The sequence below is a fragment of the Symphodus melops genome (assembly GCF_947650265.1).
Source record: "Symphodus melops genome assembly, chromosome: 16".
NCBI classification, from domain to species: Eukaryota; Metazoa; Chordata; class Actinopteri; order Labriformes; family Labridae; genus Symphodus; species Symphodus melops.
In genome coordinates this window covers 23,194,173-23,265,442 of record NC_136706.1, presented here as the reverse complement: position 1 = coordinate 23,265,442, position 71,270 = coordinate 23,194,173, and the positions used below count along the sequence as shown (strand labels likewise).

Here is a 71,270-nt window from a genome sequence, read left to right as displayed (position 1 = left end):
TCATTCATTTGGATCATATCAATCCACATCCTCCATTGTTGCACATTTCTGGATTTATATGTTTTCACTATTTGTCTGAATTTGAATCTTGTGATTTTAAATTATTTTGGAGATTTTTCTTTTTTCCAAGTTGTTGAATAATTTAGAGATTTGATGCGAAAATGTTTTTGTGACTCTGTGAAGTAAAGTTGAACAAGGTGCACATGAAGCCTCTGGTTTCCTCTGGTTCTGTTAAGAAGTGAAATCATGAAGACTTGTGATTGAATAATGTGTGATTTGATAAATGTAGTAACATCACAGAGCTGACTGAGATCAGCAGCCTGTTCTTCATCTGTGCACATGAACAGCTGGATGAATGTTGAGCTGACATTTGGAGGATTTAGATTTAGTGAAGACACAATCAGAAATGATCCTCTAATCATTTAGAGAAAACTTGATTCATCAGGACAAAGTGATGTTGAGATACTCATCACAACCTGAACACATGTGACTGGATTACACATTATTTTTATTCTTCTTTTATTCTTTATTCAGATTGAGTCACTGCAGTTTGTCAGAGATCAGCTGTTCTTCTCTGGCCTCAGCTCTGAAGTCCAACCCCTCCCATCTCAGAGAGCTGGACCTGAGTATCAACTCCCTGCAGGATTCAGAGGTGAAGCTGCTGTGTGATTATCTGCAGAGTCCAAACTGCAGACTGGAGACTCTGATGTAAGATCACTGACTGTAATGTTTATATGAATTTCATCATATATTTTGTTCATCCAGTCACATTTATAAATCTTTTTTTAAACATACAATACAAAAAATAATAATAAAGAACCGAGGATATGTTACATAGAGATAAAGATCATTAAATGAAGAAAGTTAAGAAATAGAATGGGGGATCCTTCAGTCCTCTCTTAATTTAATTAAATGTATATACATGTTATTATTCCACTCCATTGTTTCCTTTACTCATTTACTCCAGTTACTCATGAAGTCATCTTCTCTGTTTCTTAGTCTAAACGTGATTCTTTACATTTATTTAACTTCTTCAGCTGTTACCTTCCATGCATTAATAGATGGAGATTTATCATCCAATCAGCTCCCTGTCATTTGCTTTCATGCAGCTATGTGTATTATTGTGTACAAGTATTTATCCCTTTCTTCTCTATTCCTGCTGGAGCGATACCAACTGTTAATTTTATTTTTATTGAAGCTTTTATTTAAGCAGGTTGGTCCCATTGAGATTAAGAACCTCTTTTTTCACAGGAGACCTGGTCGAGACAGGCAGCAGCAAAAACACAAAGTTACAGACACAAAGGGAGACAAAGGACAATTTACAATAACAATATGATAGAACCATCAATGAATCAAATCTGGGAGTCAGTAGCTCAAGCAGTCAAACTAAAACCATGTGCATCCTGTAGAATCTGCTTCCAGGTCTTTCATTTTAGATTTAAAAACCTTCAAGGACTCCATTCTGCAACAGATTCCAGGCTGAGGGTGCAGAAAACACAAAAGCACTTTTACTCATTTCTGTTTGAGCGTTTGGAACAGAGAGCATGAAAAGGTCCTGAGAACACAAAGAATACTGTCCAGTACTTTTCTGTGTGATAAAAACACAGAGATAGTGAGGAAGCAACCAAGAATGACCTTCTACTGTATATAAAGGTGTACCAGTGTAAGAGCCTACGGGTCACCAGAGCACGCCATCCAACCCGAGAGGACATGTAGAATATGAAGTGGATGAAGCCATTTCTATAAATATTAATATTTGTAATCTTCTCCTGAACAAATCCCCAAAACCTTCCCAACACGGGACAAGAGTCAAAGATATGCTGATGATTGTCTTCCTGATCCCCACACTTCCTCCAGCAGGCTCTACTTCCTGATCAAATGTCTTTTGTGTTCAGTTTGTATCTATTTTAGAGTTCTGCTGAGATCTGTTTCTTAAAAGTACATTTAAAAATGTATTTAGTTGATGTGGATCGTTCCAAATGTCTGAACAGTTTGTAGAGTGAGTCAAAGGAGAGAAATGAAATCTGTGATGGGATCGTTTTCTGTCTTCACAGACTCAACATTGTGCTCCATCAGTCAGAGTGTAACAGTCTGAATGTTGTTGTAGTTCCAAACAGCTCCACCAGGTGGAGCCTCTGTTCTGTTCTGAGTGTGTGATAGAAAGAGTTGTTGATCTCTGACATCCATCTTCATGTGTGTGAGACGGTGAGAGGACTCTGACCCTCAGTGAGGAGTTGGTGCAGGTCACGTCTTTATATCACTGCTCATGTTTGATGAGTGAATATAGAGCCGTAGAGACCTGGCTCTGTGTGCTCCATATCAAGTCTTGGAGAATTAAAGTGCTGTGTGGAAATCCCCACTCTGCTGTCTGTCAGCTATCTGATGCTAACCAGCTATCCAGGGACTAATGCTAATTGCTACCTGCTGCTAGCTTCTCCACCTGTAGCAGCCACGTGACCTGATGATGTCAGTGATGATGTCACTGGTCCAGAGTGAACTCATTCGTCCTCTCTTTCATACCGTTCATGTTTTTTATGATCTTATATGAAAACAAACTCTGTGATTTAAACGTACTGTGAGGAGGTTTGATCTGCTGATGAAACACAAAGTTTTTGCTCAAAGTAATCTGGATTTCTCTTGATGATTGTCTAAAGTCAATGAGACCACCAACATTATAAAGTCCTTTTGAAAATCTGCCTGTTTCCAGCTGCTCGCTGTCACATGAGGAGAATCACAGGACGCTGTCTGGAAAAGCCTTTCTTTACATTTCCTACAGAAGAGATTCACACTGACTTGTAGTTTGTAGAGTTCAAAGAAAGCAGGAGGAGTTTTTAGTGAGGGAATACTGTACAGGACAAGATCAGTAAAGAGAGAAGAGGTTTCACTTTGTCCACAGGGGGGCGCCAAAACAGACACGTAATGAAAGTTCCTCACAGGAGCTTTGAGTGTTTGAATCTAAGAAGGATCAGGAAGAACTAAAGTATTAATGCATCCTAATAAAGTCCTTCAATGTTGGAATGAACAGATGATGATCACATCAGTGTGTTCATGTGGACAACATCACACATTCATGTATAAAGCTCACTGTCATCTACATTTACTTCTTTTATTCTTTATTCAGATTGGAGCGCTGCAGTTTGTCAGAGATCAGCTGTTCTTCTCTGGCCTCAGCTCTGAAGTCCAACCCCTCCCATCTCAGAAAGCTGGACCTGAGCATCAACGACCTGCAGGATTCAGGAATGAAGCTGCTGTGTGATTTTCTGCAGAGTCCAAACTGCAGACTGGAGACTCTGAGGTCAGATCACTGACTGTGTCATTCATTTGGATCATTTCAATCCACATCCTCCATTGTTGCACATTTCAGGATTTATATGTTTTCACTATTTGTCTGAATTTGAATCTTGGGAAATTAAATTATTTTGGAGATTTTTCTTTTTTCCAAGTTGTTAAATAATTTAGAGATTTGATGTGAAAATGTTTTTGTGACTCTGTGAAGTAAAGTTGAACAAGGTGCACATGAAGCCTCTGGTTTCCTCTGGTTCTGTTAAGAAGTGAAATCATGAAGACTTGTGATTGAATAATGTGTGATTTGATAAATGTAGTAAGATCACAGAGCTGACTGAGATCAGCAGCCTGTTCTTCATCTGTGCACATGAACAGCTGGATGAATGTTGAGCTGACATTTGGAGGATTTAAATTTAGTGAATACACAATCAGAAATGATCCTCTAATCATTTAGAGAAAACTTGATTCATCAGGACAAAGTGATGTTGAGATACTCATCACAACCTGAACACATGTGACTGGATTACACATTATTTTTATTCTTCTGTTATTCTTTATTCAGATTGATGGGCTGCAGTTTGTCAGAGATCAGCTGTTCTTCTCTGGCCTCAGCTCTGAAGTCCAACCCCTCCCATCTCAGAGAGCTGGACCTGAGATACAATGACCTGCAGGATTCAGGAGTGAAGCTGCTGTGTGATCTTCAGAAGAATCCAAACTATCGACTGGAGACTCTGAGGTCAGTCTCTCAGTGTTCTTTAGTAAACCCTCCACATGTTTGAATTTATTTATTTAACAGGGACAATGTGATTGAACATAGTCTCAATACAAAGCATGAAACTGATGAGCTGCATAAAGAGTTTATAGCTGTTGTTAATTTCCAGCTTGTGTCTCTAGTTGATCCTTTGTGTAAACAAACACATTAAACTCCAAAACACTTGATGAGGATCCATTAAAATACATGAACCACAATATGACAATACAAATGCTTTAAAGCAGAGAACATTACAGATTGAAGATCCAATCTAAAAGTGGGTACAGCTCTCATTTCATTCATTCAGATTCTTGTTTGTTGTTGGAGAAATCCTTTTCTGGGTGGACACTATGAAGAGAGTTCAACATACTCAGGGTTTGTTTTCTGTGATCTGGCTTCACTAACCCTGACAGAAGAGATGGTGCTGAACAGTCACATGAAGCTGCTTATCAACCTGAGAAGTAAACTCAGAGTTTCAGAGAGCTCGCTCACATAAAAGGGGCGGAGCTATCTTCATTTAACCTATCACAATCATCACAGAGTCTGCAGTCAGCAGATCATCATATCTAACAAACTGTGAACAAACTATATGAATAATATGAAGAAGTTGAAGACAAACAGGCTCAAAGACTAAAGTTACACAGCTGCAGGAACAAATGCAGGAAGGACAACTGACAGAAACAAAGAAACATCAGAGAGGATTCATGTCCAAACTACGGCTTCTTCTATTTCCTTCCCATCGTTAGTTCACCTCAGAACTGAGCAGAAGAACTCGTGTTTCTTCTCTGAACTGAATGTGTTGCTCTGACTCTTTCATGTGGAGACCAGAACAGCTTGAGAAGTTCAGCTGCAGCTCTGAGCATCACAAACAGAGCGGCATGGAGACAGAAACTAAAATGTAAACATGACAGTAACTTCTGATTTCTGTCATCTCTCTTCTTCTCTCATTAGCTGCTGGTGATGATCTCTGTCATAATGTGAGTGATCAGGACTCTGGTGGAGCAGAGAGGAGCAGCTGATGATCCACAGAGGAGGAACCTCCACCATCTTGTGTGTGGAGAAGCTCTGCAAGCTGAGGAGATCTTCATCCATCAGGGACTGACAGAGGAATCAGCTCACAGTTCATTTCAGTGATATTTCTAATCAATCTGTTCTCCACACATTACAGGAGAGGACACATGGGACATTCTTATCTATCTACTTCATAAACAAATTCAAATAATGACATACTAAATGATAGATCAGCTCTACATAGACTACTTCTATGAAAACAAACTGTGTAAACTCTGCAGGGCTGGAAAAGTGCAACAACAGGACAACTCTCCAGTCCACATGTTTCTGAAAGTATTCAGATGAGAGCATTCTTCTGAGTGTGATCATGGGTCTGATGAACATTTCAAACGTTTAGATTGGATCAGAACAGCCAATCAGAATGCAGGAAAATCAAAGTTCCTCACCTGTTGTATTAAACAGCCAATCAGGACTCGATGTTGATTGAAGCATACGAGCACAGGCCTTCACAGAGCAAACAATGAAATATGTAACGGATGCAACAATGCAACGCCATGTAAACGTCTGGCGTGCTGCTAGGACACGGTGTAAAAACATGGAAAACTCTGAAGCGCCTTGGTTTAGATAAGAACTTTTTTGTATGAACATGATATTAACGTGCCGACGCCTTTTCTACTGGCACAGATTAAAGAATGTAAAGTGGATTATTATCAGCTTTATCTCAGCGTGTCTGCAGTCTCATGTAGTCTGCTGCATATTAGTCTTTAAACAGTGAAAAAACAAAAACTCTTGTTTTCCACGATAGACAGCGGCATGTTGCAATCAATAACCAAGTCTGACAGTATTGAATTAGTGATTGCTTTCTGTTGAGGATGAGTTGTGCTGTACTGCCCTGCACGGGTGTCCATGAACTGTGAGACTGACGGCTGTTGTGACTCATTTATGATTCTTTTGTTGATCTGGTATTCTTCATATCTGTAAGAGAAAAGCATGTTAAACAGATGTCAGAAAATGCATTACAGGCCCATATGACTTGCAGATGAAACTAGATTTATAACCAATCTAATTAAAGTAATTAGATTGTAAACTACAACGCCTAAATTAGCTTCAAATTTGAAGAATACAATTCAGATTTTGAGGGGAATGTGAAGGAAAAATTATGAAGTTAAGTTATATTTAAAAGCCACAGTAACACTTAATGAAATTGGAATTAATTACAAAACAAAATAAATTGCAAACATTCAAAATCAGCACATTTGAATACACAATGCAAGGTTTTCACTGCGATCTGAAAATTAGCTGAAGTTGTCAGACAAACAAACTGAAGTAAAAAGTAAATGATTTCCCTCTCAGATGTAATGCAGTAGGAGTATAGTGTAGCACTATATGGAAAAGTAAGCACAAGTAATGTAAACTGTATCGTTTATTAGTAGCCTGCAGTACTTAATGTCACCACTGTATAAACAGGTGCTAAAACAAATAATCAATAATTAAATATATGAGGAAATGATCCCCGACAAGGTAATGCACGACTCTGACACAAAATGGGGAGGGGCCTTAACGTTCCCCATAACTTCAGCTAACGTACCTTCAGAGTTGTAGTTTCCAGTAATGCTATTTAAACTAGCCGTTTAGCTAACGTTATCTAATGCATTTACTCACAATAAATATTAGCCTCCACTTACCGTTCTTTGTGTGACTTCAAATGTTGAACGAAGTTTGAAGTTGTTGCATCCCCGTCTGTAATTCTTGAACTGCATGTTCTACATCTGGCAGCTCTTTGTTTGTTTACCACCTCGTAGGTTTTGTACGCAAATGTAATTATCTTTGGTAGCATGGTGTTTGTGTGGCTCGTATGGGCTCGCGTCGCTAACATCCATTACACACTTCTTCATGGGCTATTCTGACATTTGATTGGATGTTGTCGGATGCTTCAAACAAGGTGGATTCTGGGGGAAAGGTGTCAGCTTGCTGAGAGTGGATGAGAAGCGTTAGTAGATTCAGGGAGTGAAGGGAAATATTTTATCTATCTATCTATCTATCTATCTATCTATCTATCTATCTATCTATCTATCTATCTTGTAAGAGCCAATATGCATATAATTGATTTGATTACAAATATTTAGTTAAAAATGATTAAAATCTGATTTTCAGTAATTTCATGTTTATTCATAATGTTTAAAATAGTTTGTAAGGTCATAATTTAGTCATTAAAATGGTGAAAAGGTTATTTTTTATGTTTCTGAATGTTTCGTTCGTGACATCACTGCGTAGTTAAATGTGACGGATGTAACGTAAGCAGTTGGAGTCAAATATTAAAGGAAGCTACACAGTTTTTTGACCGTGCGTTAGACCTTCTGTTAAACCTGTATTTTACTTTGACATTTTTTCAGTAAACCTTTCGAAACGAAGGAAAGTTGTCTTGTTTTTTTCACTCGCGTTGCAAATACTGTGAGTTGACTCCAATAAGTGATACAGAGGACGAAGAAAGAGACGGAGTGCCACTACATATCTATCTATCTATCTATCTATCTATCTATCTATCTATCTATCTATCTATCGGCTTTCTCCACTTGCTAATCAATCATAAGTCTGTTATGGTGCGCCTTGATTGAAATGTTTCATATTCATATTGAGTTCCATCATATTCAAAGACTGTCTGCATCACTAATGACTCTATCCTGTGAAATCCTTCAGACTCACCTTTCCAGTAGAGATCTCTCCCCTCTCACTCCCTGTGCTCCTCTGTCCTGACTCCTGCAGGTCAATGGGGTGGTTGACTGATTATTATTAATATTAGTGTATTTTTATCATTATTATTATTGTTAATATCCAATGATGATAATCATAGTGAATGAGCTCAGCTCCTGTTTCAGGTGTGCATCCGTGCATAAAGTGAGAAACACAGCTGATGCTCCAGAAGGAAGGAAATCAGCCCAAAGATAGTATATGGTAAAGAGAGTGCACACTTAGCTCTATAAACAACCAGGGCCTTCACAATGCATTTCACACTAACTAGCTAGCTAAGTAGCAGAGTTGTTTTAGAGCTGGAAAGTAGCTGTGCAAGCTAGGTTTTTACTTGTCAAACAGGAAGCACTTGGTTCATTAATTACATGGGACTTTGTGCTGTTAGCTGGGGGCTAACTAATTATTACTAGCAGCAGAGAAGAATACTTACTTTGTTAAAAAACTTTCTTATATCCACTCTGCATTCACGTCCTTCTCCTCACGCTGTTCTAGCCGCTCTGTGTGGACTTCATCTTACACACACACGCTGCAGGAGTGCAAGCTAGGTCGCAGGGAAAACACGGACTGGATTTTCAGTCACGTGGGCGGTCTCTATATGAACAAGTGGAATGGATTGGATAACGACGCGCTGAAGGGTCTCTCTACCTGACACGATGAAGTGAAGAGAAACTGACAGATTCATCATCATATTTAAGTCAATAATGACAGGTTATATGATGATTTATTTAAACTCATATTCTGGCCACTTTATATTGAATTTGTCAGCACGTTTTGTAACAAGAAAAACTTTTTTTTTTAAATATAAAATACCAAATTATTTAGGGAGGCTTCAGACCCCCTATATAATAATATAATACCCTGAGTTTTATTGAAAAAAGGACGACTAAATGACCACGAGGGTTCAGTCTGAAAAGTCTGCATGGGTCTGTAAAGATTTCTGTAGCTTCAGTGTTTAGCCAGCTCTGCATGTAGAGACACTGTAGCTTCAGTGTTTAGCCAGCTCTGCATGTGGTGCACACTGTAGCTTCAGTGTTTAGCCAGCTCTGCATGTGGTGGACACTGTAGCTTCAGTGTTTAGCCAGCTCTGCATGTGGTGCACACTGTAGCTTCAGTGTTTAGCCAGCTCTGCATGGGTCTGTAAAGCTTTCTGCGTTCTAACCTCTCTCCATGTTTCATCTCCAACATTGATCCTAGTTTGAGCAGCTTTCTGCTGCTGGAGCTTATTAGAAACATGCAGAGGCTTTTTAGCTCGGGTACAATCACTTCTATCTGAAGCAGTTCCACTGCCCGCTTCCATCGCTGCAACACCTGTTCACCTGATAACTGCTCTCATATCTGCCAAACCCAGGGGCGTCCAAAACGGCCTTCAAAGCCCCGCCTACCTTCTCTGGTCCAATCAGATCCAGAACATTCAGGAGCAGAATCTAAAGTTAGAAGGAGGACATACTGGCTGCTGCATTGTTGTCAGAGAAGCTTCAACACAGCATGTTTCCTTCATGATCACACAGGAAGAGAGCAGCTCTCTGATTGGTTGATTGATCACAGGGTTAGAGAGCAGCTCTCTGATTGGTCCTTTAACTGATGACACGACCAAACACAGACAAAAGTCGGTGCATTTACTGTATTTATTGAAAGATTGCAGTACTGAGCTGATTGTAGACCGATGCAGGTGACAGTGTGATAGAAGACAGTGTGAAATAAGTGTGCAGTGATTCAATGCAGTCCACTCTAACGATACATCAACAAGAGCTCTACGTCCCGTTTCACTTCATCACTATGTACAAATCGTGTTTTGAATTTGAGCTTGGAGCTGCAGGGAGGAAAGGAGTGAGCGTCTGTGAACCTGCTGCTGTGCAGGTCTGTCTGTTTGCACCTGTGCTGCCTGATGTACAGGAAGACATCGATGAAGAGTCTGAGAGAAGCAAACGTTCATGTTTGTAGAAGTGGAATCTGAAATAATAAAATGTTCTTATTGTTTTGCACAAAGTTGTTTGTCGCTCCCTCGATGCATCCAGTCCTGAAGAAAACTAACCCTGATGTTTTCCCTCAGCCGATGATTCATAAAAGCAAGTCACTGTCAGGAAGAGAACTATAAAAGTACAGACATCCTGGACTGTTCGAGCACAGTGAATATATGAACAAACATGAAGAGTTACAGTCAGCTCACTGCAACGTGCCGAGGGTTCCAGTTTGTAACGTCAAACCAAATGAAAAGGCACATCACATGTTCTCAAGCCCACGTTTAAACCACACCGCCTGGAGAAAACAAGAGGATTACATTGCACACAACAATGTACCAAAACCACCTCTCCAAGACCGACTCAGCACCCGGGTCACTGCAGGCCGTCTGAAACCCCGTCAGGGACTTCTTTAAAGGGGAGCGCTGGTCCCGTCTGAACCCGACCGGAGACATTCAGAAACTTTTTGTACCTTTTAGTCGTTTTGATGCCAGAATACCAAAACAAAAGGTTTTAGTTTAAAACTGGCAGCGCTCCCCTTTAAGGTGACCATGTGACCTCACATTCTGCGTTATGTACATCGTCTGTATTTAAGGCTCTTCTTCTCCATCTCTCATGTTTCTGCTGATCTGCTCGGTGAACATCGTGCAGGTTTGTCTCCAGAGGCCGACGTCGACCCCGAGACGATGACCGAGAGGTCGGCTACAAACACAGCACAGCGCAGAAACATTAACCCTTTAGATTCTACGGTGGTGTTTATTTTTGACAGATTCTTAAGTTGCCACTGACACATGTCGGCTTTGAAAAAGTCGTTTTTCCTGTCCGTCTTTGTCCGCCATCAGAAGACTGCAGAGAAGTTTACGGGTTTCTGCAGAATCCGGAGCGCTCTTTTCACCTTCTTTCTGTGTGTGTGTGTGTGTGTGTGTGTGTGTGTGTGTGTGGAGCAGGACTGTATGCTGAGGAAGAAACAAATAAAAACAAAATGCTTTGGTCCATGCATTGTGTATCTTGGCTGTTTGGAGCACCCGTCATGGCGGCTCGTGTCCCCGTCCTCTATCCGTTCTCCCTCCACAGGACTAAGTGAATGCTATGGTCGGGCATGCTGGTGGCAAACACCAGTCCAGAGTCATTGTCCCCGTCCAGCCCGTTCAGCCACGACGTCACGCCGGCCAGGAAGCTGGACCCTCGTTTGGACTTTCTGTAGGCTGGCAGAGGCCAGCGTCCCGAGATCGCCTCAGTCCTCAAGTCCATCACGTACAGGAAGTGGTTATCAAAGAGGAGCGCGAAGACCTCGCCGAAACTCAGCAGGGACAGGTTAGCCGGGTCCTGGGTCTTTATCACCCTGAGGACGAGACAAAGAAGAGCAGCTGGGTGAACAGACACGTTCTCTGGGTGAAATCAGAGTTTTTTTAAACGTTGAGTTTGAAGGAAAATGTGGATTTTTTTGTTTGGACCATCAGTCAGCCAATAAGATCAAAGCGGGCCTCTTCCTGCAGAATAAATCCGAGGAGGCTGGAGGAGAAACTCGGGACAAAGTCTGAGCGTTGGGTTCCTGCAGTGAAAGTCTGAATAGCTGCATCATGAAGGAGCTACAGAAAAGAGCTGAGTGAACTCTTTCCTGCTTCCTCGTTATAAATCAGAAACCGTGTTCGCTTCTCTTTGTACCTGAGAATCTGGAAGCTGGCGAAGTCCCACTGATAGACCCCGAGGTCGGAGCTGCACACGATGTATTTCCCGTCAAACTGCAGACGAGGCTGCAGGCTGATGCTGCGATCCTCCGACACAGACAGAGTCTTCAGACACTTACAGTTGATCTCTCTGCCTAAAGGCCAGACCTGCAGAGGGAACACAGCGTGAGCACCATCTGCTGGCCTCCTCGGGTACTGCATCACAAACACAGCCAGGAGCTTTACCTTGATTTCATATTTATCAGCGCTCAGGAGGATGTAATCCCCCGGACTGTGCAGCATGGACTCCACCTCGCTCTTCTGTAGAATCACCTGACGGGACACAACCACACGTTTTACATTATTTAAGAAAATCTGAAAAACACGTTTCACAAACAGACAAATAACTTCAGTAACATCAGAAGTTTCATCAATCTGCGGTCGGTCTGATGCCGTCCGTCTCCAGCGTGACGTTTTGTTTTAGTCTCTTGATTTGTGAATGAAATATCTGTAAAGAAAGGCGTCGTCAAGGAGAGTTATTAAGAGCCAAAGAAACGACATCCTGTCAAATATCTGTCCCTGAAAAAGATTTGAAAGTCTTTCAGCCAAAATCTGCCTGAAGTTGTTAAAAAAAAAAAAAAAAGAGCGTGACGAGAAGAAGCCATCGTTTTATCTCGGTACAGATCTCTGATTTATTCAGTGTGACGCTCTCGTGGGTCTGAAGTGACGACCGTCTGATGAGTCGTTAACGTGAAACGACAGAAAACTTTTTGAATCAATGTTTGTTTTCTTCTTATTTGATCCCCAGGTAATCACACCAGCCAATCAAATGAAGCCATGATCCGTTACGATGCAGCTTTAGAAAATCACAAATTCAGAATCAGTTTTGTTTTTTTATCAGGGGCGTGTCCAGTGGGGTGGGGGAGGGGGGGGGGGGGGTTAGGGCTAACCCTAACCCTTGTCCTGCCGTAGGTGGGACTGCAGGCTGTGTTTCTGCTACAGACCACTCGTGTGTTTGAGCGTGCAGATGTTTGTTTGCATTTTTAAAATACTTTAAACCGTCACATTTTAAGTTCTTGAAGAATGAAGACGTTTATGTCGTCTTCATCTTGTTTTACTGAAAAGTCGACGTGATTGGTGCAGACATAAGGGGGGAATAAATTACCTTTATTCATGTGTGAACCACCTGGACACGCCCCTGATCATTATTATTATCAGTGTTTTGTATATGAGTGAAAATCCAAATGATGTATTTCTTTAAGTTTTGGACCTGTTTCAGTTTGTATCCAGATGAACTCAGTGTTTTTGGGGCCACTGCATGTGTTTTTGTGTACAGACTTTCTAGTGTTGTAACTGTGAAACAGATCACCGAGTCGTGATTATCAGTCTGTGATTCTTTTGCTAACTTATTTCTTACCATGGCAACTCTACATGTCGCTGTATTTTTCAGCTTCAGACTCTGAATTGGGAATAAAAACGTATGTACAGAAAGTTTCTGACGTGAGTGTTGTGTCCAGAGAGACGTCTGAACTCAGACTTCAGTGTGATGGACCATTTCAGAGTCACATGTCAAGAGATGCCGATGTCTCTGCACACCCAAGCAGCAACCTCCGGTGCTGAAAACATCCTGCAGTTCCTGGAGTGTCCACTAGAGGCTAGCTGCAGCAGCACAGGAAGTCACATACACACCCTTTCAAACAGCCTGTTTTTACAGCAGACATGAACATGTTTACAGCCTGCTTCAAAAAACCAAATAGGTGTGATTAGCTCATGTTTCCATCCACACACACTCAGAATAACATCAATAAACACTGAACGAGTCCGACCGGGTTTATGAACTTGCTGCTCATCTCTTTTCTACAGGTTAACATAACTCCCTGTCATCAAACAATGACCCTTCACCCACGGAGAGCCCCCTGCCCCGTGTCTGACAGGGTTCAAAATCCTGGAGGACTGAAGTCCCGTACTCAAGCCGGGCTACAGTACCGATAGCCGGGCAGCTGACTCAACAAAGCCAGCGCTCAACCAGAGCTCATTTCTCAAAGTGTATTTTATAGCCTCCATGTTATAAAGTGGTGTTTGTGCTCAATAGACAGCAGGGCACACTCCCATGGTGTTAATCAGTATGTGCTTTGATAATAAATCCACTTCCTCGTCCTCCTCATCTGTGAGCGTCCATCTGTAAAGACCTCAGCAGAGATTCAGTGAGACGCAGCCCGGGTCTGTCTGGATCCACACACACAGCTGATTTCCTGTAAATGGAGGAGGGAGGGGCGACATGTGATCCGGGTTCATGATTAACAGGTAGGTCACCTGAGGAGGCTGAAGGTGAAAGTGTTCAGTCAGTTAGACTCCATTTTAAACGGACAGACAGTGAAGAGAGAAGTAAAGAGTGAAGCGGGGTGAGTGTTTATCCAGAGTTTTTATATCTTCACTTCTGTACTCTCAGTTTCCTCCTGTGAACTGAACGCAGACAGTTTATAATGACGTCACTACTTACATTCATATGAGCTGTGTGTGAGTGTGTGGGTGTGAGTGTGTGTCTGTGTGCGTGTGTGTGTGTCTGTGTGAGTGTGTGTGTGTTCTCAGGTCTGTGTGAGTGTGTTTAGATGTGTGTGTGAGAGTGTGTGTGTGTGTGTGTGTGTGTGTGTGTTAGATCAAACTGTCTCCTGTTTCTCTTGTGTTGATCTCTCAGTGAGTGTTTCTGTGTTTCCTCTCAGACTGACTTCAGATCAGATCATGGATGTGCGTTTAGAGGAAGAGGAGGACGGAGCAGAGTCTCCTGTACCCAGCTGTCTGTCTCTGAAGACTGATCTGTCCAAACATCGTCCTCTAGACTTCAGTAAAGAATCTGGAGCCTCAGACTCAAAGTAAGCCTCCTGACAACAGAAACCTGGAAACCTTCTCATCATCCACAGCTGTAGATCTTTTTGTATTTACAGTTTCTTTTACAGATTTGTCATCAGAGAGTTGATCAAAGATTCATAGAAATATAAAACTTGATGTTTTTTAACAGATTTGAGAGGAGCAGACAGAGAGCAGAGTCTCCTGTACCCAGCTGTCTGTCTCTGAAGAGTGATTGGTCCAAACATGATCCTCTAGACTTCAGTAAAGAATCTGGAGCCTCAGACTCAAAGTAAGCCTCCTGACAACAGAAACCTGGAAACCTTCTCATCATCCACAGCTGTAGATCTTTTTGTATTTCCAGCTTCTTTTACAGATTTGTCATCAGAGAGTTGATCAAAGATTCATAGAAATATAAAACTTGATGTTTTTTAACAGATTTGAGAGGAGCAGACAGAGAGCAGAGTCTCCTGTACCCAGCTGTCTGTCTCTGAAGAGTGATTGGTCCAAACATGATCCTCTAGACTTCAGTAAAGAATCTGGAGCCTCAGACTCAAAGTAAGTCTTCTTACTAACTCCTTGTCTCCTCACATGTTTCCTTGTAGGTTCAGTCACCTTGTAAAGCTGTAATCTAAGAGGACTCTTACAAACCTTTGAACCTGCCCGTTATCCTCCTACTTCTCATTAGTACGTTTATTAGCAGCAGAAGATGGCGCTCAGCACGGCCCCTGTTGTTTTGTTTTTTTTATTTGTTGTCAAATATTTGTATTGATTTTTTCATTGGGATGGGGACAAAATATACAAAAATGCTCCAGATGCACAACAGTATAACCTCACAAGTGCATCAACAGTAACAGTGGAGCATGATCATAAAATAATAAACCAAAGTCCATTACAGGGCAGCGCCCCTTCCTTAGAAACAACCCATTCACTAACAGCCATTCACACCACAACGACAAAGAGGACGAGTCAGTCAAAAGTCAAAACATATAAACAAGTGAAATAGTCCAAAAAAATACTTAAAAAAGGAGAGAAGAAGAAAAACAAAACAAAAAACAACCAAACAAACAAAAAAAGAGGGTGGGGGGGGAGAAAATAAATAAACAAACTCAGAAGTTCATTGTTTTTCAGCTTCAATGTGCAAGGTATCTATATGAAGTAGAAAAGGCTGCCAGGTTTTTTGAAAGGCCTGTAGTGAACCGTTCAGGGAGAATCTAATCTTCTCAAGTCTAACGCAATGTCAAATCTCTTGAATCCATCTATTGTGTGTCGGTGGGGACGAATGCGTCCATTTGAGTAGAATGAGCCTCCTCGCCAGCAAGGTAGTGAAAGCAATAACGTGTTGTGAGGTTTTAGACCAACCATATGACGGGGTCATTCCAAAAAGGGCGACAAGGGGGTCAAAGTTCACTGTATGACCAAGAACCTTCCCCTAGTTAACTTCTATAGAAGTTTATGGCGAGCGCAAATCGAGGATGTGTGTACAAGATTAAGGATACAGCCCCATTGTTCATCAGATATAGTTATCTGGAGGTCTTGGTCCCAGACAGCTCTCAGGGAATTCAGAGGGGTCGGGTTTATCCTAAAAATGTATTTGTAGAAGACTGAAGTCAGGGATTTTTATGTAGTTTTCAGCAAGAGAAGGGAGTCCATCAAAGACTCAGGGGGGCGATTAGGAAAGTGAGGGAATTGATTTTGCACAAAATGACGAATCTGAAAGAAACGGAATAAATGAGGAATAAATTGAGGGAGCGTGAATTTTTTCGACAAATCTGCAAATGAAGGGAAAGTACCATCAATATAGAGGTCATCAAGGAGTTGGAGACCTTTATTTGACCGGGATTCAAATGCGAGGTCGGATCAAGATGAAGAAAAAAAAAGGTTTTGAAAAACTGGGGCTGGTTTCGATGAGGCGTGTAGAGCAAGTTGCTTTCTAAGTTGACTCCAAATTCTTACGGTCTCAGAGACAATAGAGTTCTGTACAACACGTTTGGTTGGTAGAGGTAACTGCAAATAAATCACTGACCATAATGTAGACAGGTGTAGAAGCTAGTTCCATGCTGGCCCAGAGAGGACGGTCACTGACAGCAATCTTAACTTTCCAGAAAAGGATTTTTTTTTACATTGGAAGCCCAATAGTATCGGCAAAAGTCTGTTACGGCCAAACTTCCAAGAGTTTTGGGGAGTTGGAGAGATTTAATTGGAAGGTACTCACTCTTGTGCAGGTTAATTTTATAGACAGAAAACTTTCTGAATTGCTCCAACGTATCCAAAATAGCGGGAATGGAAGAAGTTGGATTGGTGACGTAGAGCAGGAGATCATCTGCATATAGAGATAGCTCATGAGAGACGCCAAATATGGAAATCCTGGGACTTTTTGAAGAGTCTTTAAGACAGGGGTGTCAAACTCATTTTGGTCTGGGGGCCACATACATCTTAATCTGATCTCAAGGGGGCCAGGCCAGTAAATTCATTGCAAAATTGCATAGAACTAACAATAAGTCTACTTTTTTCTTTGTATTAGTGCAAAGAAGAAGTAAATTATAAAAATCTTTATATTAAATGCATTTTCCTTTTACTAAATATATTATGAACAACCTAAGAATTTAAAAATATATATATATGTGCAATTTCAACAACACTTTTACTCAGTTTAACATTTATTTAAGTGCATTTTGTATACAAACTGATAACAGTGATTGTACAATGTTGCAAAACATTTATTCACAGTTTTGTGGAGTTTAAAAACACTGTCCTTCCCACATCTGGGAAGCAATTTGAACAAATGAATGATAAATGATTGTACAATGTTGCAAAACATTTAGTCACATTTTTGTGGAACTTAAATGACCAATGAACAATGACAAACAAATGAATTGCCTCCACATATTTGAAATCTTAAGTGGCAGCTGTTTTAAACAGACATTTGATAAAGTAAATTTGTCCCCTTCCTTGTTAATGCATAAAATATATACATATTAAATAAACCTCACATACATAACATATATGGCATGCATGAGAAATATTTTATTCAACAAAACTCTTCTGTTGTAAATCTGTTACTGAATAGCACTGACTTTCACAGCAATCACTACAGCAAATATTCACAGCTGTTTATTTTTATAGTGCAACGTTGAAAGCAGCATTCCATAGGATTCAGTTTTGCTCAGTATTTGCCCCCGAAACTTGGCATCTTTTAGCCTGCACAAGTGCATCAATATCTGGCGTCATGTCCTGAGTAGCAGCCAATTTCAGAATCTCATGTAAGTGCTTATGGGTGAGCTTTGAGCGCAGCTTCGTTTTATTAATGTTTATTAGTGAGAAAACTTGCTCACAAAGGTAGGTAGTCCCAAACATGGACAATATTTTTGCAGCCAGTGCTGTCAATGTAGGGTAGCCTGGTAGGAGGTACTTGTAAAATGTGTCCAAACCCACAGAGGCAAATTTGTCCTTCAATTCTACATCACACTGCAAATCAATGATTTCCAGTTGCATGTTAACTGGCACATCAGAAGCTCTGACTGTGAATGGTGAGCGAAAAACTGCGAATTCTGTCTCGAGTTCGCTAAAGACTTGAAATCGTTTCTCAAACTCCCTCAGCAACCCTGAAATCTTGTCTTTGTACTGTTTCATGTCAGGATTAACGCTTGCTGCACACACATCTCTTAGACAGGGGAAATGAACAGGGTCACCGCTTGCCATCTGCGTCTCCCATAGCGCGAGCTTTAACTTGAATGCACGTATGCTGTCACAATACTGTATTGTAATTTTTTTGCGTCCTTGCAACATTTTGTTAAGATTATTATTATGGTGTTATTATATATTATAGTGCTCTGTGATGTCAGAAATGACTCCACTTTGCGTTTCAGTTGGCTGCCCAAATCTGCCGATAGTTCCGAAATCCGTTCTGCCACGGTATTTCTCGTTAAGCTAATATTGGCAAAAGCTTGTCGCTTCTCAGGACACACAATTTCGGCAGCCTTCAGCATGCAGTTTTTGACGAACTCTCCTTCACAATATGGCTTTGACGCTAATGCTATTTGGCTAGCAATTAGGTAGCTGGCTTTCACCGCAGCATCACTGACCTCTCGGTTCCGGGTGAAAACAGATTGCTGTTTCCTCAGGCCCACCAACAATTCATTTACCTTCTGTTTTCTCAGTTCTCCGTGCAAGCGGTTATATTTTTCACCATGCTGAGTTTCATAGTGGCACCAAATATTGTATTCCTTAAGCACCGAAACTTGCTGTTGGCACACCAGGCACACGGGTTTCCCATTCACCTCCGTGAACATATAAGAAGAGGTCCATTTTTCTTGAAAAATCCGACACTCGGTGTCCACTTTTCTCCTTTTTGACAAAGACATTTCGCTGATAAGGGTACTAGAGCCAATAGAAAAAGTGGGTTATGCGATAGAACCAAACGCCGCTTAAAGACCGTGAAGTTCAGTGCTACCATCTGCTGTTAGTTCTGCTCTGACTAAAACACAGCGCCCCTAGCGGACAATATAGGAACTGCGGATTTGAACGAAAATGAAGTTCATTCTTTTTTTTTTAAATAATGCAGATTTATCCCCCGGGCCATAGGGCCGTATGTTTGACACCCCTGCTTTAAGACCTTCTTGATCCAAAGCAGCGGGCATACTTACTAAAACTTAAAGGAATAATGGTGTTCATGTGTTTCTGTTCATGACAGCAGTCAACATAACAAGTGAACAATTGATTTGATTTGAACTGAACATTGAACTAAACATGGGAACATTTCAAAATATAAGTGTAGAAAAATTACGGCTCAAAACAATAATTATAGAGCCAGTAAAAGCTAGAAGAATCCATAAACAAAAGGACAACAAATGAAACCAGAACATCACTAAGGACACACTCACACCAGGGAATCTGTACCGTGACAAAGCAGGTTTGACCCCCAAAGTCCAGTTCCTTTGACTCGAGTGAGCGCTCTGATCCGTGGTCGTGGCCCGGCATGGATGGAAGAGGTGATCTGAGGCATGGTATGGTTTCTCATGCACGAGCAGAAGCACGGGAACTCAACGTGAACATGAAGTATAATCCTGGAGTGTTATATCTGTTTCTGACTAAAGCCCCGTTCCCACAGAGCGGTCTGGCTCGGTTTGTCTCAGAACGGCGCGCGTTTTGTGGCGTTTCCAGACACTAATCCCGGGAAAGATTCCCAAATAACCGATCCGTACCGTCCCACTTTTTGAGACCCTTAAAGAGCATATTGCAGGTTAAAGACAAAACTTAACTAATCATAGGAAAATACGTTAACAATACTGTTTTTAAAGAAATTCAGAAATTAATAACCCACAGGGTCTCCTGGAGACGTTTTAGTCTTTGCTCTTTACTTCCGCATTCGGCTGTGACGTAACATAAGGGAGTCCCGCTGAATCCCCGTCTGTTTAACATAGAAAATCATGGATCCGAGTGTCACTCCCGTCAATAAAGAGGAAGAAAACATGTATTCCTTTACATATAATGGTCTGCTGGCTTATTATTCTGAACCTGTTAGATGTGATAGAGAGCAGAAACAGGCAGGATTAGAGGAATAACAGCCTCAGGAGAGAAGTGAAGTTGTTGTTGAGGAGAGACCCGGAGCAGGCGTCCTGCTGAGTGACAGGTGTCAGCTCGCCATGTATGGGCGAGTGCTGTGTTCACATCAGCATATGTAAAGTTTGTAATCACATTCAATCAATTAAAAAACAATTTGTAGAAGGTGCAAGTGCCGATCATTCACCTTTACATTGTATGGGAGTTGCTCGTAAAAACGGCAAATCTGTACAACGTATTACGGTGCCGCGCTGTGCGCGCGCGCGAGAGCGAGAGTGACATAAAACCCGATTACACAGCCTGTGCTAATGCAGCACTATATCTTTATTTTTTATTCCTCATGCAGCCCAGTGCTCACGTTGTTATAGAAAATACAGTGTATGATGCAGGATTCTCCTGACGTGAGTTCACAGCCCACGTAATCCACACTTTAATGCGTGCTTTAGCACATATATTAGGCTACTACAAAAAGTTTAACATTTTAATGGGATAGAGGGCCGACAGACGTAAAGCTTGTGTTTCAGTTTGTTTCCAAACCGCGCGGTCCGTCTTTCCCCACTGCGCGCACACACACACACACGCACACACACACACACACACACGCTCTCTTGCAACAGAGTTGGATTTATAATAAATCGTATGACTACATATATTAATACAGACTGTCCGGTGTCTATTACGTTCAAACTAGAGAATATAACAGAGGATTCCAGCAGATCAAATCATTAAACGCTGCGTATATAATATTTGATGTTAAACACCCAGAGATTTAAATCATCAATAATGAAACGCTTTTGCGCCTGATGCCGAAATATTCAACGTGTCTGTTCGATCATTTCTGAGGTTGTGGGAATAATTTACCAAAAAACACTATGAATAATCAAGCCACTTACACTATGCACCCGAATGTGCGCCGCGCAAGTTACAAACTATTGCAGGGAGGCATCCTGTCTGTTCTCACTCACTACCACGTATCATCACACCTCTTTAATCATGTTTTAGCCTGTTTTTTGTGCTTTAATTCTTTTGTGCTGCCTTCTAAATGTTTGTTTGTAAAGTGTTTTATGCTCTCGGTGCAAGACAAGTTCCCCCAGGGGCAATAAAGGCTTCATTCATTCATTCATACACGTACGCATAAATCCGATCAAAGCAGAGTAACAGAACACGACTCCCTTATGTGACGTCATGTGACGCGTTGTTGAAAAAAAGCGAGTTCTAAACAGCTACGCTAAAAACAGCCACTTTCTCCTCTAAATTAGATTAGAGCACTTATGTGTTGAAGAATATACTGAAAATTGATGTACTTATTCTACAGCCCTTATCTGACAACATGAAGTGTTAATCTCAACTTTTTTTTAACCTGCAATATGCTCTTTAAATTGGGATGCCAAGAATATCGGGCCAACCTGAAAAAGTGGCGCTAAACACTGCAGTCCACTGATTGGTCGAATGAATCGTCACTTCCTGTGTGGCGTCAGCAAACAAAACACCGCTGTGTTGAAACCATTGACTGTAACACAGCTGATTGTTTACTGTATTTGTCCTCGCCGCACACAGCCTTCTCTGAAACAAAGCTGGATGAGTTCTTGTAATAAAGAGTCACATGACAGTGACAGAGGAGATGAACTGATGGATGTCTTCCAGCGTTGGTTTTGTTTGTGCAGCGTTTTTCTCCTTTCTTGAATTTATTAGTTAGCTGTTAAAAGTTAGCTGTTAGCGGATAGCTGCTATCATATGACTCTATTAAATAGCAGCTATCGTCATCCGAATTACACGCCGCCTACCAAATAGGGCACGGGTGGCTGTGGAAACACAAACGGGATCAGGCTTAATTGAACCAAACTGTACCAAACTGGACTGATCTGTCCCGAAAGAAAGAAGGCGTTACCTGCTCTCTGTGATCATCTGACTCTTTAGATTGTGTTTGATAAATCTTCATATTTTCATCAGTCAATCATCAGTTTAGTTCTAATGACATGTCTTCACAGGGGGACGAAGAGGACTCATGTTAGAAAGGAGCAGACGTCCTGTCCTGGGTGTCAGGACGTCCTGAAGGATCCCGTCTCTACCAGCTGTGGACACTGGTTCTGCAGACAGTGCATCACCTCATACTGGGACCAGTCTGGTTCAGCAGGAGACTCGTCCTGTCCTCAGTGTGGAGAAAGATTCAGACCAGGATCTGGACTGCAGACAGTCAGTCAGAGCAGCACTGAACAAAGTAAGACTGTACACCTTTGTGCTTCTGTGATCTCCTCCTAAAACACGACTTTTATTGGTCAATGTCAAAAGTCTAGAAATGAAAAGTCTTTTTACTTCTTTTACAAAAACATCTGAAAACAATAATCAGATTCTATAATTCTCTCTTTCAGTAGATAGAGGTCAGCAGGAGGTTTTAGATCAACATAAGGTCAGTCTGAGGACGAGATGTGAACGTGTGACTGAAGGAAGTGATGAAACAGGAAGTAGAACCCCCCTCAAAAGGATCTACACTGAGCTCTTCATCACAGAGGGGCAGAGAGAAGAGATGAACACCCAACATAAGGTGAGACAGATGGAGACAGACTCTAAAAAGAAGGCCCTCCATGAGACTCCAATCAAGTGCCAGGACATCTTTAAAGCCTTACCCGACCAACAGGAACCAAAGACAGGAGCTCAACCCGACCAACAGAAACCAAAGGCAGGAGCTAAACCCGACCAACAGAAACCCATCAGAGTGGTTCTGACAAACGGCGTGGCTGGTGTTGGAAAAACCTTCTCAGTGCAGAAGTTCACTCTGGACTGGGCCGAGGGCTCAGAGAACCAAGACGTCAGTCTGCTGATCCTGCTTTCATTCAGGGAGTTGAACTTGGTCAGACATCAGCGCTACAGTCTTCTTGAGCTGCTCCGTGTTTTCCATCCAACATTACAGAAGGTGGCAGCAGAGACACTCGCTGTCTGTAAACTGTTGTTCATCTTGGATGGCCTGGATGAAAGCAGACTGTCATTGGACTTCACAAACAGGGAGGTTGTGTCTGATGTCACACAGAAGTCATCGTTAAACACACTGTTCACAAACCTCATCAAGGGGAATCTGCTCCCCTCAGCTCTCATCTGGATCACTTCTCGACCTGCAGCAGCCAATCAGATCCCTCCTTCATGTGTCGACAGGGTAACAGAAGTACGAGGCTTCACTGACGCCCAGAAGGAGGAGTACTTCAGGAGGAGGTTCAGTGATGAAGATCTGTCCAGCAGAATCATCTCACACATCCAGACATCCAGGAGCCTCCACATCATGTGTCTGATCCCGGTCTTCTGCTGGATCACTGCCACAGTTCTGGAGCACATGATGAGCACAGAGCAGAGAGGAGAGCTGCCCAAGACCCTGACTGACATGTACTCACACTTCCTGCTGGTTCAGACACAAAGGAAGAAGAACAAGTATGGTGAGGGACATCAGATGAGTCCACATGAGCTGACAGAGGCCGACAGGGAAGTTCTTCTGAAGCTGGGGAGGCTGGCGTTTGAACATCTGGAGGACGGAAACATCATGTTCTACCAAGAAGACCTGGAGCGGTGTGGTCTGGATGTCACAGAGGCCTCGGTGTACTCAGGAGTTTGTACAGAGATCTTCAAATCAGAGTGTGTGATGTTCCAGAAAACAGTCTACTGCTTTGTTCATCTGAGCGTTCAGGAGTTTCTGGCTGCAGTCTACAAGTTCCACTGTTTCACAGACAGGAACACAACAGTACTGGAGGCTGTTCTGGGAGAAACACAAACAGGACTGAAGACTTTTCTGGGAGAAACACAAACAGGACTGAAGGCTTTATTGGGAGAAACACAAACGGGACTGGAGGCTTTTCTGGGAGAAACACAAATGGGACTCGAGGCTTTTCTGGGAGAAGCACAAACAGGACTGAAGGCTTTTCTGGGAGAAACACAAACAGGACTGAAGGCTTTTCTGGGAGAAACACAAACGGGACTGGAGGCTTTTCTGGGAAAAACACAAACAGGACTGGATGGTTTTCTGGGAGAAACACAAACAGGACTGGAGCCTTTTGTAAGAAAACTGACTCTGGAAATGTTCCTAAAGAAATCAATGGAGAAATCCCTGAGAAGTAAAAACGGTCACCTGGACCTGTTTGTTCGCTTCCTTCATGGTCTTTCTCTGAAGTCAAACCAGAGACTCTTAGGAGGCCTGCTGGGTCAGACAGACAACAGTCCAGAAATGATCCAGAGAGTCATCAACAACCTGAAGAAGATGAACAGTAAAGATATCTCTCCTGACAGAAGCATCAACATCTTCCACTGTCTGACAGAGATGAAGGACCTCTCAGTCCATCAGGAGATCCAAAAGTTCCTGAAGTCAGAGAACAGATCAGAGGAGGAACTCTCTGAGATCCACTGCTCTGCTCTGGCCTACATGCTGCAGATGTCTGAGGAGGTTCTGGATGAGTTGGACCTGAAGAAGTACAACACATCAGAGCAGGGACGATGGAGACTGATTCCAGCTGTGAGGAACTGCAGGAAGGCAAAGTAAGTCCAGATGTGATGAGCATTATAAATCAGTGTCATGTACTAATTTACTTATTTTAATATAAACTAAACGTAATCCTCTCTGTTCACTAAAAACTGTTCCTCTGTTAATGTTCAGGAGAAACAGTCAGTCGTAGTTTGTTTCACACCTGATGTTTTTTTTTTCTTTTTGTCCCGAGTTCATAAATATTTTTGATAGTTTTTTGTGAACACATTCAGGAGAGAATTCCCAAAGAAGTGACTGAGATGTGTGATAGTGTTAATCCCTGAAAAGAGAGATATCAGATGCTATGATCGCCCCCTTCCAGCCTCTGCAGGCATTACTAATCAATCATGAGCATCATCTCTGAACATCTCAGCAGGTAGATCACAGATAAACTGTTCTTACAGGAGATCCTTCACCTCACTACATTTGATTCTTTGCTGACTTGTTTGATTTCTGGATCATTCTGCAGCAGTCTCTGTATTTTCACCTTTATAGAAGTGAGCCAGACGAGAATGAGATGGTCCTCCTCCAGAGTTACTGTTCAATGAGTTTCAAATGGTTTTCTACTGCAGAGAGAGTCCTCTGAATAGATCACACTTCAGATCACAGACTATAGATGAAGAATATTTGAGAGGAAGGAGGCTCCACCAGTTCCAGGGAATAAGTCCAACTCAGTGGTTTGTCTGTAAGGACCAAAAAGCTCAGATCTTTCCACTTCAATCGATTATTCTCCAGTTTTTAACTGGTTTTCTGTCAGAGGACAACGAGTAACACATGTCATCAATCTTCACATCATAATCCAAGTCACAGATCAGATCTAACAAAGGCTAATGTTCATCTTTAAAACTTACTACAGAATTAAAGATATGACTTAAACACAACCAAAGTAAATCAGTAGATAAATAAATGAACTCATTCACTGCTACTTATTGGACTTCAACAAAGGAAACTTCCATCTTAAGCTCACATTCCAAACTATCAGGATTGATGAGGCATTCACATGCAGTCAGCTCCATTGTTCCCAAAGAGTTCACAGCAGGTGAGCTGGCTGCCTTTATCAGCTCTGAAGCTCCGCCCATCCAGGAAACATAAAGCCAGGTAGAGGAGAGTGAGAGAAGGAGGGGGGATTTTACACCATAGACATGATGTCCTCCTAAATAAAACTCCATTAGTTTCCATTCATCAGTAACATTTAGTGAATGATTGACAGGTGAAGAATGTGCAGGTTTGAAAACCAGTGATGAGACTTTTTGTGTCAGTGACAGATTCCACTGATGTGTAAAGTTAAGACCAAACAGGACAAACTGTTTAATCATCAGATGTGAGACATGAATATCAAACTCTTCTTTTATAAGTTATGTTTCTCTATTTTATGTGTCACTACAGACTTTCTAAGTGTAAACTCTCAGAGACTCACTGTGACGTCGTGGCCTCAGCTCTGAAGTCCAACCCCTCCCATCTCAGAGAGCTGGACCTGAGTGACAACAACCTGCAGGATTCAGGAGTGAAGCTGCTGTGTGATTATCTGCAGAGTCCAAACTGCAGACTGGAGACTCTGAGGTCAGATCACTGACTGTAATATTTATATGAATTTCATCACATATTTTGTTCATCCAGGCACATTAATAAATCTTTTTTTAAATATTTAATTCAAAAATTAATAATAAAGAACAGAGGATATGTTACGCAGAGAAAAAGATCATCGAATTCAGATTAAGGAAGAAAAGAAATAGAATGGGGGGGGTCCTTCAGTCCTCTCTTCATTTAATTAAATGTATTTACATGTTATTATTCCACTCCATCGTTTCCTTTACTCATTTACTCCAGTTACTCATAAAGTCATCTTCTCATAAAGTGATCTGATGCTAACCAGCTATCCAGGGACTACTGTTAATTGCTACCTGCTGCTAGCTTCTCCACCTGTAGCAGCCACGTGACCTGATGATGTCAGTGATGATGTCACTGGTCCAGAGTGAACTCATTCGTCCTCTCTTTCATACCGTTCATGTTTTTTATGATCTTATATCAAAACAAACTCTGTGATTTAAACGTACTGTGAGGAGGTTTGATCTGCTGATGAAACACACTCTAAGTAATCTGGATTTCTCTTGATGATTGTCTAAAGTCAATGAGACCACCAACATTATAAAGTCCTTTTGAAAGTCTGCCTGTTTCCAGCTGCTCGCTGTCACATGAGGAGAATCACAGGACGCTGTCTGGAAAAGCCTTTCTTTACATTTCCTACAGAAGAGATTCACACTGACTTGTAGTTTGTAGAGTTCAAAGAAAGCAGGAGGAGTTTTTAGTGAGGGAATACTGTACAGGACAAGATCAGTGAAGAGAGAAGAGGTTTCACTTTGTCCACAGGGGGCGCCAAAACAGACACGTAATGAAAGTTCCTCACAGGAGCTTTGAGTGTTTGAATCTAAGAAGGATCAGGAAGAACTAAAGTATTAATGCATCATAATAAAGTCCTTCAATGTTGGAATGAACAGATGATGATCACATCAGTGTGTTCATGTGGACAACATCACACATTCATGTATAAATCTCACTGTCATCTACATTTACTTCTTTTATTCTTTATTCAGATTGGAGCGCTGCAGTTTGTCAAAGATCAGCTGTTCTTCTCTGGCCTCAGTTCTGAAGTCCAACCCCTCCCATCTCAGAGAGCTGGACCTGAGTGACAACAACCTGCGGGATTCAGGAGTGAAGCTGCTGTGTGATTATCTGCAGAGTCCAAACTGCAGACTGGAGACTCTGAGGTCAGATCACAGACTGTGTCATTCATTAGGATCATTTCAATCCACATCCTCCATTGTTGCACATTTCAGGATTTATATGTTTTCAGTTTTTGTCTGAATTTAAATGTTGTGATTTTAAATTATTTGGGAGATTTTTAGTTTTCCAAGTTGTTGAATAATTTAGAGATTTGATGTGAAAATGTTTTTGTGACTCTGTGAAGTAAAGTTGAACAAGGTGCACATGAAGCCTCTGGTTTCCTCTGGTTCTGTTTAGAAGTGAAATCATGAAGACTTGTGATTGAATAATGTGTGATTTGATAAATGTAGTAACATCACAGAGCTGACTGAGATCAGCAGCCTGTTCTTCATCTGTGCACATGAACAGCTGGATGAATGTTGAGCTGACATTTGGAGGATTTAGATTTAGTGAATACACAATCAGAAACGATCCTCTAATCATTTAGAGAAAACTTGATTCATCAGGACAAAGTGATGTTGAGATACTCATCACAACCTGAACAGATGTGACTGGATTACACATTATTTTTATTCTTCTTTTATTCTTTATTCAGATTGTGGCGCTGCAATTTGTCAGAGATCAGCTGTTCTTCTCTGGCCTCAGCTCTGAAGTCCAACCCCTCCCATCTCAGAGAGCTGGACCTGAGCTACAACAACCTGAAGGATTCAGGAGTGAAGCTGCTGTGTGATTATCTGCAGAGTCCAAACTGCAGACTGGAGACTCTGAGGTCAGATCACTGACTGTAATATTTTTATGAATTTCATCACATATTTTGTTCATCCAGGCACATTTTTAAATCTGTTTTTAAACATACAATACAAAAACTAATAATAAAGAACCGAGGATATGTTACACAGAGAAAAAGATCATTAAATTTAGAAAGTAAAGAAATAAAATGGGGGGGGGGGGGGGTCCTTCAGTCCTCTCTTAATTTAATTGAATGTATCCACATGTTATTTTGCCACTCCATCGTTTCCTTTACTCATTTACTCCAGTTACTCATGAAGTCATCTTCTCATAAAGTGATCTGATGCTAACCTTCTATCCAGGGACTTCTGCTAAATGCTACCTGCTGCTAGCTTCTCCACCTGTAGCAGCCACGTGACCTGATGATGTCAGTGATGATGTCACTGGTCCAGAGTGAAGTCATTCATCCTCTCTTTCATACCGTTCATGTTTTTTATGATCTTATATCAAAACAAACTCTGTGATTTAAACGTACTGTGAGGAGGTTTGATCTGCTGATGAAACACACTCAAAGTAATCTGGATTTCTCTTGATGATTGTCTAAAGTCAATGAGACCACCAACATTATAAAGTCCTTTTTGAAAGTCTGCCTGTTTCCAGCTGCTCGCTGTCACATGAGGAGAATCACAGGACGCTGTCTGGAAAAGCCTTTCTTTACATTTCCTACAGAAGAGATTCACACTGACTTGTAGTTTGTAGAGTTCAAAGAAAGCAGGAGGAGTTTTTAGTGAGGGAATACTGTACAGGACAAGATCAGTAAAGAGAGAAGAGGTTTCACTTTGTCCACAGGGGGGCGCCAAAACAGACACGTAATGAAAGTTCCTCACAGGAGCTTTGAGTGTTTGAATCTAAGAAGGATCAGGAAGAACTAAAGTATTAATGCATCCTAATAAAGTCCTTCAATGTTAGAATGAACAGATGATGATCACATCAGTGTGTTCATGTGGACAACATCACACATTCATGTATAAAGCTCACTGTCATCTACATTTACTTCTTTTATTCTTTATTCAGATTGAGTCACTGCAGTTTGTCAGAGATCAGCTGTTCTTCTCTGGCCTCAGCTCTGAAGTCCAACCCCTCCCATCTCAGAGAGCTGAACCTGACCTCCAACAAACTGCAGGATTCAGGAGTGAAGCTGCTGTATGATTATCTGCAGAGTCCAAACTGCAGACTGGAGACTCTGAGGTCAGATCACCGACTGTGTCATTCATTTGAATCATTTCAATCCACATCCTCCATTGTTGCACATTTCAGGATTTATATGTTTTCAATTTTTGTCTGAGTTTGTATCTTGTGATCATAAATTATTTTGGAGATTTTTAGTTTTCCAAGTTGTTGAATAATTTAGAGATTTGATGTGAAAATGTTTTTGTGACTCTGTGAAGTAAAGTTGAACAAGGTGCACATGAAGCCTCTGGTTTTCTCTGGTTCTGTTAAGAAGTGAAATCATGAAGACTTGTGATTGAATAATGTGTGATTTGATAAATGTAGTAACATCACAGAGCTGACTGAGATCAGCAGCCTGTTCTTCATCTGTGCACATGAACAGCTGGATGAATGTTGAGCTGACATTTGGAGGATTTAGATTTAGTGAATACACAATCAGAAATGATCCTCTAATCATTTAGAGAAAACTTGATTCATCAGGACAAAGTGATGTTGAGATACTCATCACAAGCTGAACACATGTGACTGGATTACACATTATTTTATTCTTCTTTTATTCTTTATTCAGATTGTGGGGCTGCAGGTTGTCAGAGATCAGCTGTTCTTCTCTGGCCTCCGCTCTGAAGTCCAACCCCTCCCATCTCAGAGAGCTGGACCTGAGCTTCAACAACCTGCAGGATTCAGGAGTGAAGCTGCTGTGTGATCTTCAGAAGAATCCAAACTATCGACTGGAGACTCTGAGGTCAGTCTCTCAGTGTTCTTTAGTAAACCCTCCACATGTTTGAATTTATTTATTTAACAGGGACAATGTGATTGAACATAGTTTCAATACAAAGCATGAAACTGATGAGCTGCATAAAGAGTTTATAGCTGTTGTTAATTTCCAGCTTGTGTCTCTAGTTGGTCCTTTGTGTAAACAAACACATTAAACTCCAAAACACTTGATGAGGATCCATTAAAATACATGAACCACAATATGACAATACAAATGCTTTAAAGCAGAGAACATTACAGATTGAAGATCCAATCTAAAAGTGGCTACAGCTCTCATTTCATTCATTCAGATTCTTGTTTGTTGTTGGAGAAATCCTTTTCTGGGTGGACACTATGAAGAGAGTTCAACATACTCAGGGTTTGTTTTCTGTGATCTGGCTTCACTAACCCTGACAGAAGAGATGGTGCTGAACAGTCACATGAAGCTGCTTATCAACCTGACAAGTAAACCCAGAGTTTCAGAGAGCACGCTCACATAAAAGGGGCGGAGCTATCTTCATTTAACCTATCACAATCATCACAGAGTCTGCAGTCAGCAGATCATCATATCTAACAAACTGTGAACAAACTATATGAATAATATGAAGAAGTTGAAGACAAACAGGCTCAAAGACTAAAGTTACACAGCTGCAGGAACAAATGCAGGAAGGACAACTGACAGAAACAAAGAAACATCAGAGAGGATTCATGTCCAAACTACGGCTTCTTCTATTTCCTTCCCATCGTTAGTTCACCTCAGAACTGAGCAGAAGAACTCGTGTTTCTTCTCTGAACTGAATGTGTTGCTCTGATTCTTTCATGTGGAGACCAGAACAGTTTGAGAAGTTCAGCTGCAGCTCTGAGCATCACAAACAGAGCGGCATGGAGACACTAAACATTCATATGAAGATATCATTCAAAGGCAGAAGAAGCTCTTCATCATTGAACATCTTCAAACAACTCAAAGGCTGCGCTGCTTTTTCTCTGTTAAAGGATGAAGGATATCAGGAACAAACAATCATGACCTTTAAGGACTATGATGTCAAATCAGACGGGACACAGGAAGTGTTTGTCGCTCTCTCTCCATCAGCTCACAGAGCGACACCATCAAGAGATCTGATTGGTCAGTGAGATTTTCACAGGTTGATCTCTTATCTCCAACATATCCTGCTCCTGAGCAGTTTCGGTGTGCAGCATCAGTTGCCATGGCGATATTCCCAGTTTAGAAGTGAACCACCTTCAGGACTGTAAACCCAGGGCTAACCCTGAAGTGACCCTGAATCCTGCTTCATGGTGCAGGCCCCAGGTCACTACAGGTTGTCATGACGACAGAAACTAAAATGTAAACATGACAGTAACTTCTGATTTCTGTCATCTCTCATCTTCTCTCAATAGATGGAGATGGAGATGGTCTCTGTGATAATGTGAGTGATCAGGACTCTGGTGGAGCAGAGAGGAGCAGCTGATGATCCACAGAGGAGGAACCTCCACCATCTTGTGTGTGGAGAAGCTCTGCAAGCTGAGGAGATCTTCATCCATCAGGGACTGACAGAGGAATCAGCTCACAGTTCATTTCAGTGATATTTCTAATGAATCTGTTCTCCACACATTACAGGAGAGGAAGGTCAAACATGAAACAGCTGCTAGAAATGTTCAGAGGTCAAAAGCTACCAAGAAATGCTGCAGTTCTTCTTCTCATGTGATGATTATTTTGACTCCAGACTTCAGTGTGATGTTTCTACTCTAACTTCTGTCACTTGTTAGTCTGTATGTTGGACTGACATGTTGACCTTTGACCTGTGTCAGCAGCTGAGAAAAACTTCATTGGTCTGATGGTGAGTGGTTTATTGACGAGCCTCTGAGTGATTCGAGTTGACAGCTCCTCAATATGAGAGCTCTGTAGATGTCATTTTGTTTGAAAGGACAAACTGAACTTCACAGAGCAAACAATGAAATATGTAACGGATGCAACAATGCAGCGCCATGTAAACGTCTGGCGTGCTGTTAGGACACGGTGTAAAAACATGGAAAACTCTGAAGCGCCTTGGTTTAGATAAGAACTGTTTTGTATGAACATGATATTAACGTGCTGACGCCTTTTCTACTGGCACAGATTAAAGAATGTAAAGTGGATTATTATCAGCTTTATCTCAGTGTGTCTGCAGTCTCATGTAGTCTGCTGCATATTAGTCTTTCAAAAGTGAAAAAACAAAAACTCTTGTTTTCCACGATAGACAGCGGCATGATGCAATCAATAACCAAGTCTGACAGTATTGAATTAGTGATTGCTTTCTGTTGAGGATGAGTTGTGCTGTACTGCCCTGCACGGGTGTCCATGAACTGTGAGACTGACGGCTGTTGTGGCTCATTTATGATTCGTTTGTTGATCTGGTATTCTTCATATCTGTAAGAGAAAAGCATGTTGAACAGATGTCAGAAAATGCATTACAGGCCCACATGACTTGCAGATCAAACTAGATATATAACCAATCTAGTTAAAGTAATTAGATTGTAAACTACAACGCCTAAATTAGCTTCAGATTTGAAGCAAACAATTCAAAAATTAGGAAGTTAAGTTATATTTAAAAGCCACAGTAACACTTAATGAACTTGGAATTAATTACAAAACAAAATAAATTGCAAACATTCAAAATCAGCACATTTAAATATACAATGCAAGGTTTTCACTGCGATCTGAAAATTAGCTGAAGTTGTCAGACAAACATACTGACGTAAAAAGTAAATGATTTCCCTCTCAGATGTAATGCAGTAGGAGTATAGTGTAGCACGATATGGAAAAGTAAGCACAAGTAATGTAAACTGTATCGTTTATTAGTAGCCTGCAGTACCTAATGTCACCACTGTATAAACAGGTGCTAAAACAAATAATCAATAATTAAATATATGAGGAAAAATGAAGAGAAATGATCCCCGACAAGGTAATGCAGTTGTAGTTTCCAGTAATGCTATTTAAACTAGCCGTTTAGCTAACGTTATCTAATGCATTTACTCACAATAAATATTAGCCTCCACTTACCGTTCTTTGTGTGACTTCAAATGTTGAACGAAGTTTGAAGTTGTTGCATCCCCGTCTGTAATTCTTGAACTGCATGTTCTACATCTGGCAGCTCTTTGTTTGTTTACCACCTCGTAGGTTTTGTACGCAAATGTAATTATCTTTGGTAGCATGGCGTTTGTGTGGCTCGTATGGGCTCGCGTCGCTAACATCCATTACACACTTCTTCATGGGCTATTCTGACATTTGATTGGATGTTGTCGGATGCTTCAAACAAGGTGGATTCTGGGGGAAAGGTGTCAGCTTGCTGAGAGTGGATGAGAAGCGTTAGTAGATTCAGGGAGTGAAGGGAAATATTTTATCTATCTATCTATCTATCTATCTATCTATCTATCTATCTATCTATCTATCTATCTATCTATCTATGTATCAAGAGCCAATATGTCTATAATTGATTTGATTACAAATATTTAGTTAAAAATGATTAAAATCTGATTTGTAAGTAATTTCATGTTTCTTCATAATGTTTAAAATAGTTTGTAAGGTCATAATTTAGTCATTAAAATGGTGAAAAGGTTATTTTTTATGTTTCTGAATGTTTCGGTCGTGACATCACTGCGTAGTTAAATGTGACGGATGTAACGTCAGCAGTTGGAGTCAAATATTAATGGAAGCTACACAGTTTTTTGACCGTGCGTTAGACCTTCTGTTAAACCTGTATTTTACTTTGACATTTTTTCAGTAAACCTTTCGAAACAAAGGAAAGTTGTCTTGTTTTTTCACTCGCGTTGCAAATACTGTGAGTTGACTCCAATAAGTGAAACAGAGGACGAAGAAAAAGACGGAGTGCCACTACATATCTATCTATCTATCTATCTATCTATCTATCTATCTATCTATCTATCTATCTATCCATCTATCTATCAATCTATAAATTGGCTTTCTCCACTTTCTAATCAATCATAAGTCTGTTATGGTGCGCCTTGATTGAAATGTTTCATATTCATATTGAGTTCCATCATATTCAAAGACTGTCTGCATCACTAATGACTCTATCCTGTGAAATCCTTCAGACTCACCTTTCCAGTAGAGATCTCTCCCCTCTCACTCCCTGTGCTCCTCTGTCCTGACTCCTACAGGTCAATGCGATGGTTGAGTGATTATTATTATTATTAGTGTATTTTTATCATTATCATTATTGTTAATATCCAATGATGATAATCATAGTGAATGAGCTCAGCTCCTGTTTCAGGTGTGCATCCGTGCATAAAGTGAGAAACACAGCTGATGCTCCAGAAGGAAGGAAATCAGCCCAAAGATAGTATATGGTAAAGAGAGTGCACACTTAGCTCTATAAACAACCAGGGCCTTCACAATGCATTTCACACTAACTAGCTAGCTAAGTAGCAGAGTTGTTTTAGAGCTGGAAAGTAACTGTGCAAGCTAGGTTTTTACTTGTCAAACAGGAAGCACTTGGTTCATTAATTACATGGGACTTTGTGCTGTTAGCTGGGGGCTAACTAATTATTACTAGCAGCAGAGAAGAATACTTACTTTGTTCAAAAACTTTCTTATATCCACTCTGCATTCACGTCCTTCTCCTAACGCTGTTCTAGCCGCTCTGTGTGTACTTCATCTTACACACACACGCTGCAGGAGTGCAAGCTAGGTCGCAGGGAAAACACGGACTGGATTTTCAGTCACGTGGGCGGTCTCTATATGAACAAGTGGAATGGATTGGATAACGACGCGCTGAAGGGTCTCTCTACCTGACACGATGAAGTGAAGGGAAACTGACAGATTCATCATCATATTTAAGTCAATAATGACAGGTTATATGATTATTTATTTAAACTCATATTCTGGCCACTTTATATTGAATTTGTCAGCACGTTTTGTAACAAGAAAAACTTTTTTTTTTAAATATAAAACACCAAATTATTTAGGGAGGCTTCAGACCCCCTATATAATAATATAATACCCTGAGTTTTATTGAAAAAAGGACGACTAAATGACCACGAGGGTTCAGTCTGAAAAGTCTGCATGGGTCTGTAAAGATTTCTGTAGCTTCAGTGTTTAGCCAGCTCTGCATGTAGAGACACTGTAGCTTCAGTGTTTAGCCAGATCTGCATGTGGTGCACACTGTAGCTTCAGTGTTTAGCCAGCTCTGCATGTGGTGGACACTGTAGCTTCAGTGTTTAGCCAGCTCTGCATGTGGTGCACACTGTAGCTTCAGTGTTTAGCCAGCTCTGCATGGGTCTGTAAAGCTTTCTGCGTTCTAACCTCTCTCCATGTTTCAAAAGCATCTCCAACATTGATCCTAGTTTGAGCAGCTTTCTGCTGCTGGAGCTTATTAGAAACATGCAGAGGCTTTTTAGCTCGGGTACAATCACTTCTATCTGAAGCAGTTCCACTGCCCGCTTCCATCGCTGCAACACCTGTTCACCTGATAACTGCTCTCATATCTGCCAAACCCAGGGGCGTCCAAAACGGCCTTCAAAGCCCCGCCTACCTTCTCTGGTCCAATCAGATCCAGAACATTCAGGAGCAGAATCTAAAGTTAGAAGGAGGACATACTGGCTGCTGCATTGTTGTCAGAGAAGCTTCAACACAGCATGTTTCCTTCATGATCACACAGGAAGAGAGCAGCTCTCTGATTGGTTGATTGATCACAGGGTTAGAGAGCAGCTCTCTGATTGGTCCTTTGACTGATGACACGACCAAACACAGACAAAAGTCGGTGCATTTACTGTATTTATTGAAAGATTGCAGTACTGAGCTGATTGTAGACCGATGCAGGTGACAGTGTGATAGAAGACAGTGTGAAATAAGTGTGCAGTGATTCAATGCAGTCCACTCTAACGATACATCAACAAGAGCTCTACGTCCCGTTTCACTTCATCACTATGTACAAATCGTGTTTTGAATTTGAGCTTGGAGCTGCAGGGAGGAAAGGAGTGAGCGTCTGTGAACCTGCTGCTGTGCAGGTCTGTCTGTTTGCACCTGTGCTGCCTGATGTACAGGAAGACATCGATGAAGAGTCTGAGAGAAGCAAACGTTCATGTTTGTAGAAGTGGAATCTGAAATAATAAAATGTTCTTATTGTTTTGCACAAAGTTGTTTGTCGCTCCCTCGATGCATCCAGTCCTGAAGAAAACTAACCCTGATGTTTTCCCTCAGCCGATGATTCATAAAAGCAAGTCACTGTCAGGAAGAGAACTATAAAAGTACAGACATCCTGGACTGTTCGAGCACAGTGAATATATGAACAAACATGAAGAGTTACAGTCAGCTCACTGCAACGTGCCGAGGGTTCCAGTTTGTAACGTCAAACCAAATGAAAAGGCACATCACATGTTCTCAAGCCCACGTTTAAACCACACCGCCTGGAGAAAACAAGAGGATTACATTGCACACAACAATGTACCAAAACCACCTCTCCAAGACCGACTCAGCACCCGGGTCACTGCAGGCCGTCTGAAACCCCGTCAGGGACTTCTTTAAAGGGGAGCGCTGGTCCCGTCTGAACCCGACCGGAGACATTCAGAAACTTTTTGTACCTTTTAGTCGTTTTGATGCCAGAATACCAAAACAAAAGGTTTTAGTTTAAAACTGGCAGCGCTCCCCTTTAAGGTGACCATGTGACCTCACATTCTGCGTTATGTACATCGTCTGTATTTAAGGCTCCTCTTCTCCATCTCTCATGTTTCTGCTGATCTGCTCGGTGAACATCGTGCAGGTTTGTCTCCTGAGGCCGACGTCGACCCCGAGACGATGACCGAGAGGTCGGCTACAAACACAGCACAGCGCAGAAACATTAACCCTTTAGATTCTACGGCGGTGTTTATTTTTGACAGATTCTTAAGTTGCCACTGACACATGTTGGCTTTGAAAAAGTCGTTTTTCCTGTCCGTCTTTGTCCGCCATCAGAAGACTGCAGAGAAGTTTACGGGTTTCTGCAGAATCCGGAGCGCTCTTTTCACCTTCTTTCTGTGTGTGTGTGTGTGTGTTTGTGTGTGTGTGGAGCAGGACTGTATGCTGAGGAAGAAACAAATAAAAACAAAATGCTTTGGTCCATGCATTGTGTATCTTGGCTGTTTGGAGCACCCGTCATGGCGGCTCGTGTCCCCGTCCTCTATCCGTTCTCCCTCCACAGGACTAAGTGAATGCTATGGTCGGGCATGCTGGTGGCAAACACCAGTCCAGAGTCATTGTCCCCGTCCAGCCCGTTCAGCCACGACGTCACGCCGGCCAGGAAGCTGGACCCTCGTTTGGACTTTCTGTAGGCCGGCAGAGGCCAGCGTCCTGAGATCGCCTCAGTCCTCAAGTCCATCACGTACAGGAAGTGGTTATCAAAGAGGAGCGCGAAGACCTCGCCGAAACTCAGCAGGGACAGGTTAGCCGGGTCCTGGGTCTTTATCACCCTGAGGACGAGACAAAGAAGAGCAGCTGGGTGAACAGACACGTTCTCTGGGTGAAATCAGAGTTTTTTTAAACGTTGAGTTTGAAGGAAAATGTGGATTTTTTTTCACACGTCTCGATGACAGGGACTTACTGTTGCCATGGATACCATGGACTGAAACATAAAGGCTCCTGCACGTCCCCCAAGTTAAAGTTTTTAATATTAAGTTAAGCAAATGAAATAGAACTGTTTGGACCATCAGTCAGCCAATAAGATTAAAGCGGGCCTCTTCCTGCAGAATAAATCCGAGGAGGCTGGAGGAGAAACTCGGGACAAAGTCTGAGCGTTGGGTTCCTGCAGTGAAAGTCTGAATAGCTGCATCATGAAGGAGCTACAGAAAAGAGCTGAGTGAACTCTTTCCTGCTTCCTCGTTATAAATCAGAAACCGTGTTCGCTTCTCTTTGTACCTGAGAATCTGGAAGCTGGCGAAGTCCCACTGATAGACCCCGAGGTCGGAGCTGCACACGATGTATTTCCCGTCAAACTGCAGACGAGGCTGCAGGCTGATGCTGCGATCCTCCGACACAGACAGAGTCTTCAGACACTTACAGTTGATCTCTCTGCCTAAAGGCCAGACCTGCAGAGGGAACACAGCGTGAGCACCATCTGCTGGCCTCCTCGGGTACTGCATCACAAACACAGCCAGGAGCTTTACCTTGATTTCATATTTATCAGCGCTCAGGAGGATGTAATCCCCCGGACTGTGCAGCATGGACTCCACCTCGCTCTTCTGTAGAATCACCTGACGGGACACAACCACATGTTTTACATTATTTAAGACAATCTGAAAAACACGTTTCACAAACAGACAAATAACTTCAGACTGTTGTGACGTGATCAGACCTTGGTGACCCACTCGGTTTGTCCCGTTAGAGTATTGAGACACGCCCCGGCCGACAGAGCCCACACCTTCACAGAGAAGTCCGCAGAGCCGCTGACCAGCAGGTCCAGCTCGTCGTTATAATCCACGCTGAACACTGAGCGCACACACACACACACACACACAGAGTGTGTGAATCTTTTAAACGACAGTCTGCAGACTCCCACACGTCCTCCATGTTAGGATGGATGACCCAGATCAGATGAACAAGTCGGCTTACCTGCTCCTGTGTGGCCTCTAAACTGCTGGATTTTAGCACCAGAGCTCCACTCCCAGCATGCAATAGTGTTGTCGAAGGAGCCCGTCACCAGCTTCTGCTCGTCAAACTTGACCGTGGCACAGGTGTGAGTCTGGATCACAAGTATGTGAAGTGTAAGTATGCTGCTGTAACATGTGAGCTATTGGTGGGACAAATGGTGTTCTTAAGGTTAGAGATTTGTTTAACATCAAAGACAATGAAGGGGTCTATTTGGGGTCATTCCTTAAAGACTGTGATAGATAAACAGTTTAGTCGTGAAATGAGAACAGACCCTTAGGATACATTGGGGGAGATAAGAAGTCACCTCATGGAGACCTGTGTGTTACGAAACCAGAATAAAACCCAAGCGTGAGACCAAGGACCAGATAACAACAATTTTTTATAAATGGGGAAAGTGACACTAGTGACAATAAAGAGCAAGAGTCCAAGCTCCAAGGTGCTTAGTGTAGACAACAATCCAAGTGACTCTCCAACAACCCTAATCCAGCACGCGTGAGGTGAAATCCAAGTGAACACGATTCGACGACAGGACACAAGAGGCAGGTAGGTCTGGACTGGGAGCTGACGAAGGGAACACAAGAGGAGGGTAAGTACAAGCAAATCACGAGGAACATCAAATTACAAGGAAGCCTGATTTAGAGAACTGATACCACGGAGGGCTGACAATGATCTGGCGCCGGCTGCATGTGGAGAGCCGGCTTAAGAGGAGGAGTTGATGAGTAGTGGAATGAGTCACACCTGGTTGTGCAGCTGAAACAAATTGTAATCAAGGGGGAAGGGGAGCACACAGGAGGAGAAGACAAACAGGGAAAGCAAACAACAAAAGTGCACACACTAACAAAACCCAAATCATAACACTGTGTAACCTTTGAAGTCATATGTCCTGAGGAACCACAGGGGGTGCAGGACTGTAGGAGATGCACACCTGAAGGATCAAAGCCTAAATGAAGTCGTAAATGTTCTGATGTTGCTTTGACCAATACTGTATAAATATTAGAGTCTTTTCTTTGTTCAGGAGAATCACACTTGGCTGGTGACTCTCCCAGGTAACATGGCTAACCTGGACTGATGCTGTTTCTTGACTTTGTAATTAAATGTCTTATATTACATGCAAGTCAGTGTCAGCGGATATTTCTTCATCATCTACACATCATCCTCAAAGGAGGAGGACTTGAGAAACTACACCTCTCAAGCACTGCCCGAGGTGCCCTTGAACAAGGCACTGAACCCCCAACCTCTGTGGTGTATTCCCTGAGTAGCAGTGTGAAGCAGCTCTGTGTGTGATAAGCATGTCTCTACAATAACAGAGTGTAAAATCCAAATGTTCCTGTGACAGCAGCATGGTTACATTAGACAGAGGCCACAAAGGTTATTATACAGCCATACACACATTATTGACATTTTAAATGTAAGTTTACATTTAGTGATGCGCCACCTTTGAGATTCTTTCAAATTGTTCTGGTGAGTTCTTGTTTGTTCTTAAAGCATGAGATTAGAGCAGTGAGAATAAATCTCCTGGCATGAGCGCTCTCAGATAAGAGGAACTTCCTGTCATAAAAGGGAGAGCAGAGTCTGAGAGCACAAATCTGTAGCAGAGAGTTGTCCGCATGAATCAGAGAAAACACACATGAGAGCAGGCGGTGGCAGCTGGAGGAGGAAGAGAGTCGGAGAGTGTGATGAGTGAAGACGACTTTAAACCTACAAAGATGGTTTGAAGATCAAACGGTTGAGGACTTGAGTCTGTCCTGAGTATTTCAGAGATAAAGTGAAGATGGTGAACAGAAAGTCTGCTCTCCTGCTGTCTGTAAAAGAAATACAAATCCAGTCACGTAACAACAGCTGGTTAAAAACCCACAGACTTTTACAGAAGCTTCTGGAAAATAAAGTCAAAGATTTGTTCACATCAAGAAACAAAACAAAACAACATCAGTAAATGGGAAAGAAACTTCTCTTCAGCAAGAAGAATATTTGATGAGAGCCTCTCAGTCTGTTTGACAGATAATGACTGATTTAAACTTGAAGTGTATATGTTGTTTTGTTCCCTTATTGGCAGTGTGTTGTGTTTCTCTAGTACTGAATAGTCATGTGAATCTGCAGCTCAGCTTAAGGAACCTGTACTGTGAGTTTCTACAGGAGCATGTTGCTGCCACGCCAGAGAACAGAAAAGTCAGAGTCCTTGTAATGCTGTAATGGTTCGTTAGCGTACAGAGGCATGGACCTTGAGTGGCCCAGATACTTTGACTTCATGAAATGAAAACGGACCAGTTATTATAAAAAAATGAACTGTGTGTTGTCATGGAGACAGGAGCTAATCAGAGCGAGGTCATTCTTTGAACCAGGCCGGAAACATGTTATTTAATGTCTGCTGTAAAAACAGGCATCTTTGAGTGGGCTGTGTTTGTGACTTCAGCTGCTTCTGCTGCCGGGCTCAACTGGACACATTTGACCAACTGCAGGATTTTGCACTCAACCATTGACTCAGTTTTTGAACACTGGAGGTTGCTGCTTGATGACAACATACAAACTTACGTTACCTGGTGAAACAGGATATAACGTCTTATACAGTCTTCTGCTACGACCTGCTCAGAGCCTTGAATACAGGAGATGTATTTTTTGTGTGAGTGACCAAAAATGACATGTTCAGACATGCGATTAATATCCACATGAACATCTCTTTATTTCTTTGGCTAAGAAAGATGGTACCAGCATGTTGTAAACACTTAGTCATTGATGTGGATCCTCAGAGAAATGTGGGATAAACGTTTAGTAGAATTGGAACAAAGCAGACTTTATGTCAAGAAACAAATAGGAATGTGTCTCTGTCATTCAGTCCCTGTGATCCTCACCAGGAGTTCATCACTTCAAGTCTCTCTTCACTACAATGGGGCAGAAAACAGCAGTAGAGTGGAGTGAAAGCTGAAAATCATATGAATGAGTCCTTATTATGTGCTCTCTAACTGGGTTCGTTTCCAGTCAATTAAACTGTGGTGAGTTCAGACGGCTTCCCTTTGTTTTCTCTTTATGACACTTCATCTCTCTTAAAGATCTCTGGGTGGCTTTACTGCAGAGTTTCCCCTCGACCCGACACCTTCATGTTCATCTCTTCAAGCCTCAACAATAAGATGCTGTGTGGTTCGCCTGATAGGTCCATTGACAAATACAACTCGTCCACAGAGAAGCTTCATAGTAAAGGACCTCTGGTCTTCTGATGGACTTGTTCTTAATCCTTGGACTTGTTGGTTTAGACTGACCTGTGATAAGACTTAGTCAGACTTGTTAGTCTTTACTAGAACACATTGAACTAGTTCTTGGACTCAACATACAGTAGCTATTGCTGATCTTGACTTCGGACCTCTGAATAGGAACCTGCTCATCTTGATTTTGGATGTTTTTTGTTTCCTTTAAAAAGTGTTTCTATGGCAACATTCCCCCACGAGGATCTTTAAAGCAGCCTCCATCACTTGCTGTGTGCTTTCCCCAGTGTATATTTGTGGTGACGTTTTGTCCAGTTTATGCTGAGAAAATAGGACTTCAGGGTCCAATTAGCCCCTTTGAAAGATTGGTTTACATTCCTGTGATGTGTGTTGTGACCAGGTCACTGTGAAGCTTCTTTTCAATGGTTTGTCAGGCTTTGTTTAGTTGTTTTAACCTGGTCTGTGCTCATTAGCCACCTATGTTTACCATACAGGTGTCTTTACACAGAGAAAGGCAGTGAAGGTGTTGGCGAAGCCTGACCAGCCCCTCGTCTTTCATCTTCCCGAAGATGCGTCCGGTCAGACCGCCACGCACCGTGGGCCCCTGGCACCTGAGCTGCACAGTCTGATCACGCCTGCCACTGCTTCCACTGATGGAGCCTCTTCACCCAGGCCTCCACCTCCACGGATGCTCCGACCACGTCCTCCTCTGTGCCCCGTACCACCGCCTGGCAGAGGAAGGTCAGGGAGGAGCAGCAGAGGAAGGTCAGGGAGGAGCAGCAGCGCCTGGCAGAGGAAGGTCAGGGAGGAGCAGCAGAGGAAGGTCAGGGAGGAGCAGCAGAGGAATGTCAGGGAGGAGCAGCAGCGCCTGGCAGAGGAATGTCAGGGAGGAGCAGCAGCGCCTGGCAGAGGAAGGTCAGGGAGGAGCAGCAGCGCCTGGCAGAGGAAGGTCACGGAGGAGCAGCAGAGGAAGGTCAGGGAGGAGCAGCAGCAGAGGAAGGTCAGGGAGGAGCAGCAGCGCCTGGCAGAGGAAGGTCACGGAGGAGCAGCAGAGGAATGTCAGGGAGGAGCAGCAGAGGAAGGTCAGGGAGGAGCAGCAGCACCTGGCAGAGGAATGTCACGGAGGAGCAGCAGAGGAAGGTCAGGGAGGAGCAGCAGAGGAAGGTCAGGGAGGAGCAGCAGAGGAAGGTCAGGGAGGAGCAGCAGAGGAAGGTCAGGGAGGAGCAGCAGCGCCTGGCAGAGGAAGGTCACGGAGGAGCAGCAGAGGAATGTCAGGGAGGAGCAGCAGAGGAAGGTCAGGGAGGAGCAGCAGCACCTGGCAGAGGAATGTCAGGGAGGAGCAGCAGAGGAATGTCAGGGAGGAGCAGCAGCGCCTGGCAGAGGAATGTCAGGGAGGAGCAGCAGCGCCTGGCAGAGGAAGGTCAGGGAGGAGCAGCAGAGGAAGGTCAGGGAGGAGCAGCAGCGCCTGGCAGAGGAATGTCAGGGAGGAGCAGCAGCGCCTGGCAGAGGAAGGTCAGGGAGGAGCAGCAGCGCCTGGCAGAGGAAGGTCAGGGAGGAGCAGCAGCGCCTGGCAGAGGAAGGTCACGGAGGAGCAGCAGAGGAATGTCAGGGAGGAGCAGCAGAGGAAGGTCAGGGAGGAGCAGCAGCACCTGGTAGAGGAAGGTCAGCGAGGAGCAGCAGCGCCTGGCAGAGGAAGTGGGTGCTCTCTACAAAAATTCGGCATGCCCAACCCACATGGTGTGCATTATATAGAGCTTTAACAGTAGCCCACTACATCCAAAGTGCTTTCCCGGCTCAAGCGGCTGCCACATAGGCACCTGCACACACCTATAAATCAGAATGACTATTAGAGATCTTTCAGCTCACAGAACCAATTGCCTAAACTTCAGCATCAATGACAGAAACAAAAACATTTTCAGGTTGGTCAGAACGGATCAGTTCACTGTCAACGAGCACCATTGTTTTCTCCTACTAATTTACGTTGGTCTCAAAAAGACCCTTAAGAATTTGGTCAAACCTTCTAGGTTTCAATGATTTCAAGAAGGGTTTTACAAAGCTGATCTAAGAAATACTTGTCCACATAGGATTCCAGTGCACATTGTATTTAAACCTCACAAAAACAGACTTCAGTAAACATTTTATTTTGAACCTCAAACACTAAGACATTTTCACAAGTAAACAGCTGCAAACATGGCTACACTTAACAGCTCACTTTTTCTTTTTAGCCACAAAGACAAATGTCTCAAGCATTGATATTGAATTTGTCATCTCTTTTCTACAGGTTAACATAACTCCCTGTCATCAAACAATGACCCTTCACCCACGGAGAGCCCCCTGCCCCGGGTCTGACAAGTTCATAATCCTGGAGGACTGAAGTCCCGTACTCAAGCCGGGCTACAGTACCGATAGCCGGGCAGCCGACTCAACAAAGCCAGCGCTCAACCAGAGCTCATTTCTCAAAGTGTATTTTATAGCCTCCATGTTATAAAGTGGTGTTTGTGCTCAATAGACAGCGGGGCACGCTCCCATGGTGTTAATCAGTATGTGCTTTGATAATAAATCCACTTCCTCGTCCTCCTCATCTGTGAGCGTCCATCTGTAAAGACCTCAGCAGAGATTCAGTGAGATGCAGCCCGGGTCTGTCTGGATCCACACACACAGCTGATTTCCTGTTGTTGGGTCCAGCCAGGATGACAAAGTTCAGGCTGTGTCCTTTGGAGAACCAGGACAAAAGACTCTTTATCCCAGCATGCCTTGCAGGTACTCCCAGAATGCTTTGCCACACTTAACACATAGGTTTGAAGTTTGGGAAGGATAAAACCCCAGGACAAATAGTGTTCTCCCTCTTTCATACGTCGTCTGGCGACGTCCGAGGACCTCAACTCCGCTTCCTGTTTCCACAGCACGATTCTCTTTGTTCAAAAGTTTTGGCACGCAGCTAATCCAAGGCCTTGAAGCAGACCGACATCCTGAATTCCGAGCTTAGATCATCCATTTGAACGCATCTCTAGGAAGAGCGTCTTATTTCTCCCGTATTAAAACGGTATTGAGAGAGACTGTAAGAGACTTGTAAGATGTAAGAGGATTACGTCTCGGACGGCTCTGCTCAACCCCTTGGACGCGCCGCCATCACCATACAACTGCAGGGAGACGCTCCGAAGACCCCTTTTCTTCCTTTCATCGACCACGGACAAAACGGTTACAAGTGAGCCTTAGCTAGGTCTGGGCAGTTAGATATAGAGAGTGTGTTTAATAACTGAGTTATTATTGTGAAACGGTGATAATATTTGCTTGGTGTTTGACCACTGTGTCTTAGGTTTTATGAGAGTAAAATCTCTTTTGTTTTCTTTATTTGTGGCGCTGCGTCCCGTGTGTTTCTCTGTGAACTCTCGCGTCATAACCGGGTAATAGACTCATTATCAGAAAGACTAGTGTGAACGCCGTCTGATACAAATCCGGCCACTGGCTTCTGGTAGTGAAGTTAACTATGCTCTGAGATGTGCGTGAGCTCCAGGCTGAGATTGAGCTTTCGAGGTGCGCTCTTTCCTCTCTCGCTCCCTTTAAGCACACACGCACCACACACATAGATATCTGTGGCTTTCCAGACGCTGCAGAAACGTAGATCAGGTAGAGACAGAGTTTGACTCCGTCTCTAGATAATAGACCAGGTTAGGAGACCTGTGTTCTGTGTCCGCCATCACGTGACAACGCGTGGTCACGCCGCCATTTTGATCTCTCTCTCTCTCTCTCTCTCTCTCTCTCTCTCTCACATGTGCCACGCTTGTTTGTTTTTGTTTGTTACCTCTAGTTTAGTTTATAATAGTTGTTTGTTTGATTGAGTTTCATTAAGTAAACTTAATTATTAAATTTAATTCGACAACAAAATGTTACATCATAAAACCCAACATAACGTTGCCGCCGTGGAAGGTCCCTACACTGTAAATGGAGGAGGGAGGGGCAACATGTGATCCGGGCTCCTGATTAACAGGTAGGTCACCTGAGGAGGCGGGACGATGAAAAAGAAAGTGTTCAGTCAGTTAGACTCCAGTTTAAAGGGACAGACAGTGAAGAGAGAAGTAAAGAGTGAAGCGAGGTGAGTGTTTATCCAGAGTTTTTATATCTTCACTTCTGTACTCTCAGTTTCCTCCTGTGAACTGAACACAGACAGTTTATGATGACGTCACTACTTACATTCATATGAGCTGTGTGTGTGTGTGTGTGTGTGTGTGTGTGTGTGTCTATGTGTGTGTGAGAGTGTGTCTAGGTTTGTGTGTATATGTGTGTGTTTGATTGGATGTATGTGTGTGTGATTGTGTTTTGGTTTGTGTGATTGTATGTATGTGTGTGTTTGATTGTATTTAGGTGTGTGTGTGTGTGTGTGTGTGTGTGTGTGTGTCAGATCAAACTGGTTTCTCCTGTTTCTCTTGATTTCTTAAGATTCAAGATGTCACATGCTCTTCCAGACGTGCAGTGAAATGTCAGGACTGTTCCACAGGCCATGCAAGAACAATAAACACTCAGTTTAGTGAAAACAGAATAAACAACATCAAAGGAGTTATTGAAAGTACAAATTAATAAATATAGAACAGAATACTGTAAACAGTGTAAAGTGTCAAAATGACCAGTAAAAATAGTCATGTTCAAAAGATTGAGTGTTTCGGTTTGTGTGTGTGTCAGAGTGTGTGTTTGAATGTGTGTGTGTATGTGTGTGTCAGTGTGTTTAGGTGTGTGTGTCAGACAGTTCATAATGACGTCACTACTTACATTCATATGAGCTGTGTGAGTGTGTGTGTGTGTGTGTGTGTGTGTGTGTGTGTGTGTGTGTGTGTGTGTGTGTTAGATCAAACTGTTTCCTGTTTCTCTTGTGTTGATCTCTCAGTGAGTGTTTCTGTGTTTCCTCTCAGACTGACTTCAGATCAGATCATGGATGTGCGTTTAGAGGAAGAGGAGGACGGAGCAGAGTCTGCTGTACCCAGCTGTCTGTCTCTGAACAGTGATTGGTCCATAGCTGAACCTCTAAACTTCAGTAAAGAATCTGGAGCCTCAGACTCAAAGTAAGCCTCCTGACAACAGAAACCTGGAAACCTTCTCATCATCCACAGCTGTAGATCTTTTTGTATTTACAGCTTCTTTTACAGATTTGTCATCAGAGAGTTGATCAAAGATTCATAGAAATATAAAACTTGTTGTTTTTTAACAGATTTGAGAGGAGCAGACAGAGAGCAGAGTCTCCTGTTCCCAGCTGTCTGTCTCTGAAGAGTGATCGGTCCAAACATGAACCTCTAAACTTCAGTAAAGAATCTGGAGCCTCAGACTCAAAGTAAGTCTTCTTACTAACTCCTTGTCTCCTCACATGTTTCCTTGTAGGTTCAGTCACCTTGTAAAGCTGTAATCTAAGAGGACTCTTACAAACCTTTGAACCTGCCCGTTATCCTCCTACTTCTCATTAGTACGTTTATTAGCAGCAGAAGATGGCGCTCAGCACGGCCCCTGTTTCAGTTTGTTCTTCTCTCTGTTTAGTCTTTTCAGCATCATCTGATATGATACTGTGAGCTCATACGTAAGAAGTCTTTAAGACCTTCTTGATCCAAAGCAGCGAGCACAAACACTTAAAGGTATCATGGTGTTCATGTGTTTCTGTTCATGACAGCAGTCAATATAACAAGTGAACAATGATTTGAACTGAACATTGAACTAAACATGGGAACATTTATTTTTATGACAATGATCCACAGAATCAAGATTCAAATCACATCATTAGTGCAGCTCTAGTATAAAGACCCTCCTGCCAAGGTCTCAGTACGGCGTGCATTTTGCGGCGTTTCCAGAGACTAATCCCGGGAAAGATTCCCAAATAACCGATCCGTACCGTCCCACTTTTTGGGACCCTTCCGTTGGGGTGCCAAGAATATCGAGCCGACCCGAAAATGTGGAGCTAAACACCGCAGTCCGCTGATTGGTCGAACGAAGCGTCACTTCCTGTTTGGCGTCGGCAAACAAAACTCTGCCGTGTTTAAACCATCGACTGTAACACAGCTGATTGTTTACGTCTGTATTTCTCCTCGCCGCACACAGCCTTCTCTGAAACAAAGCTGGATGAGTTCTTGTAATAAAGAGTCACATGACAGTGACAGAGGAGATGAACTGATGGATGTCTTCCAGCGTTGGTTTTGTTTGTGTAGCGTTTTTCTCCTTTGTTGATGTTGAACGGATCAGACTTAATCAAACCAAACTGGACTTCAAGTAGCTGTCATGTTCTCCGTGTTGTTCTCTGATGTGCGGACGCAGACTTTACCTCACGTTAGTTCATAGTCTGTCTGTGTTGTAAACTAAGTACGCTTCAAGTTCACATGAAGCCGTGCATGTGTTGTATTACCATGTTATGAAGAAGAGGTAACCGTGCTCAGGCCCGGTTAGTCCTGGAGCAGTGTGAGTGCAGGCCAGCGGGGGAATGAGGTGTTACCTGCTCTCTGTGATCATCTGACTCTTTAGATTGTGTTTGATAAATCTTCATATTTTCTATCAGTCAACCATCAGTTTAGTTCTAAAGACATGTCTTCACAGGGGGACGAAGAGGACTCATGTTAGAGAGGAGCAGACGTCCTGTCCTGGGTGTCAGGACGTCCTGAAGGATCCCGTCTCTACCAGCTGTGGACACTGGTTCTGCAGACAGTGCATCACCTCATACTGGGACCAGTCTGGTTCAGCAGGAGACTCGTCCTGTCCTCAGTGTGGAGAAAGATCCAGACCAGGATCTGGACTGCAGACAGTCTGTCAGAGCAGCACTGAACAAAGTAAGACTGTACACCTTTGTGCTTCTGTGATCTCCTCCTCAAACACGACTTTTATTGGTCAATGTCAAAAGTCTAGAAATTAAAACTCTTTTTACTTTTTTGACAGAAACATCTGAAAACAATAATCAGATTCTATCATTCTCTCTTTCAGTAGATAGAGGTCAGCAGGAGGTTTTAGATCAACATAAGGTCAGTCTGAGGACGAGATGTGAACGTGTGACTGAAGGAAGTGATGAACCAGGAAGAAGAACCCCCCTCAAAAGGATCTACACTGAGCTCTACATCACAGAGGGGCAGAGTGAAGAGGTGAACACCCAACATGAGGTGAGACAGATTGAGACAGACTCTAAAAAGAAGAAGATCCTCCATGAGACTCCAATCAAGTGCCAGGACCTCTTTAAAGCCTTACCCGACCAACAAGATCCAAAGACAGGAGCTCAACCCGACCAACAGGAACCAAAGACAGGAGCTCAACCCGACCAACAGGAACCAAAGACAGGAGCTCAACCCAACCAACAGGAACCAAAGACAGGAGCTCAACCCGACCAACAGGAACCAAAGACAGGAGCTCAACTCGACCAACAGGAACCAATGACAGGAGCTCAACCCGACCAACAGGAATCAAAGACAGGAGCTCAACTCGACCAACAGGAACCAATGACAGGAGCTCAACCCGACCAACAGGAACCAAAGACAGGAGCTCAACTCGACCAACAGGAACCAATGACAGGAGCTCAACACGACCAACAGGAACCAAAGACAGGAGCTCAACCCGACCAACAGGAACCAAAGACAGGAGCTCAACCCGACCAACAGAAACCCATCAGAGTGGTTCTGACAAACGGCGTGGCTGGTGTTGGAAAAACCTTCTCAGTGCAGAAGTTCACTCTGGACTGGGCCGAGGGCTCAGAGAACCAAGACGTCAGTCTGCTGATCCTGCTTTCATTCAGGGAGCTGAACTTGGTCAGAGATAAGCGCTACAGTCTTCTTGAGCTGCTCCGTGTTTTCCATCCAACATTGCAGAAGGTGGCAGCAGAGACGCTCGCTGTCTGTAAACTGTTGTTCATCTTTGACGGCCTGGATGAAAGCAGACTGTCATTGGACTTCACAAACAGGGAAGTTGTGTCTGATGTCACACAGAAGTCATCGTTAAACACACTGTTCACAAACCTCATCAAGGGGAATCTGCTCCCCTCAGCTCTCATCTGGATCACTTCTCGACCTGCAGCAGCCAATCAGATCCCTCCTTCATGTGTTGACAGGGTAACAGAAGTACGAGGCTTCACTGACACCCAGAAGGAGGAGTACTTCAGGAGGAGGTTCAGTGATGAAGATCTGTCCAGCAGAATCATCTCACACATCCAGACATCCAGGAGCCTCCACATCATGTGTCTGATCCCGGTCTTCTGCTGGATCACTGCCACAGTTCTGGAGCACATGATGAGCACAAAGCAGAGTGGAGAGCTTCCCAAAACCATGACTGACATGTACTCACACTTCCTGCTGGTTCAGACAAAGAGGAAGAAGAACAAGTATGGTGAGGGACATCAGATGAGTCCACATGAGCTGACGGAGGCTGACAGAGAAGTTCTTCTGAAGCTGGGGAGGCTGGCGTTTGAACATCTGGAGGACGGAAACATCATGTTCTACCAAGAAGACCTGGAGCGGTGTGGTCTGGATGTCACAGAGGCCTCGGTGTACTCAGGAGTTTGTACAGAGATCTTCAAAACAGAGTGTGTGATCTTCCAGAAAACAGTCTATTGCTTTGTTCATCTGAGCATTCAGGAGTTTCTGGCTGCAGTCTACATGTTCCACTGTTTCACCGACAGGAAGAGAACAGTACTGGAGGCTTTTCTGGGACAAAAACATGTAGATTCAACTCTTGATGTTCTTCTAAATAAATCAATGGAGAAATCCCTGGAAAGTAAGAACGGTCACCTGGATCTGTTTGTTCGCTTCCTTCATGGTCTTTCTCTGAAGTCAAACCAGAGACTCTTAGGAGGCCTGCTGGGTCAGACAGACAACAGTCCAAAAATGATCCAGAGACTCTTTAGAGGCCTGCTGGGTCAGACAGACAACAATTCAAAAATGATCCAGAGAGTCATCAACAACCTGAAGAAGATGAACAGTAAAGATATCTCTCCTGACAGAAGCATCAACATCTTCCACTGTCTGACGGAGATGAAGGACCTCTCAGTCCATCAAGAGATCCAAAAGTTCCTGAAGTCAGAGAACAGATCAGAGGAGGAACTCTCTGAGATCCACTGCTCTGCTCTGGCCTACATGCTGCAGATGTCCGAGGAGGTTCTGGATGAGTTTAACCTGAAGAAGTACAACACATCAGCGCAGGGACGATGGAGACTGATTCCAGCTGTGAGGAACTGCAGGAAGGCAAAGTAAGTCCGGATGTGATGAACATTATAAATCAGTGTCATGTACTAATTAACTTATTTTAATATAAACTAAACATAATCCTCTCTGTTCACTAAAAACTGTTCCTCTGTTAATGTTCAGGAGAAACAGTCAGTCCTATGTTTTTTACACCTGATGTTTTTTATCTTTTTGTCCAGAGTTCATAAATATCTTTGATAGTTTTTTGTGAACACATTCAGGAGAGAATTCCCAAAGAAGTGACTGAGATGTGTGATAGTGTTAATCCCTGAAAAGAGAGATATCAGATGATGTGAGCGCCCCCTTCCAGCCTCTGCAGGCATTACTAATCAATCATGAGCATCATCTCTGAACATCTCAGCAGGTAGATCACAGATAAACTGTTCTTACAGGAGATCCTTCACCTCACTACATTTGATTCTTTGGTGACTTGTTTGATTTCTGGATCATTCTGCAGCAGTCTCTGTATTTTCACCTTTATAGAAGTGAGCCTGACAAGAATGAGATGGTCCTCCTCCAGAGTTACTGTTCAATGAGTTTCAAATGGTTTTCTACTGCAGAGAGAGTCCTCTGAATAGATCACACTTCAGATCACAGACTATAGATGAAGAATATTTGAGAGGAAGGAGGCTACACCAGTTCCACAGAATAAGTCCAACCAGGGCTGGACTGGGACCAGAAAAAGGCCCTGGCATTTTTGGCACACGACATACCAGAGGATATATGCACACATTATGTTGGTTAAAAAATTCAAATTAAGCGCAGTAGATGATTTGATATGATGATATGATATGATATATGATGATATATCTTTCACTACACTCCCAGAGATGTTCATTTTGGGAGAGATGGCCACAGAAACATCTTGAACAACAACCATCTTGAAGTTAAAGACAATTCTCTCACTCACTCACTCACTCACTCACTCACTCACTCACTCACTCACACACACACACACACACACACACACACACACACACACACACACACACACACACACACACACACACACACACACACACACACACACACACACACACACACACACACACACACTAGGGTGACCACCTCCATACCTGCAAGGATGAGGTTGTGCACAAAACTCTATAGGAGTTTATATGAGTTTGTTTTGTATACAGTGATTGTGATTGTAGCAATAGCAATTAGTGCGCTAACGTTTAGCATGCTCACATTTCTCTTGTTGTTAGTCCATAGTAATTAGCAGTATTTGTTTGTTGCATGTTAAGCTATCAGGCATGTGCCAACTCATTTATTACTGTTAATATGATTGCTCACTGTAGAGTATTATTTACATGTATGCTAGTAAGTTCACTGTCAGATATATGTATAACATAGGCTAATTTGTATGAGCTATATTATTTGGGTGAGCTTTGAGCAGGACAGTATTTGATTTCTTCCTTTCCTGGTTTGCAGACCACACACACACACACACACACACACACACACACACGCTTCTGCACACCCTCAAGATATAAACAGCCACTTGTTCAACTGCAATGTCATTCAAGTAATCAAAATAAAGGAGGAGTTCAAGATGGAAGCCTGCTGCCGTTCTTACCGACACCATCCAAACATCACTAATATCACTCCAAGTTACAGTTCTTACCTGGTCCTCACCTACAGAACGTATTCACAGAAATTCGTATCAGTATACCTCTCTGTCTGCGCAGAGATGTAGATTTGCTTGTTGTGCTGTAACAAGATTGACAACAATTTCAACCAATCATGACTGACTTCAGATCTCAGAAAGTTGTGTGTTCTGAATCCGACCACTCATTGATTTGTTGGAGATAACTTATAAGTTTTTCTCTCTACGTCGACTTGGCTTCTTTGCTACTGATGTAGGTTTCAGATAAACACTCAGATTCATGCCCGAAAGCGTAGCTGGTTGTCCCCACCGCACACACACACACACACACACACACACACACACACACACACACACACGCACAAGCTCTCCGTGCTCCCTAAAGGAGACGTCTATTTTTATTCTGTTAACATTTCGGCTACTTCTTACCGGGCTGACAGTAGCTACTCCTCAATCTGTGCCTGCTGCTGGCTCAAGTCTCTCTCCTCTAAGTCCACCTGTGCACTCAATGGGACTGCTTCTGCTTCTGCACTTGTTGACACGGACGGCCCTGCAGCTGTTGCTAGTAGTGTGTAGTTGTGTACTAGTGTGTAGCTAGTAGTGTGGCCATCGGGTGGCATTGCCCAGTACGCCCGATGGCCTGTCCATGCCTGAGTCCAACTCAGTGGTTTGTCTGTAAGGACCAAAGAGCTCAGATCTTTCCAGTCCAATCGATTATTCTCCAGTTTTTAACTGGTTTTCTGTCAGAGGACAAAGAGTAACACATGTCATCAATCTTCACATCATAATCCAAGTCACAGATCAGATTTAACAAAGGCTAATGTTCATCTTTAAAACTTACTACAGAATTAAAGATATGACTTAACCACAACCAAAGTAAATCAGTAGATAAATAAATGAACTCATTCACTGCTACTTATTGGACTTCAACAAAGGAAACTGAAGCTCCGCCCATCCAGGAAACATAAAGCCAGGTAGAGGAGAGTGAGAGAAGGAGGGGGGATTTTACACCATAGACATGATGTCCTCCTAAATAGAACTCCATTAGTTTCCATTCATCAGTAACATTTAGTGAATGATTGACAGGTGAAGAATGTGCAGCTTTGAAAACCAGTGATGAGACTTTTTGTGTCAGTGACAGATTCCACTGATGTGTAAAGTTAAGACCAAACAGGACAAACTGTTTAATCATCAGATGTGAGACATGAATATCAAACTCTTCTTTTATAAGTCATATTTCTCTATTTTATGTGTCACTACAGACTTTCTGACTGTGGACTCTCAAAGACTCACTGTGACGTCGTGGCCTCAGCTCTGAAGTCCAACCCCTCCCATCTCAGAGAGCTGGACCTGAGCAGGAACAACAACCTGCGGGATTCAGGAGTGAAGCTGCTGTGTGAGGGACTGCAGAGTCCAAACTGCAGACTGGAGACTCTGAGGTCAGATCACTGACTGTAATATTTATATGAATTTCATCACAATATTTTATTCATCCAGGCACAATCTTTGTTTAAACGCACCATATAAAAAATAATAATAAAGAACAGAGGATATGTTACGCAGAGAAAAAGATCATTAAATTAAGAATGTAAAGAAATAGAATGGGGGGGTCCTTCAGTCCTCTCTTAATTTAGTTAAATCTATATACATGTTATTTTTCCACTCCATTGTTTCCTTTACTCATTTACTCCAGTTTCTCATGAAGTCATATGATGCTTACCAGCTATCCAGGGACTTGTTTGATGAGTGATTATAGAGCCGTAGAGACCTGGCTCTGTGTGCTCCATATCAAGTCTTGGAGAATTAAAGTGCTGTGTGGAAATCCCCACTCTGCTGTCTGTCAGCTATCTGATGCTAACCAGCTATCCAGGGACTTCTGCTAATCGCTACCTGCTGCTAGCTTCTCCACCTGTAGCAGCCACGTGACCTGATGATGTCAGTGATGATGTCACTGGTCCAGAGTGAACTCATTCGTCCTCTCTTTCATACCGTTCATGTTTTTTTATGATCTTATATCAAAACAAACTCTGTGATTTAAAGGTACTGTGAGGAGGTTTGATCTGCTGATGAAACACACTCAAAGTAATCTGGATTTCTCTTGATGATTGTCTAAAGTCAATGAGACCACCAACATTATAAAGTCCTTTTGAAAGTCTGCCTGTTTCCAGCTGCTCGCTGTCACATGAGGAGAATCACAGGACACTGTCTGGAAAAGCCTTTCTTTACATTTCCTACAGAAGAGATTCACACTGACTTGTAGTTTGTAGAGTTCAAAGAAAGCAGGAGGAGTTTTTAGTGAGGGAATACTGTACAGGACAAGATCAGTAAAGAGAGAAGAGGTTTCACTTTGTCCACAGGGGGGCGCCAAAACAGACACGTAATGAAAGTTCCTCACAGGAGCTTTGAGTGTTTGAATCTAAGAAGGATCAGGAAGAACTAAAGTATTAATGCATCCTAATAAAGTCCTTCAATGCTGGAATGAACAGATGATGATCACATCAGTGTGTTCATGTGGACAACATCACACATTCATGTATAAAGCTCAGTGTCATCTACATTTACTTCTTTTATTCTTTATTCAGATTGATGTGCTGCAGTTTGTCAGAGATCAGCTGTTCTTCTCTGGCCTCAGCTCTGAAGTCCAACCCCTCCCATCTCAGAGAGCTGGACCTGAGTCAGAACAACCTGCAGGATTCAGGAGTGAAGCTGCTGTGTGATCTTCAGAAGAATCCAAACTGCAGACTGGAGACTCTGAGGTCAGATCACTGACTGTAATATTTATATGAATTTCATCACATATTTTGTTCATCCAGGCACATTTATAAATATTTTTTTAAACATACAATACAACAAATAATAATAAAGAACCAAGGGTATGTTACGAAGAGAAAAAGATCATTAAATTAAGATTAAGAAAGTAAATAAATAGAATGGGGGGGTCCTTCAGTCCACTCTTAATTTAATTAAATGTATTTACATGTTATTATTCCACTCCATCGTTTCCTTTACTCATTTACTCCAGTTACTCATGAAGTCATCTTCTCTGTTTCTTAGTCTAAACGTGATTCTTTACATTTCTTTAACTTCTTCAGCTGTTACCTTCCATGCATTAATAGATGCAGATTAATCATCCAATCAGCTCCCTGTCATGTGCTTTCATGCAGCTATGTGTATTATTGTATACAAGTATTTATCCCCTTCTTCTCTATTCCTGCTGGAGCGATACCAACTATTTATTTTATTTTTATTGAAGCTTTTATTTAAGCAGGTTGGTCCCATTGAGACAAAGAACCTCTTTTTTCACAGGAGACCTGGTCGAGACAGGCAGCAGCAAAAACACAAAGTTACAGACACAAAGGGAGACAAAGGACAATTTACAAAACACAATATTTAACAATATGATATAACCATCTATGAGTCAAATCTGGGAGTCAGTAGCTCAAGCAGTCAAACTAAAACCATGTGCATCCTGTAGAATCTGCTTCCAGGTCTCTCATTTTAGATTTAAAAACCTTCAAGGACTCCATTCTGCAACAGATTCCAGGCTGAGGGTGCAGAAAACACAAAAGCACTTTTACCAGTTTTTGTTTGAGCGTTTGGAACAGAGAGCATGAAAAGGTCCTGAGAACACAAAGAACACTGTCCAGTACTTTTCTGTGTGATAAAAACACAGAGATAGTGAGGAAGCAGACCAAGAATGACCTTCTACTGTATATAAAGGTGTACCAGTGTAAGAGCCTACGGGTCACCAGAGCATGCCATCCAACCCGAGAGGACATGTAGAATATGAAGTGGATGAAGCCGTTTCTATAAATATTAATATTTGTAATCTTCTCCTGAACAAATCCCCAAAACCTTCCCAACACGGGACAAGAGTCAAAGATATGCTGATGATTGTCTTCCTGATCCCCACACTTCCTCCAGCAGGCTCTACTTCCTGATCAAATGTCTTTTGTCTTCAGTTTGTATCTATTTTAGAGTTCTGCAGAGATCTGTTTCTTAAGAGTACATTTAAAAATGTATTTAGTTGATGTGGATCCTTCCAAATGTCTGAACAGTTTGTAGAGTGAGTCAAAGGAGAGAAATGAAATATGTGATGGGATCGTTTTCTGTCTTCACAGACTCAACATTGTGCTCCATCAGTCAGAGTGTAACAGTCTGAATGTTGTTGTAGTACCAAACAGCTCCACCAGGTGGAGCCTCTGTTCTGTTCTGAGTGTGTGATAGAAAGAGTTGTTGATCTCTGACATCCATCTTCATGTGTGTGAGACGGTGAGAGGACTCTGACCCTCAGTGAGGAGTTGGTGCAGGTCACGTCTTTATATCACTGCTCATGTTTGATGAGTGAATATAGAGCCGTAGAGACCTGGCTCTGTGTGCTCCATATCAAGTCTTGGAGAATTAAAGTGCTGTGTGGAAATCCCCACTCTGCTGTCTGTCAGCTATCTGATGCTAACCAGCTATCCAGGGACTTCTGCTAATTGCTACCTGCTGCTAGCTTCTCCACCTGTAGCAGCCATGTGACCTGATGATGTCAGTGATGATGTCACTGGTCCAGAGTGAACTCATTCGTCCTCTCTTTCATACCGTTCATGTTTTTTATGATCTTATATCAAAACAAACTCTGTGATTTAAATGTACTGTGAGGAGGTTTGATCTGCTGATGAAACACACTCAAAGTAATCTGGATTTCTCTTGATGATTGTCTAAAGTCAATGAGACCACCAACATTATAAAGTCCTTTTGAAAGTCTGCCTGTTTCCAGCTGCTCGCTGTCACATGAGGAGAATCACAGGACGCTGTCTGGAAAAGCCTTTCTTTACATTTCCTACAGAAGAGATTCACACTGACTTGTAGTTTGTAGAGTTCAAAGAAAGCAGGAGGAGTTTTTAGTGAGGGAATACTGTACAGGACAAGATCAGTAAAGAGAGAAGAGGTTTCACTTTGTCCACAGGGGGGCGCCAAAACAGACACGTAATGAAAGTTCCTCACAGGAGCTTTGAGTGTTTGAATCTAAGAAGGATCAGGAAGAACTAAAGTATTAATGCATCCTAATAAAGTCCTTCAATGTTGGAATGAACAGATGATGATCACATCAGTGTGTTTATGTGGACAACATCACACATTCATGTATAAAGCTCACTGTCATCTACATTTACTTCTTTTATTCTTTATTTAGATTGAGTCTCTGCAGTTTGTCAGAGATCAGCTGTTCTTCTCTGGTCTCAGCTCTGAAGTCCAACCCCTTCCATCTCAGAGAGCTGGAGCTGAACTGGAACAACAAGCTGCAGGATTCAGGAGTGAAGCGGCTGTGTGATTATCTGCAGAGTCCAAACTGCAGACTGGAGACTCTGAGGTCAGATCACTGACTGTGTCATTCATTTGAATCATTTCAATCCACATCCTCCATTGTTGCACATTTCAAGATTTATATTTTCAGTATTTGTCTGAATTTGAATCTTGTGATTTTAAATTATTTTGGAGATTTTTAGTTTTCCAAGTTGTTGAATAATTTAGAGATTTGATGTGAAAATGTTTTTGTGACTCTGTGAAGTAAAGTTGAACAAGGTGCACATGAAGCCTCTGGTTTCCTCTGGTTCTGTTAAGAAGTGAAATCATGAAGACTTGTGATTGAATAATGTGTGATTTGATAAATGTAGTAACATCACAGAGCTGACTGAGATCAGCAGCCTGTTCTTCATCTGTGCACATGAACAGCTGGATGAATGTTGAGCTGACATTTGGAGGATTTAGATTTAGTGAATACACAATCAGAAATGATCCTCTAATCATTTAGAGAAAACTTGATTCATCAGGACAAAGTGATGTTGAGATACTCAGCACAACCTGAACACATGTGACTGGATTACACATTATTTTTATTCTTCTTTTATTCTTTATTCAGATTGTGGGGCTGCAGTTTGTCAGAGATCAGCTGTTCTTCTCTGGCCTCAGCTCTGAAGTCCAACCCCTCCCATCTCAGAGAGCTGGACCTGAGCTACAACAACCTGCAGGATTCAGACCTGAAGCTGCTGCGTGATCTTCAGAAGAATCCAAACTATCGACTGGAGTCTCTGAGGTCAGTCTCTCAGTGTTCTTTAGTAAACCCTCCACATGTTTGAATTTATTTATTTAACAGGGACAATGTGATTGAACATAGTCTCAATACAAAGCATGAAACTGATGAGCTGCATAAGGAGTTTATAGCTGTTGTTAATTTCCAGCTCGTGTCTCTAGTTGGTCCTTTGCGTAAACAAACACATTAAACTCCAAAACACTTGATGAGGATCCATTAAAATACATGAACCACAATATGACAATACAAATGCTTTAAAGCAGAGAACATTACAGATTGAAGATACAATCTAAAAGTGGCTACAGCTCTCATTTCATTCATTCAGATTCTTGTTTGTTGTTGGAGAAATCCTTTTCTGGGTGGACACTATGAAGAGAGTTCAACATACTCAGGGTTTGTTTTCTGTGATCTGGCTTCACTAACCCTGACAGAAGAGATGGTGCTGAACAGTCACATGAAGCTGCTTATCAACCTGAGAAGTAAACCCAGAGTTTCAGAGAGCACGCTCACATAAAAGGGGCGGAGCTATCTTCATTTAACCTATCACAATCATCACAGAGTCTGCAGTTATCAGATCATCATATCTGACAAACTGTGAACAAACTATATGAATAATATGAAGAAGTTGAAGACAAACAGGCTCAAAGACTAAAGTTACACAGCTGCAGGAACAAATGCAGGAAGGACAACTGACAGAAACAAAGAAACATCAGAGAGGATTCATGTCCAAACTACGGCTTCTTCTATTTCCTTCCCATCGTTAGTTCACCTCAGAACTGAGCAGAAGAACTCGTGTTTCTTCTCTGAACTGAATGTGTTGCTCTGACTCTTTCATGTGGAGACCAGAACAGTTTGAGAAGTTCAGCTGCAGCTCTGAGCATCACAAACAGAGCGGCATGGAGACACTAAACATTCATATGAAGATATCATTCAAAGGCAGAAGAAGCTCTTCATCATTGAACATCTTCAAAACAACTCAAAGGCTGCGCTGCTTTTTCTCTGTTAAAGGATGAAGGATATCAGGAACAAACAATCATGACCTTTAAGGACTATGATGTCAAATCAGACGGGACACAGGAAGTGTTTGTCGCTCTCTCTCCATCAGCTCACAGAGCGCCACCATCAAGAGATCTGATTGGTCAGTGAGATTTTCACAGGTTGATCTCTTATCTCCAACATATCCTGCTCCTGAGCAGGTTAGGTGTGCAGCATCAGTTGCCATGGCGATATTCCCAGTTTAGAAGTGAACCACCTTCAGGACTGTAAACCCAGGGTTAACCCTGAAGTGACCCTGAATCCTGCTTCATGGTGCAGGCCCCAGGTCACTACAGGTCGTCATGACGACACAAACTAAAATGTAAACATGACAGTAACTTCTGATTTCTGTCATCTCTCTTCTTCTCTCTTTAGCTGGGGATGATCTCTGTCATAAAGTGAGTGATCAGGACTCTGGTGGAATAGAGAGGAGCAGCTGATGATCCACAGAGGAGGAACCTCCACCATCTTGTGTGTGGAGAAGCTCTGCAAGCTGAGGAGATCTTCATCCATCAGGGACTGACAGAGGAATCAGCTCACAGTTCATTTCAGTGATATTTCTAATGAATCTGTTCTCCACACATTACAGGAGAGGAAGGTCAAACATGAAACAGCTGCTAGAAATGTTCAGAGGTCAAAAGCTACCAAGAAATGCTGCAGTTCTTCTTCTCATGTGATGATTATTTTGACTCCAGACTTCAGTGTGATGTGTTTCTACTCTAACTTCTGTCACTTGTTAGTCTGTATGTTGGACTGACATGTTGACCTTTGACCTGTGTCAGCAGCTGAGAAAAACTTCATTGGTCTGATGGTGAGTGGTTTATTGACGAGCCTCTGAGTGATTCGAGTCGACAGCTCCTCAATATGAGAGCTCTGTAGATGTCATTTTGTTTGAAAGGACAAACTGAACTTCACAGAGCAAACAATGAAAAATGTAACGGATGCAACAATGCAACGCCATGTAAACGTCTGGCGTGCTGTTAGGACACGGTCTAAAAACATGGAAAACTCTGAAGCGCCTTGGTTTAGATAAGAACTTTTTTGTATGAACATGATATTAACGTGCCGACGCCTTTTCTACTGGCACAGATTAAAGAATGTAAAGTGGATTATTATCATCTTTATCTCAGCGTGTCTGCAGTCTCATGTAGTCTGCTGCATATTAGTCTTTACTGGTTTATGTTTCCATATTTAATGACACACTTTTTGTACATGGAGAGCTGTGTTCACCTGTGCATTTATTCAAATCAATCATGAAATAGATGCATGATGATTGTCCTCTTAGTGTCATGGTTTGCTTTTGTTTCTGTATTTAATCTTGTTTTAGTTTTCATTCTTTCCCTCGTGTTCTGTGTATGTTTGATTCCTAGTGTGCTTTCCTTTAGTCCTGAGTGTGTATCCTTGTGTCCTTCTATGTTGTCTGTAGGCTTGTTTCCTGCTGCTTGTGTTTTCAGCTTCTTAGTTTGATGTTTAATGTTTCCTCGTCTTGTTTTAAGTGTTTCCTGTTTTATTTTGTAGTATCTGGTTTTAGTTCTGGTCTTTTCAGTGTCAGGTTTGACTTTGTACTGGTCCTCAGTTGTTCTGGTCTTGTGTTCTTTGTTCCTTGTTTCCCGTCTTTGTGATGACCCTGATTGTCCTCACCTGTGTGATTAGTCTCACCTGTGTCTGATTACCCATGTCTATTTAGTCTCTGTGTTTTTCCTCAGTCCCCTGTTGGTTCATTGTTGTTTGTAGTTTGTCCTGTCTGGTCTGAGTCTGTCCTGTCTGCTCCCTGGATTTACTTTGTTTTTCTCATCATGGATTTTTGATATTTTGGATTATTGTTTGAGTGAGTTTTTGTTTGTTTTCCTGATATTTCAGTTTAAATAAATCACTTCTTTTTACCTGCACTTGGATCCTCCTCCCTGTTTTCCGCCTCGTAACCGTGACACTAAGTGCTTCCATAGAAAACCTTTTTGTGGCTGATTTATTTCTTGCTTTATTCAACAACTCTAAATGTTAATACGTATCATTTTTTATTTTAATATATAATAATAATAATAATAATAATAGGCTTACAAAACACATCAACTTGTGTTCTAACTCAATGAGAGGGAGTGTGACAGCCTGTGATTGGCGGAGAGGCTGGTGACGTCACGCCTCCTGTCCGCTCGGTGGTTTGAGAATGAGCTGAAGTCGGTCAGTGTGGATGAGACTGTGGGTGAACACGGAGAAAGCGTTTCAGGTTTGGATTTCTATCTGCGTTAAAGGACGGAGCGATGAGCTCAGGCACAGCCGGCTGTCTCTCTTAAACAAGGTCAGATGTTTCTCCTCGTTCAGGACCTGAGCTCACATCACATCTGAACAGTTAGTGTTGTTACAAGACAGTCTTTGAACGCACCACAGTGTCAACGATGTTTTTTCTCTCTAATGGAAAAAAACAAGTTGCTCTAAATTAATGAAAAAATAAAACGTTTTTTTCATCTGTACAAACTTCAGACTGTGGAGGCAAAGATGGAAGACTCATTTAATGATGAGACTTCAGAATCATCACTTCTTACTCTGCTCAGGTGTTAATAATAACTTTATTTATATAGCACCTTTAAACACTACTGTTTACAGACGGAGCAAACAGGGAGAATAAAAACAAGATAAAAACAGATGACAGAGATACAACAGGCAGGTATGAGACAGTTAAATACAAAGTTTAAAATCAAGCAGGAGAAAAGTGAATAAAGAATCAAAGTGAGGGAGAGTGGGACACATCACATCACAGATGTGAATAAGTAGAAGGCATGTTGAAGGTTTAAACTCATCTTAAACATGTCTCATACTGTACTCAGACTTATTCACATGTTTGTGTGAAACAAGTCAATGTGTGAAATATTCCTTTAGAGGGGTCAGGTCGAAAACAGAGGATTTTATAGAATTCATTGATTAATAATACGGAGTCCATTTGATGTTTACAAGTCACTTTTAAAAAACAACTTTAGATATTTGATGGTTATAAAGCTGATGAAGGTGTTATCTTGACTGAACTCAGTGAATCAGCTTTAATTGATGTTTCCGGATAAATCTATGTTTGGACTAAAAAGTGAATGAAGCTGTTTGCTGTCCTGATAAATCTAAATGCAGTTTGAAGTTGTGAACTCAGGTTTGTTTTTGCACACGCTGTTTGCTGTGTGATATTTGAACACGCTGAGATTTGCTGGAGGATGGCGCTCATCGTGGGAGGAAGGTTGGGAGTTGTTCCCGTTGGTCCAAACTAAGTTTGTCTTGACATTACAGAGAGAATGACAGAGGTGTGAGGAAGCTTTAAATGAGAGTGTTTAACGTGCAGTAAACTGGGTGACTCCTTCTGACAGTAGTCATTATCACACGTGTAATCTGTGCTCATAACGGAGTGGGGGCTGATAAACAGGCTGTTAGACAGTCTCTCAGCTGGATCAACCAGTGCCAAGAACATTTCCTCTCAGAGCTCTGAACGGTTTCATGTTGTCTATTAAAATGTGTGAGCTGAGCAGCTGGACGGCTGCAGACGTTCATGCTCATCAGAGCAGGCAGCTTTCGTTTCAGCTCATTCCTTGTTGTCTTCTTGTTTTTGTTGTGGAGAGCCGGAGCAGCCTCAGCTTCTTCTTCACACGTACAGAAGAAGCACCAGGTGTGTGTTTGAAGACTTGTCCCTGCAAAGATGCTCTTCTACCTGCACAGTCAGGATTCTATTAAAAAAACTAGATTTGTCCCCGGGAGGAATTCAAAGGCACACAGAGCAGTAAATGAGGGACAGTGCAGCTACACTAAGATTTAAGCAAAGACAAAGAGTCAGGATGAAAGAACAAAGTTAAAAACAAAGGATCCTTTATGTCACACTGTGACACCAGGTGTGTCTTTGACTGATGCTTTCTTTTTCTCGTCTTTGACTGATCTGATGATTCCTCTTTGTTCAACCAACGAGACCCTCCGAGGTCTGCTGCTGCTCACTGGATCTTCTCTTTGCTTCCTCTGAGTCTGTTGATGCTTTTCACTTTGAGCTCTTTAGTTTTGTGTCTTTTGGCTTCTTGGTTTTTGAAATGTGGCGACACGTCTTCCTCTCTGTTCACTGTCAAGCTCGAGCTGCTCAACATTTATGTTTCCTTGTTTGGAGAAAAGAAGACATGCAGCATGACATTTATATGCTGCATGAAGGAAGAATGTATGCTGCTGAAGGAGGGACGTAAACCTCGGGTGAGACGACCTCTGACCTCGTGTGTTTGTTCATCATGTCGGCTGAACACATCTGTCTCTGTGTGTGTGTGTGTGTGTGTGTGTGTGTGTGTGTGTGTGTGTGTGTGTGTGTGTGTGTGTGTGTGTGTGTGTGTGTGTGTGTGTGTGTGTGTGTGTGTGTGTGTGTGTGTGTGTGTGTGTGTGTGTGTGTGTGTGTGTGTGTGTGTGTGTGTGTGTGTGTGTGTGTGTGTGTGTCCAGCTGTCGTCCTGGACCAGGTTCTGGATCTCTCTGTCTGGATCCACGCTGACGTTCTACGGAGCTAAAGCCCTGAGAGCCTCAGAGAGGAAACACGTGAGTCACTGCAGAACTTTAAATCACGCTGTGTCCTTAAACGCATCATTCAGAGAGAGACACTCCTCACCAACAAACCTTACTGACTGAAGAGCATGAAGGAGACGAGGAGGAGGAGGAAAGGAGAGGAGATGAGGAGGGGAAAAAAAGAGAAGAAGGTGACGATGAAGGAGATGGAGGAAAGGAGAAGGATGGAAAAGAAGAGGAAGGAGACAAGGAAAGGAAAAGGAGAGGAAGGAGATGAGGAAGGAAGGAGAAGACGGAAAGGAAAAGGAGAGGAAGGAGGGGAGAAGGAAAGAAAAGGAGAGGAAGGTGACAAGGAGGGAGATGAAAGAGGAGAGGAAGGAAAGGAGAAGGAGACAAAGAAGGATACAAGGAAGGAGGAGATGAAGGAATGAGAAAGAAGCTAAATGCTAACCTGAGTTCTGGGTTTGCTGGAGGAGTTCTCGGTTGTTTTCACATCCAGCTAAGCAAAGAAGGTTCTGGAAGTTTGAAGGTGTGACAGGATGTGAGCAGCTGTGCTCCTCTCTCCCAGTATAAGTCCAGTCCCTGTAAGAAGGTGTGTGTGACCGGCTAGATGGTGGTGCTGCCCGACGACCCGGCCAGACCCAACATCTTCCAGCTCAACGACCCGGATAAAGGTGACACACACACACACACACACACACACACACACACACACACACACACACACACACACACACACACACACACACACACACACACACACTATAACACAGGTGTGAATCCTCTTCTCAGGTAATGTTTACAAGTTCCAGACTGGATCCAGGTTCTCAGCCATCATCTGGCACAAAAACCTGGAGGAGACCTCAGGTGAACGCGCGCACACACACACACACACACACACACCACGCAGACGCCGAGCGACGTGTGGAAGTGTTGACATAAATCTACTTCCTGTTGTGCTCTGTGTGCAGATACCAGCCAACCTCATGTCGTTTGAATGAGAGCAGACTAAACCAGCAGGGGGTCAACGTGCCAAATGAACACGGACGTGAACCATGAAGAAACTTGACGTGTGACTGCACGCCATCAGACCTGACGCCGGACGAAGGCCAATATGAACTCTTGAAAGAGGTCGGCCGAAGGTTTGATGATGCCGTGCTTCTTTTTTTAAATCTTTGAGCTGCTAAAAACATGTGACTGTGGATTTATGGCCCATGTTGGGTTTTTTGCTCAACTGAGAAGAAGAAGAAGACAGAGTGAGAGAGAGAGAGAGAGAGATGGCGTTCGGGCGTGCAGACTCGTGATGGACGGCGTCCTCCTGGGAGTGTTTGAACCTGTGAAACTACTGCTGCCGTTTTCTGCATTTAAATGTCAGACGGAGGAGGAAGAGGCGGCGTCCCGACCCGGGAGAGAGGACGCATCGGGAGCGTGCAGTGAGCGGCGTCAGCCCTGTGAGCCACAGCCGGACTGAGCCCGTTAGAAAATAAAGAGTGTGTGTTGATGTACAGAAACAGCAGACGGCCTCTCATCACTACCTCAGCTGGTAGTCCTCCTGTACAGCCGTTTACACATGAAGATTCACATCCGCTCATGATGATGAGCTGCTGTCCTCTCTGTGAACCTAAAGTCAGAACTGTCCTACGTGTGTGTGTGTGTGTGTGTGTGTGTGTGTGTGTGTAAATAGTGTATTTATTTGTAAAAGAGTTTATTTTTTTGAACAGTCAGCCATAAAAAAGAAAAGGGAAACGGTACGATGAATTATCTTTGATTCAGCTGCTCCTCTCAGACTGACGGTGGAAGACACCCTAAAACTAAACCCTGAAGGACGACAGGAAGACGCCATCAGCACCTGGACTGTTAATAATCTGCTTTCAAAGGTCGACCTTCAGGCTTCTGCTTCATTACAGCTCTCAGTCCACTTTAAGTTCAGTCATCCTGACGGTGAAAAACATGAATCAAAGAGAGAGATCTGGGAACAACTCTGCCCCCTGGTGTTTAAAATGAGTACTGCAGTCTAAACTGTAATCATCACAGAGAGCTGCCCCCTAGTGTTTAAAATGAGTACTGCAGTCTAAACTCTAATCATCACAGAGAGCTGCCCCCTGGTGTTTAAAATGAGTACTGCAGTCTAAACTCTAATCATCACAGAGAGCTGTCTCCCCCCCTCCTCTCACACAGGTTAGCATGTGGTGGACACTGTAGCTTCAGTGTTTAGCTAGCTCTGCATGTAGTGGACACTGTAGTTTCAGTGTTTAGCCAGCTCTGCATGTGGTGGACACTGTAGCTTCAGTGTTTAGCCAGCTCTGCATGTGGTGGACACTGTAGCTTCAGTGTTTAGCCAGCTCTGCATGTGGTGGACACTGTAGCTTCAGTGTTTAGCCAGCTCTGCATGGGTCTGTAAAGCTTTCTGCGTTCTAACCTCTCTCCATGTTTCAAAAGCATCTCCAACATTGATCCTAGTTTGAGCAGCTTTCTGCTGCTGGAGCTTATTAGAAACATGCAGAGGCTTTTTAGCTCGGGTACAATCACTTCTATCTGAAGCAGTTCCACTGCCCGCTTCCATCGCTGCAACACCTGTTCACCTGATAGCTGCTCTCATATCTGGCAAACAAAGGGGGGCCTGTTCAGTAAAAGAAGCAATGACTCCTCAGTGAAAGACAACAGAGGGACCCGGCCTCGTTCCCAGATCTCTTTTCTTACTTTATATTTAATCATCTCTGATGGTCAGTGGGGGCGACGACTATAAAAAAGACCCGAGCTGTAATAAAGTGGAATCATCGTCTGTACTGTAAGTATTCTAAAACTAATAGATGGCCATGAATAGAAAGTCATATTTCTATAGTTTCCTGTTGTAATTCATGGTTAATGTGATTTTTGAAATCAGTCGTAAAGATGGTAAAAAAAATATATATTTAGGCATGATGTCATTGTTTAATTTCCAGGAGTTGTTCACGTGTTATTCTCAACGACGCGCTCTGAGTGAGCGCTCGGGATTAGTTTTTTTTTTTTCTTCAGTATTATCGTCTTAACGAGACGAAGCGTGTCCTGATGTGTTAGACGACCTTAAAGGTGAAACACAGACGAGATGAAACAAAGACAACTGAGCAGTGTCACGCTCTGTAAATCATCCTGCTGTGATTATTGATTATTAAAGTCACGTGAAGCGTTAGTGATGTCACTCGGGGTCACCTGTTCAGGATGTGCAGCCCTAAAACCTTCGGAGGCTGCCGTCTGTAAAATCCCTCATTTCAGCTGCTGTCTCTTTAAGGCCCCGCCTCCCCGGGTGTCCACTCTCCTCTGATTGGCCAGCTCTGTTGCCAGGGTAGGCGTGTCCTAAAACCTAGCTCTGATACGTCTTGCCAACTTCTCATCACAGTAAATCAGACGATTACGTATCCTGTGCGTCCGAACATGTAGCTCACCTCGAAAATATCCCCAAAGTTTTCAGGAGTTTTGTTTGTTTTTTTAAAACGGCGTTTTGACGAGTTTGAGGGAGGATTTACTGCTTTGTCCACCGGGGGGCACAAAATCAACTCAACCTGAAAGTTGTTCAAAAACAGATGATTTTGATCACAGTGAATATTTTCCAACCCGACAATAAAAAAAAAAAACAGCTGAAATCAGACACTGTAGCTTCAGTGTTTAGCCAGCTCTGCAGATGAAGATTATCAAAGCTTTGTTACGTCTCAGTACAAACGATGACAGAATGTGTTGTTTAAAGACGGGTGGTAGTAACATCAGAAGTTTTATCAATCTGCGGTCGGTCTGATGCCGTCCGTCTCCAGCGTAACGTTTTGTTTTAGTCTCTTGATTTGTGAATGAAATATCTGTAAAGAAAGGCGTCGTCAAGGAGAGTTATTAAGAGCCAAAGAAACGACATCCTGTCAAATATCTGTCCCTGAAAAAGATCTGAAAGTCTTTCGGCCAAAATCTGCCTGGAGTTGTAAAAAAACAAAAAAGAGCGTGACGAGAAGAAGCCATCGTTTTATCTCGGTACAGATCTCTGATTTATTCAGTGTGACGCTCTCGTGGGTCTGAAGTGACGACCGTCTGATGAGTCGTTAACGTGAAACGACAGTTTCCTTCTTATTTGATCCCCAGGTAATCACACCAGCCAATCAAATGAAGCCATGATCCGTTACGATGTAGCTTTAGAAAATCACAAATTCAGAATCAGTTTTTTTTTTTTATCAGGGGCGTGTCCAGAAGGGGGGGGGCAGGGGCCCTCATTGAAATCTTATTGGCCACCCCGGTTGGTGCCTGAAAATGTGATTGGCTAATTGTCCTGCCGGAGGTGGGACTGCAGGATGTGTTTCTGCAACAGACCACTCGTGTGTTTGAGCGTGCAGATGTTTGTTTGCATTTTTAAAATACTTTTAATCGTCACATTTTAAGTTCTTGAAGAATGAAGACGTTTATGTCGTCTTCATCTTGTTTTACTGAAAAGTCGATGTGATTGGTGCAGACATAAGGGGGGAATAAATTACCTTTATTCATGTGTGAACCACCTGGACACGCCCCTGATCATTATTATGATCAGTGTTTTGTAAATGAGCGAAAATCCAAATGATGTATTTCTTTAAGTTTTTGACCTGTTTCAGTTTTTATCCAGATGAACTCAGTGTTTTTGGGGCCACTGCATGTGTTTTTGTGTACAGATTTACTAGTGTTGTAACTGTGAAACAGATCACCGAGTCGTGATTATCAGTCTGTGATTCTTTTGCTAACTTATTTCTTACCATGGCAACGCTACATGTCGCTGTATTTTTCAGCTTCAGACTCTGAATTGGGAATAAAAACGTATGTACAGAAAGTTTCTGACGTGAGTGTTGTGTCCAGAGAGACGTCTGAACTCAGACTTCAGTGTGATGGACCATTTCAGAGTCACATGTCAAGAGATGCCGATGTCTCTGCACACCCAAGCAGCAACCTCCAGTGCTGAAAAATGCAAATGTGTAACACCCTGCAGTTCCTGGAGTGTCCACTAGAGGCTGGCTGCAGCAGCACAGGAAGTCACATACACACCCATTCAAACAGCCTGCTTTTACAGCAGACATGAACATGTTTACAGCCTGCTTCAAAAAACCAAATAGGTGTGATTAGCTCATGTCTCCATCCACACACACTCAGAATAACATCAATAAACACTGAGCGAGTCCGACCGGGTTTATGAACTTGCTGCTCATCTCTTTTCTACAGGTTAACATAACTCCCTGTCATCAAACAATGACCCTTCACCCACGGAGAGCCCCCTGCCCCGGGTCTGACAAGTTCAAAATCCTGGAGGACTGAAGTCCCGTACTCAAGCCGGGCTACAGTACCGATAGCCGGGCAGCCGATTCAACAAAGCCAGCGCTCAACCAGAGCTCATTTCTCAAAGTGTATTTTATAACCTCCTTGTTATAAAGTGATGTTTGTGCTCAATAGACAGCAGGGCACGCTCCCATGGTGTTAATCAGTTTGTGCTTTGATAATAAATCCTCTTCCTCGTCCTCCTCATCTGTGAGCGTCCATCTGTAAAGACCTCAGCAGAGATTCAGTGAGACGCAGCCCGGGTCTGTCTGGATCCACACACACAGCTGATTTCCTGTAAATGGAGGAGGGAGGGGCAACATGTGATCCGGGCTCATGATTAACAGGTAGGTCACCTGAGGAGGCTGAAGGTGAAAGTGCTCAGTTAGTTAGACTCCATTTTAAACGGACAGACAGTGAAGAGAGAAGTAAAGAGTGAAGCGGGGTGAGTGTTTATCCAGAGTTTTTATATCTTCACTTCTGTACTCTCAGTTTCCTCCTGTGAACTGAACACAGACGGTTTATAATGAGGTCACTACTTACATTCATATGAGCTGTGTGTGTGTGTGTGCGTGTGTGTGTATGTGTGAGAGTGTTAGATCAAACTGGTTTCTCCTGTGTCTCTTGTGTTGATCTCTCAGTGAGTGTTTCTGTGTTTCCTCTTAGACTGACTTCAGATCAGATCATGTATATGCGTTTAGAGGAAGAGGAGGACGGAGCAGAGTCTCCTGTACCCAACTGTCTGTCTCTGAAGAGTGATCGGTCCAAATATGAACCTCTAAACTTCAGTAAAGACTCTGGAGCCTCAGACTCAAAGTAAGCCTCCTGACAACAGAAACCTGGAAACCTTCTCATCATCCACAGCTGTAGATCTTTTTGTATTTACAGCTTCTTTTGCAGATTTGTCATCAGAGAGTTGATCAAAGATTCATAGAAATATAAAACTTTTTTTAACAGATTTGAGAGGAGCAGACAGAGAGCAGAGTCTCCTGTACCCAGCTGTCTGTCTCTGAAGAGTGATCAGTCCAACCAGTATGATATAAACTTCAGTAAAGAATCTGGAGCCTCAGACTCAAAGTAAGTCTTCTTACTAACTCCTTGTCTCCTCACATGTTTCCTTGTAGGTTCAGTCACCTTGTAAAGCTGTAATCTAAGAGGACTCTTACAAACCTTTGAACCTGCCCGTTATCCTCCTACTTCTCATTAGTACGTTTATTAGCAACAGAAGATGGCGCTCAGCACGGCCCCTGTTTAATTTTTTTTTCCTTTTTTGTCAAATATTTGTATTGATTTTTCATTGGGATGGGGACAAAATATACAAAAATACTTCAGATGCACAACAGTATAACCCCACAAGTGCATCAACAGTAACAGTGGAGCATAATCATAAAATAATAAACCAAAGTCCATTACAGGGCAGCGCCCCTTCCTTAGAAACAACCCATTCACTAACAGCCATTCACACCACAAGGACAAAGAGGACGAGTCAGTCAGAAGTCAAAACATATAAACAAGTGAAATAGTACAACAAAATACTTAAAAAAGGAGAGAAGAAGAAAAACAAACATAAAGAAAAAAGAACTCACAAACAAACAAAAAAAGAGGGTGGGGGGGAGAGAAAATAAATAAACAAACTCAGAAGTTCATTGTTTTTCAGCTTCAATGTGCAAGGTATCTACAGTATATGAAGTAGAAAAGGCCGCCAGGTTTTTTGAAAGGCCTGTAGTGAACCGTTCAGGGAGAATCTAATCTTCTCAAGTCTAACGCAATGTAAAATCTCTTGAATCCATCTATTGTGTGTCGGTGGGGACGAATGCGTCCATTTGAGTAGAATGAGCCTCCTCGCCAGCAAGGTATTGAAAGCAATAATGCGTTGTGAGGTTTTGGACCAACCAAATGACGGGGTCATTCCAAAAAGGGCGACTAGGGGGTCAAAGTTCACTGTGCAACCAAGGACCTTCCCCAACGTACTGAAGATTGCACGCCAAAAATCAAAAAGTCTGG

At 42.6% G+C, this 71,270-nt stretch overlaps 5 protein-coding genes and 1 long non-coding RNA gene across 6 annotated transcripts in view; 4 read left to right on the top strand and 2 right to left on the bottom strand.

Moving 5' to 3' along the window:
- Positions 1-4,482, top strand: part of LOC306836628 (NACHT, LRR and PYD domains-containing protein 3-like) — a gene marked incomplete at its 5' end in the record, with an annotated part of 41,995 nt that extends 37,513 nt beyond the window's left edge. The window contains 3 exons of the mRNA XM_079363804.1: positions 535-708; positions 3,122-3,295; positions 3,848-4,482. Coding sequence (XP_079219930.1) covers positions 535-708; positions 3,122-3,295; positions 3,848-4,064 — 565 coding nt within the window. The 3' untranslated portion in view covers positions 4,065-4,482. The remainder of the gene's footprint in view (positions 1-534; positions 709-3,121; positions 3,296-3,847) is intronic.
- Positions 4,483-10,665: 6,183 nt separating this feature from the next.
- On the bottom strand, positions 10,666-11,794 carry LOC306836865 (F-box/WD repeat-containing protein 2-like). The gene is made up of 3 exons (XM_079364207.1): positions 11,667-11,794; positions 11,419-11,588; positions 10,666-11,095 (listed from the first exon to the last, which is right to left on the bottom strand). The coding sequence occupies exons 1-3, from the start codon at positions 11,721-11,723 to the stop codon at positions 10,807-10,809; spliced, it is 516 nt and encodes a 171-aa protein (XP_079220333.1). The 5' UTR covers positions 11,724-11,794; the 3' UTR covers positions 10,666-10,806.
- Positions 11,795-21,797: 10,003 nt separating this feature from the next.
- On the top strand, positions 21,798-31,728 carry LOC306836571 (protein NLRC3-like; the record flags this gene model as incomplete). The annotated part of the gene is given in 11 exon segments (XM_079363746.1): positions 21,798-22,044; positions 22,196-22,308; positions 22,495-23,545; positions 23,548-23,550; positions 23,816-24,338; positions 25,711-25,884; positions 26,916-27,089; positions 27,641-27,814; positions 28,849-29,022; positions 29,573-29,746; positions 31,153-31,728. Coding segments are annotated over 11 exon segments (2,832 nt in total). The 3' UTR covers positions 31,178-31,728.
- Positions 31,729-36,791: 5,063 nt separating this feature from the next.
- LOC306836570 (F-box/WD repeat-containing protein 2-like) lies at positions 36,792-38,683 on the bottom strand (the record flags this gene model as incomplete). The annotated part of the gene is made up of 6 exons (XM_079363745.1): positions 36,792-37,197; positions 37,643-37,812; positions 37,891-37,977; positions 38,079-38,212; positions 38,336-38,499; positions 38,679-38,683. The coding sequence occupies 6 exons, from the start codon at positions 38,681-38,683 to the stop codon at positions 36,909-36,911; spliced, it is 849 nt and encodes a 282-aa protein (XP_079219871.1). The 3' UTR covers positions 36,792-36,908.
- A 7,605-nt stretch (positions 38,684-46,288) lies between these two features.
- LOC306836862 (NACHT, LRR and PYD domains-containing protein 3-like) lies at positions 46,289-60,398 on the top strand. Its single transcript, XM_079364204.1, has 8 exons — positions 46,289-46,622; positions 46,769-46,888; positions 48,133-48,362; positions 48,514-50,758; positions 53,625-53,801; positions 57,542-57,718; positions 58,268-58,441; positions 59,849-60,398. Exons 1-8 carry the CDS (start codon positions 46,339-46,341, stop codon positions 59,856-59,858), a joined length of 3,417 nt encoding a protein of 1,138 aa, XP_079220330.1. The 5' UTR covers positions 46,289-46,338; the 3' UTR covers positions 59,859-60,398.
- Positions 60,399-63,648: 3,250 nt separating this feature from the next.
- LOC306836866 lies at positions 63,649-64,832 on the top strand. Its single transcript, XR_013780821.1, has 4 exons — positions 63,649-63,676; positions 63,915-64,007; positions 64,543-64,648; positions 64,767-64,832. It is a non-coding gene; the product is annotated as an uncharacterized lncRNA (long non-coding RNA).
- Positions 64,833-71,270: the final 6,438 nt, after the last annotated feature.

Coding starts and splice junctions, on each gene's coding strand:
- LOC306836862 (XM_079364204.1), top strand. CDS start 46,339: ATGAGCTGTGTGAGTGTGTGTGTGTGTGTGTGTGTGTGTGTGTGTGTG. Junction 46,623..46,768: donor TCTGGAGCCTCAGACTCAAA/GTAAGCCTCCTG, acceptor GTTTTTTAACAG/ATTTGAGAGGAGCAGACAGA. Junction 57,719..58,267: donor TGCAGACTGGAGACTCTGAG/GTCAGATCACTG, acceptor TTCTTTATTCAG/ATTGTGGGGCTGCAGTTTGT.
- LOC306836865 (XM_079364207.1), bottom strand. CDS start 11,723: ATGCTGCACAGTCCGGGGGATTACATCCTCCTGAGCGCTGATAAATAT. Junction 11,589..11,666: donor CTGATAAATATGAAATCAAG/GTAAAGCTCCTG, acceptor TTCCCTCTGCAG/GTCTGGCCTTTAGGCAGAGA. Junction 11,096..11,418: donor GCCAGCTTCCAGATTCTCAG/GTACAAAGAGAA, acceptor TCTCGTCCTCAG/GGTGATAAAGACCCAGGACC.